General features: G+C 45.2%; 1 protein-coding gene across 5 annotated transcripts; it reads left to right on the forward strand.

The window, feature by feature from the left end:
- Positions 1-254: 254 nt before the first annotated feature.
- On the forward strand, positions 255-55,296 carry znf438 (zinc finger protein 438). 5 transcript variants are annotated; one of them, XM_085763248.1, is made up of 5 exons: positions 256-398; positions 13,703-13,773; positions 33,357-33,469; positions 52,051-53,895; positions 54,605-55,296. In XM_085763248.1, exons 4-5 carry the CDS (start codon positions 52,079-52,081, stop codon positions 55,239-55,241), a joined length of 2,454 nt encoding a protein of 817 aa, XP_085619374.1. In that variant the 5' UTR covers positions 256-398; positions 13,703-13,773; positions 33,357-33,469; positions 52,051-52,078; the 3' UTR covers positions 55,242-55,296. The 5 variants fall into 5 exon arrangements, with proteins under 5 accessions (XP_085619375.1, XP_085619374.1, XP_085619373.1 ...); XM_085763247.1 differs by lacking the exon at positions 13,703-13,773; XM_085763249.1 differs by lacking the exons at positions 13,703-13,773; positions 33,357-33,469 and having other exon boundaries at positions 255-398; positions 54,605-55,241.
- The last annotated feature ends 16,793 nt before the right edge of the window (positions 55,297-72,089 follow it).

The raw sequence follows: 72,089 nt of genomic DNA on the forward strand, positions 1-72,089 counted from the left end.
GCAGAGCGGCTGCTCTGATTGGCTGGTTTGACCGAGCAGAGTGACGTAGGCCCCCGGAATTTATGGGACCGTACCATTCCTGCCTAAACGGGGTGGTACGGTGAAACAGCGACGGCGAGATGACAGTTCTTATTCATTTTAAACAACATATTGCTAATCTAAAATTATATTATCGTTATATATGACTCATATAATCACTTTTGTACACATATTTCGATGAATGTAGGTGTTTAATAACTCGGTCGCATTTGTGTCCCCCCCGACTGATCGAGTGGACGGTTTGACTCAAAATGGCTGGAGAGAAACAGTTATGAGGATCGACGGTTTTGCCAGATATTTACGAAAAATGAGCGTCTGTGTAGCGTGAAGGTTTTCCCGCCACACAACTGGGGATCCAGGTGAGACGCGTTTACAGTTAATCCGACGTTTCCGGCCTGCCCGCCGCTTTTACACCGAGGAAATGACGCCAAACTGGGGCTCATTTTGCAGTGTTGTCACGGTAGCCGTTCACTCACAGCAGGGAGATCTCTGGCTCTGTGTGTGTCTGTATTTACAGTCTCAATAACAGCTTCAAACTCCAACAACACGCTTCACACGGGGCAGATTTCAGGGTGATTGTGCACATGCAACACTCTGCACATAGGTAAACGTGTGTAAGCTGTCAAACAGTGTGTGTGTGGCTAATGCAGAGCAGGCCTGTGGCTAAAACCCTGCAGCTGTGCATCGCACCAATACCGTAGGCTACGTCATGAGTCTAGGATTTCCCAGCTGTCACGTCTGTGACGAGAGACGTGCAGGTACAAACTCACCTGACTGGTTCTGCACGGTGCACCACGTGATGTCGTCAGCTGCTCTCCTGTGTGTGCATCTGTGCAGCTGTTACCTGTGTAGGCTATGTATGTGAACCTCAGAGGAGGAGGAGGAGTCAGCAGCACCTGTGTTGACGTTAAACCTGGTTTACAGTGCAGGAGCTGCACAATTAGCGTTTAAATGTATAAACAACACAAGTGACAGATACATGCACTTTGGTTAATTCAGTTTACAAACAGTTTTGTTGTGCAGTTTGGCCTGAGGTTTGAATGTGAGATGCTTTTTGCCACCACAAATGAGGTCACAAACTGATCGTCAGGCGGAAACATAGAGTCTTGTTTTATTTATACACTCATATGATAACATATTTGGATTTTTCAAGTTATAAATCCACAGGCTTAACCATATCAGGTTATATTATCAGGATATAGATGAAATTGAAATGTCAGATCATCATGGTGTTTATAATTTATATTCTCATGTGCTACTTGCAGGTCGGCATCATGACCTGCACCTGTTTTTAGGTATTTTAGGCCTGTGGCCACTCAGACATATAGTTTGCATGTTCTTCCTGTCCATGTGTTGTTTCACTAGGTCACCTGGGAACTTTAAAGGTGTCAATAGATGTGAATGAGATCATAGAGGGTGATAATAAGTCTTTATATGCCGGCTCTGTGATATTAGATATGATAATGGATGGTTAAACATTTCCAAACCATAAAGTTAGGCTACATCTTATTGCCATTATATAATAAATATAACATTGTTTTCATAGTGAGATATATTTGATTCAAGTATACATGTGTGATGTGTTTAGCTATGAGAATCAGTATCAGTTCAGATTGATGCTGGAGGCTGAAGTCTGTTACACAACATGACTCTCTGGAGGTATAGCCTAGATGGTTGTTGCCTAATCAGATCCCAGGCTTGTTAATCAATTATCCATCTTTCCATCTAGTTATGATATATAATTGATAGATAGAAGTGTGCAGTGTGTAGATACAAGCGCTGTGTGAATAGTGTAAAACGCTTTGGGTGGCTTTCCTTTAAACACAACTTCCGTATTTGTTTTTGTATTTCCTGCACTGCATAGGTTCCTGGTTCAGGTCGGCTCGGATGCTGTGGTTCTGTGGTACTGATGTGGTCTCTGTGAACCGGCTCTAGGTTTGTGTGTGTGTGTGTGTGGTATGACTGCCAGTCTGAGACGTTTCATTGGCCCTGAGGTGTTTCATCAGAGCGAGGCTTTGGATCGAACACCTCTGGAGATGTTAAAAGTGTAGAATATGATCGGCGGCGGTGAAATGAAGATGGATTTGAGGGGTGAAAGAAACAAATGAAAAAGAAAATTCCCCTCCAGTCGGGGCCATCTGAGCGGAGCTACTAGGAGTCTGTGTCTCTCTCTGGCTGTGCTGCATGTTCCAGTCAGTGTTCCTGCGTTTCCTTTCCAGATACAACAATTTATTATTTTCACTATCTGCAGCGGCCCAGTTTTTGTCACGTTAAAAAAAAAAAAAAAGAAGCTGTAAAAGGTCAACGAGCCCCGAACGCCTCGGGCCTTTAACGTGGGGAAAGTTGACTGAAACTAATATTTTCTTTTCAGTCACGGCTTCAGTTTTCCAGTTAACCCTTTCATTCAAGAGTGGGCGGTTCTCAGCACAGACGGGCCTCGCTGCCTTGCTCATGGGGGGCGGTGGTGATTAAGCCTGGTGTATTTCTGCTTTTCTAATGTGTGTGTGTGTGTGTTCACAGTATCAGTTCAGTCAAACAAACAAATGTCTGACTCATGTTATCAGGACCCGTTTCACTGTAAATCCTGTCTTTCTTTCTTCTTTTTTTTTACTCTTTTACTTTTTTTCCACGGAAAAATGCCGACTCAAGATGGTTTTTTGTGCTGATGATGTAGAAGTGGGTCACGCCACACAAATCAGAAAACACTGTGTAGCATGTGTTGCTGCTTCGACACTCATAACAGAAACTCCTACGGCGGACGGAGCCAATAGCTGTCGATGATCACAGGAAAACGCTGCCACTCGACTTCTGATTAATAGAAAAAACAAACTGTTGTCATCGCCGGCGCTCTCAGATGTTGGGATGGTTTCACTCAGCTCTGTTGGGGAATACCAATTAGTTTCCATTTATGGTTAATGTGAAGAAGCTGCTGATGTTTCCCTGGCTCAGGCCACAGATACAGTACAGACTGAGGAGGCGAAGACCGTCACGTCCTTTTTATATTCACTTATGGGTTTAGCTACGGGGTTTGTGTCTTGATCTGTGGTCGCCTTGTTGGCTGAACTTGCGGAGATGTGGCGTTTGAGGAACCAGGCTGTAAACGTGTTTATTTCTGCTGTAAGGTTAAAGGACATTTTCAACATGGGAGTGTAAAGGCCCCGACCCGAGATGCAATAAGTCTCCGTAACATTGGGTAGGGCTAGTCTCGTGCCAGTGATCCGAAACATTAAAACAGGAAATGACGGAACGGAGAAACTATAGAAGCAACCATAGAGATAGTGTGCTTCGTTTCACGTATCCATGACTTAGAGAATTATATTAAAAAGCGATGCAAAGACGACATGTAGTTTGTCTCTTTGCCATCTCTGTTTATATGAGTGGTCAATCAGAATGGTCACAGCTAGCACACAGCCAATCAGAATGGTCGACCGTCTCCCTGACTGTCTCAGACGGCCGACGGTCGACGGCCTTAAAGGAATAGTTCACCAAAAAATGAAATTCAGTCATTAGTGACACCCTCATGCTGATGAATACTCTGGAGTAGTTTTTTATTCCTCAAAGTGCATCTAGAGACCCGGGAGGCCGGTTCGTATAGTCCACGGAAACTTTATATGAGATTGATACCACCCGACACAAAAACGTCCATAAAACTAAAAAAACATTTAATATTCCTCCACACTGCTCGTCCACTGCAACCCAAGTGTCCTGAAGGGAGATAGTCCAGAGTTGACCTGAAACGAATTTGCCTAGTGCACTGCATCGTGCACTAGGCAAATTCAATACAGGACTGTTTAGGCTGTAAAAATGTCCTAAATTACATAGTTTCTAGTAAACTCTGGACTATCTCCCTTCAGGACACTTGGGTTGCAGTGGACGAGCAGTGTGGAGGAATATTAAATGGTTTTTGTGTAGTTTTATGGATGGTTTTGTGTCAGGCCCTATTACTCTCATATAAAGTGTTCGTTGGACTACGAACCGGCCTCCCGGGTCTCCAGATGCACTTTGAGGAATAAAAAACTACTCCACTTTAATTTTTTGGTGAACTATTCCTTTAAGGAGAGTCTAGTGGCCATTAGAGGAACTGCAGCTTCATTTTAAACTTTAGGCCAAATAAATGCTAAACATTTATCCTCCAGTAGGATTTATTTATTCAGGAACATGGACGCAGGACACTTTAATCATCAGATCGTTTCCACCCTGAAGGAAATAAATCACTGGAACAAATGTAGCTCATCATCAAGAAGCTTAAAACTAAGTGGATTAAACACGATCTCTTCCCTGTTATTTGTTGTGAATGGAGAAGATAACGCACCAATAACAAACTAATCATTTATCAGTAAAAACAGTTTGATAGTTTCTTGATAAAGTTTGACCATTAAATGAACCAGGCTGATCTGAGCTCGTTGCAGATAAATAAATAACAGGGAATTTCATTAAAGAAGTGCTGAATTACTTTGAGCTCTTTTATAAACAGTGTCATCATAGTTTATGGAGTTATATAATTAGAGAAGTTGGGTTTTTTTATGTTGTAAAGTTTCCTGTTTATGTATCTCTGATGATATATTTTAAATTTTATTGACCTCATAAAGTCTGGTGGGGTTTCCTGGCTTCAGATCTGGGCTTCATCTTTTTCTCTTTGCGAGTTTTGTGACTTTGTGTTGGCGGCCATTGTAGTTTTTTTGGATGTTATAGCTCAAACTGTTGGTCATTAGTCAGTTAATTGATTTGCTGGCTGTAAAGTAAATCCATTTTGATAGTTAATTTATCACTAAAAGCAAAACTGGACAGTTCCAGATTCTCAAATGTGAGAATGTGCTGCTTGTTTTGAAGCTTTTACAGTGTTGATGACACAAAACAAGAAGAGAGGGGTTGTTTTCTACTGTATATTTATAATCTTGGCAAAATAAAACACATAAATCTCTGTTTGATGACACAGATAAATTCATTTTATTTAGCAATCACTTTGATTTGATCCATAAACGCTCTCAGCTTTGGAAAAAACTAAAAAAAAACTTCACTCTGCTTTAAGAGGCTGCTTCTGTTTTTCCGTCTTGTTGTGAGTGCAGGTCATTTTCAGTTTAGCAGAATAACATAAACGCAGCCCACGGCCCATTTAGGCTTATTTACAAGCACATGTGACACAGTGAAGTATAAAACTAATCTTATATGAATGAGTGAATGAGTTTTATTCACTTTTCAGTGTCTCTGCTCTGCAGCCGCCTGCCTGACGCTCGGCTGAAAAATCTGTTCAACCTACACAAGTTTTTTTTGTGCCGAGTCAGATCAGCTCTCTGTGCCCTATAGATGAGTCAGATTGAGGAACACCCTCTTCTCCCACACACACACACAAACACACACAGTGCAGGCCTCTTTTATCTGGCTGCTCGCTGTGGGAAATGCCTCACACTTTAAGGTTCATCGCATACAACGATTATGAAAGACGAATTACGCCGCGTGATATCGTTTATCACCAGAATATGAGTTAGGGGGCTGGCACCACGTAAAAAAAAAAAAAAAAACCCAACCAAAAAGAAAATGTTAAAACAAAAAAAAAAAAACCCTGGCATCCACCGTAAACACACACACGCAGACACACACACACGCCATGCGAACGACTGGAGCGTTTACTTTGGCTGGCGAGCGGCTGCACTGTGGTTTCATGTGCGGCGAGATGAGGAGGGTGGAAGCAGGCAGAGGAAACTTAGATGCTTGTCTAACATTTCCGCTAAATCATAACCAAGATCATGTTACCAAAACACACACACACACACACACACACACACACATATACACACTCACACATATACACACACACACACACACACACACACACTCAGGGCTTCTGCACTGAGGCGACACTCATTTCCAGGCTTTGAAGTCCTCGTCTAAAGTCTGGAGAAAGCTGAGAGCGTTCCCAAATCTTGTTGACATTTTACACGAGGGGGTTTGATAACAGCAGCCAAACACTCACACGCTCAAGTCGTTCCGATTGGACGCCGCGTGTTTTTCCTGAGTTTTTCCTAAATCTCGCTGTAAGGCTTGGCCTACTTTATTAAGGCGCCACAAAAAAAAACAAAAAAAAGCCAAATTTAAATCCAGATCCATTAATATTCACACACAGAGGGAGAGAGGGAGAGAGGATCCTCTGGGAGGAAACATCTATTCCTCCTAATTGATTAAAACCATTGAATTCATCTCGTCTCATTTAAAAGATTTCTTCTTTTTAATTCTTATACACAGTTATTATTATACCTGCTGATACATATCCCGTCTGTTAAGTGCTGCCCAAAGATGTCAAGAGGAGGAGAGCTGAGGAACAAGGAAAGTGCATCTCTGGTCTGAATAATGAATGGAGACCATCATACTGTGGGTGGAAAAATGAAGAAGGAGGGGAGGATGTGGTTCAGTAATAGTCTGGGGTGAATATTTCTTTCTCGGGCTAAATTGTTGGTCTTGCTCTGACTCTTGTTTCCAAGAAAAAGTTAATGAAAATTACATGTGAAGCCCTAATGACGGACTTTTACAGGATTTGTAGGGCTTCAGGCGGCGGCGGCGGAGGGGAGGAGGAGGAGGAGGAGGAGGAGACGTATCATTACTGTACAGGGGGAAGGAGCATCGTTCACGGACGTTTTCCACTTGGAGTCGTCATGTGGTAACATCACGAGCAGCAGCGGCGGCCTCGGTGGCGTCCGACCCGTGTGGTCATTCCATCCACAGTAATGATCCAGTTTATGACGCAGCATAAAGACGCCGCTCTTATACAGCTTTTTAGGGATTAACTAACTGCCCCTCCTCTGTTGCCCCTGGAGCGAGGCCTTTAACCCCCAAACTGCCCCAGATGATACGGCTGAGACTCTTCCTGTGTTTGTTGAAATGCAAAATAACAGAAAAACAAGAAAAAAAAGAAGTTGTTGTTGTTGCCGTCACACTCGGGGCTTTCTCACCGTTTTCTATTTCTGTGTCGGTACTTTTCTAATAATTCCATACGTGGCCGTGATTGTGGTGAATGTGTCAGAGTAATAAAGGTTTCACAGTGTCTGTGATGTTGTCAAGTAGACCGACGCCTATTAATAAGATTAGTAATGATTATTATCTGAGTTATTAGTCACTTGTCGGGGAAAGATTGAGAAGAATCGATGAGTTGAAGCTTAATAAACTGAATATATTTGAGTTTTTACGATGTTTTTTGGGCTCTGAGAACATTTTTCACTGTTTTATCCCATTGTTTTTAGATTAATTGTGCAAATAATTAGCATATTGGTCAATAGAGTAGCTGTTTTTGCTTTGATTTATGTATTTAAATATAATAAGCTGATGTGGTAGCATGTAGCAGTGATGTAGAAATGATGTAGCCTAGTAGTGATCTAACAGGGTGATGTAGCGGTGATGTAATAGTGAATAATTGATAAGGTAAAGCTAAATAAACCGAATATATTTGAGTTTTATGATGTTTGTTGGGCTCTGAGAACTTGTGATGAACATTTTCCACAGTTTTATCACTTTATTGATGATTAATTTAGCAAATAATTAGCATATTAATTGGTCAGTAGGGTAACTGTTTTGGTGGTTTGTTAAATATAACATATAATAGTCGTATTTAGAGCAGCTACACACACATAAAGCTGATGTGGTAGCATGTAGCAGTGATGTAGAAATGATGTAGCCTAGTAGTGATCTAACAGGGTGATGTAATAGTGAATAATTGATGAGTTAAAGTTTGATAAACTGAATATATTTGAGTTTTATGATGTTTGTTGGGCTCTGAGAACTTGTGATGAACATTTTTCACAGTTTTATCACTTTATTGATGATTAATTTAGCAAATAATTAGCATATTGTTGGTCAATAGGGTAACTGTTTTGGTGGTTTGTTAAATATAACATATAATAGTCGTAGTTAGAGCAGCTAGACACATAAAGCTGATGTAGCGGTGATGTAATAGTGTGATCATGTAGCGGTGGAGTCGTGCTGCAGTGATCTGTCATCGGTGCGGAGCAGTGATACGTTTGTTTACGTTTCTTTACGCCTCTTTACATCTCTAACTCGGTGAATTAGCAGCAGACGTGAGGGAAACTCTCTCCGTCACTTCGGGGGCCTTCGCCGCCGAGCCTGAGCTCACTCCGTCGTCTTCAGAGGGTTAGGCCCGGTGAATCTGAAACCGAAGCCCACGCCTTGTCATTCCTCCGAGGTCTCTCCCTCCCTCCCTCCCTCCCACCCCGCCGTATATGCGTTTGTGCGTGCGTTCATTCGTTCGTTGGGTGCGGCACGCGCATGAAAGGCAGCAGAGAGGCGTTCACTTTCATCCCCTGTCATTTGGCTGTTTCTCAAATATACCGTCTAACCCCCCCGCTGCTCATTTCTCTGCTTCTCCCACCCACTGTCTCCTCCTCAGCCTCTCATCTCCCCCTCCAAACACATTTGTGTGTCTTGTGTCTTGTCCCCCCTCTCTTTTTCTCTCTCTCTCTCCATCCCACAGCTATGATTTAGGCGTCAGGGCTGCTCCCATCCCCTCCCAGCTCCTGGATCGAGTTACCCTGCCATTACTCAGTCCTTCCCCCCAGTGAGGCTGCTCCGAGCCGCCCGCCTCTCCGCCTCTCCGCCTCTCCGCCTCTCTGCCTCTCTGCCTTTCTGTTCTCCTGCTCGTTGCTGCTTCGCCTCCTCCTCTGCGGACCTTGCGGACGAGTGCAGCTCGACCACAGACGCCCCTGGTCAGTGGAGTCGCTCCAGCTGTGGCACCGACTCCCTGGAAAATGAGGCAAAGCAAAGCCGAGGCGAGGCGAGGCGAGGAGAGGCGAGCGCCGGGCGTAGCTGCAGCTTCAGAGCTGCGTTTTCAATTTCACGTAGGGTGAAGGAAGGAAACTCCATCTTCCCTCTCACAGGAGAAATCCTCCTCGGTTGTGGCTAGATGGCAGGAGGAGGCGACGTAGAAATCTTACCAAATCTCGTCGAGAACTCCCGACTGGTTAAAGCAGAAGTAAGCGATCCGGTGGTTTTGGCTAACTTCTTGTCAGCAGATGGAGTTAGCAGTCCCCGCCCTCGTCCCTACGTCACCACATTCACGCGCATCCCTTGGCTGCACACACAGAGAGGACCGCCCCTTTATGCCGTTCTCTCTCCTCATTGGATAAAGGTTGTAGGATACAAGGAAAGTTTTCTCCTCGGCTTACAGCAGAGCAGAGTGACTGACAGACCCGTGTTTCAGACCAAACACTCTATATAAGTGATTGCTGTCGGAAGATAGAACTATTTAAGACTTATATTAACACAAATATTCCGCTTAATTCTGCTTTAAGTTTAGTAAAACTGACATGTCCAGGTGTAAAATAGGGGAAAAAAAGCAAAAAGTATAAGTGAAGCCGTTGGTTGGGTTTAGGCACAGATAAGTAAAGTTTGCATGTTTATAGGACGTCACTTCCTGCAGCTCATGTACGCCATCTCGCAACAACCTCCTCCTCTTCCTCCTCCTCGTCTTCTTCATCTTCTTGTGGTTGTTTCTACCTTGGCTAGCTGGCTGGCGAGTCGAGCCACACAACAAGCCCAGCAGCCCGGTGATTTGTGGACCTCATCGTTTTATGGTTATGTAATGTCGGTTCGCCTGACGAGTAAAACGTCTTGTTAAAACCCCCCCTCACACACACACTGCCCCACTCCCCCATAAAAGTGACTGATGCAGGCGTTGGCGGCGGCGGCGGGCGGCGTATAAAGGCCTCGCCATCCCCCCTCCTCCTCCTCCTGTAGCACATGTCATGAGATGTGTCCAAAGAATGACGCTGCAGAAACGTCTCGGGCCTTTATCTCTTGATTAATGAACGTCGCTGAGTGAAAACTTGAGGAGCTGCGGCTGCTTTAGTTTTTAATTTACGGGCGGAGGTGTAGTACCTGCGCCCTTTCATACGGTGTAAAGTTTTATAGAAGCTCCAGCATCCTCCTCCTCCTCCTCCTCCTCCTTCCTCCTATTAAGCCTGTTGTGCTCTCACAGCGGAGCCATAACTCCCTCTCTGCCGTCGCCGGGCGCTTTCAGCTCCTCTTTAATTTATTTAGGCCCTGACATATGGGCCGTCCTGCATGCACGCCGCGACGCAAGGTAGCGTATCGCGGCTGCAGGAAAAGGGCCCGCTCAGGCTAGGCTAATCCTTTCTAATTGAAAGGGAGGCAGCGTCGTGGGCCACTGGCTTGTGAGTCGCTCATCTCAGCCTGCTTGTTTTACAGTAATGAGACATCTGGGGGCCCCCGAGAAGCCCAGGCCTGTTTGTAGAAGGAGAAGCGGCTCCAGAGCCCGAGGGCCTGCAGCGGCTGTGACAGACGACGAGCGAGAGAGCGAGTGGATGAGCCGACTGTCTGTTCGTGGGCGTTTTATTCTGCCCTGATTTGCTGCGTTAACGTTGCATTAGATTTATATCACAATGATAAAATGTGGATTTTTTAAGGACGAGGCAAAACCAGGACATTTCTTTTTTATTTTACTCCTACGTTCACGTGGCGATATAAAGTTATGACTGTAGGCTATTTCTGTTGTTATGATTATTATTATTATCATCACTATAGACTGGAGCTGTGTTTCTGTTTACATAATAATAAGGTAAAGAAACTTCGTGTTCTGCTGCAGCTGCTTCTGTTTCCACATTTTATGATTATTATTTATGTTTAGCAAGAAGAAAATGTGCTTTTCAGAGATGGAAATAAAGTATAAAGTTGTTTTGCACAATAAATGTTCTTACAATACGTCTGTACGTTGTGATACAGGAGTAATAATGAGGTCAAACTGTGTGAGGCTGGAGGCTTTATCTCTATTATACGATTATTATCATATTTATTATCACTATAGACTGGAGCTGTGTTTCTGTTTCAATAATTACAAAGATTGGTTTGATTCCTGTTCGGTCTTAATTGGTGAGTCTGTGCAGAGTTGTGCGCTGTGTGTTATGGCTCGAACTAATGTATTTATAGTTTATTTTGGCTCCGCAGCACCTGAGCGCCATGTGAATGAATGGATATCCTGCAGTGTGTGTGTGTCTGTGTATGTGTGTGTGTGTGAGTAGGAGATCATCACCCAGTCAGTTTCAGCTCCAGGTCGTGTGAATTCTTCTTCTTCTTCTCACCGTTGGGTTTTTTTTTTTCTTTTCACGCTGCTTAAATTAACCTTTTGTTTTATTGGGAACTGTTTCCACCAAGGTGTGTGTGTGTGTGTGTGTGTGTGTGTGGGGAAACTCTTCACCTTTGTTTCTGCAGGGAGATGAGATGAGCTGCAGCTGAAACCCCACAGGTCACATGGTCTAAATACTGTGTGTGTGTGTTTTTATTTTAGAAGCTATAACAGAAGTGAGTGAGAGGAACAAAAACACAGTTAAACTCGTCCTCGCTCCTGATTAGATTAAGTCGGATGAAAAATGGCTTCTTGAAACGACTAACAAGCGTTAATGCAGAACTTCCTCTGGACTTTTCTTGCAGCTGTGGTTGTGATTCCTGCTGGAGCTGGAGCCAGACCCGATTTTCACCCTGCTGATTATACTGTTGATTAATCATATTTTCTAGAAATGGTGAAAGAAGAAAAAAAAAAAAGGTGACGTCACGTAGTTCAACAAGCTCCAACCAGCAGATGTTTGTTTGGTTTTCTTTTTTTTTTGGCCATTTTTCCTTTATAAAATGACCTCATACCATTTATTTAACTGTCTGTTTGGTTATTACTTCTATTAAAGTGGATATTGACGTGAAGGGAAGCAGATTTGGATCAGATCCCAGTGTAGAGGAACTGTTGAGCTGCTGCTGTGGATGGGAACATCTGAAAAATAAGAATATTAGTGGAAATGTCTATTTATTTTTAATATTTGCACAACTTCAGTACCAGTACCAGTACCAGTACCAGTACCAGTACCAGAACCAGTACCTGCTCCTCTGTCCAATACACACATGAACCTTCACTTTTAATTCAAACAAACTAATGCGACTGCCACAATTGTTACATTTCATCAATGAGAGCAGCATTTACCTCCTTAAAAGAATGTAACCAGCCGGCGGTAAACCTCTAAAAACCTGCGGGTGAGTTAATTAGCGATCGTCTTTTCTCCCGGGATGACGACGGAGGTTGGCCGGCTGACGAGCTCTCCGGACGGCGTGGTGTCTCTGTGACGAGACGTTGATCTGCTCCACAGGTGGAGCTTCACTTCTCTGAAAAACATCGGAGCAAACGTCTAAACAGCCGTCATTTGGATAAACCGACCGCACATTGGGGATCTAAACAGCTACTTTCTCGCATGAAAAAATATTAAAACTTAACAAAGTGACGTAATAACAGCGCTACAGCGTCGGTGGCAGTTTTTCTGCAAGAAGTCTCTGCATTTACCTCTAGAACGAGGCAAAGGAGAGGAGGGTTAGAGACACAGAGGAGGAGAGACCGGACTTGTGGATTTCCCCTTTAAGAGGAGCCAACTGCAGCTTTTTCCCATTGCCACATAGCTGCTAATATTAGCATTTAGCTGTTTACTTCTCAGCTGTTGTGTGTTCAGCATCAAACTTCATTCCTTTACTCATCTACAGATGTTTACAAAAGTTAAACACAACACTAAAATTAACTATCCTCTCACTTCTTATCTTCTACTAAAGTTAGCATGCTAACCAGCTAGCTTCATGGCTTCTACCATTTACTGTAGCTAGCTAACTGTAGCCTGAGGATGTGAACATCTATATAGTAACCTGTAATCTCTTGTTATGGCAGATAAGACTACACAGATATACACATGGTAACATGGTAGATGATAAATAATGTTATCCACCGCTCCATGGATTGATTTCTCACCGGCTTTGTTGAAAACAAATGCACATGGAGGAGAGGAGGGTTAGAGACACAGAGGAGGAGAGACCAGAGTTGGGAATCTTCAATGTGTCTTCAGTGATGATGATGATGATGAAGCAGCTCTGAAACTAAACTTACTCCGTCTCTCAGGTGTGTGGACGTCTCCCCTCGGCTCGGTGTGTGTGTCTGGAGCTTTTCTCTGCTCTGCCTCGTTGTGTTTCCGTGCCCCGGGCTGCGAGCGGCCATGGCGGCCTCTTGTATTGCCATTTTCACACAGTAACGGTGACCTGGCAGTGCATTAAGGCAGGTCTGCTGCAGCTACACTCCAGATCCAATTGGACACGCTAAGCCCTCTACAGCTCACCAGAGACCTCTAAATTACTGCTTTTCACAACCAGAAAAACACCTCGCACGTTTGAGGGGAGATTTCTCTTTGTTTGCTGCTGCGTTTAGTTTTTTTTTTTTTTCTGTCTCGCAGATAGAAATCGTTTGTACGTCTGATATCTTTGCTCGTGCAAGCTGATCCTCTCCGCGCTGTTAAAATCTCTCACGCAGACACTCACAGCAGTATTACGTGATGTTTGATCCTGCTCAGGAAGGTGTGCGCTCTCACTCTGAGAGGTATCAGACTGACTAACCTTGGCAAAGACACTTGAGAGGCTTAAGGTTAATACTAAACTGCTGTAATCCATTATTTGGTTGGTTTGAGAGCAGAGATAGCAATGCTTCAGCATGTACCTGTCAGGGCTAAATGATGCTTATTTCCTGCCAGAGGGATGGGGAGAAGGGGGAGGAGGGTGAGGAGGAGGTGGGGTAATAGCAAGCAGCTGCTTCAGCTGGACCTCACCTTTCTTCATCTTCTGTTGTTTAAAGCTCGACGCCCACCGAGCTCCGTTCAAGACGCCAAACTGTTGCAGGTCTGTGATCGAGAAGAAAACACGTCAGTGAGTGACAGGGCTGCAGCGTAAGCAATAAAATACATGTATCATGAGGCTGAGACAGTAACGGTTTATATAAATGTTTCTGAAGGGGGAAAACACCTGTAGACTATTATCAATACAATTTAATGTGTTTTAAAGTATTAGCAAACACTGGTGCTCAGATTAGTAGTTCTAGAGACACAGTTTGGCCTCAGTGTAGTCTGTTATTTCATTTTAATAGTCAATTAACTCTTGTATTAGTACTATTTCACATAGTACAGACATATTTACAAACATTTATTGTGCAAAACTGCCTTAGAAAAAAATGCTAAACTTTTTCTGAAGTGACTTCCATCTCTGAAAAAGTTTTTTTTTAAATAAAAATACAATAAAATCAGCCTAAATAACATGGAAATATGAACTTTATCATAGCTTCTTTTTAGCTCCCGAAATGTAAGATTAGTTAAATAGTGCAGGGATCACAAGAATCTTAAACTATATTCTACATATAGTATATGAAGAAAAAATATTATATAGTGACTATATGTTCAGATATTGAGATTGAGTTTGTTAATATATAAAAAAAAATATATGAAATTGAAGATGTCACTAAACAAACTCGTCCCTTTACACCTTGATAATATGATTTGCATCCATGTTGTCTCTGTAGCATCATTTTACTTTTATTAAAACAACCAACTGCAGCTCCTGTGATGTGGATATTTGCACTTTGCGATTAATTTCGCAGCCTCCATTAAAATCCAAACCTCGGTGTGTATAAACCCACTCCGCTCCTCTCCTCTCTGTACAGTTTCTCTACACTAATGAGTGAAACCTGTGAGTTCACTCAGCTGATGACAAACCTCCTCCTTTCTCCTCCTTCCTCCACTTCCTCCTGTGATTAGCTAAATGCTCCATCGATTGGCCGAGTCCAGGAGCTCAGGAGCTCAGGAGCCGTATTTATCACGCGGCGAGAAGAGGAGGAGGAGGAGGAGGAGGAGCGTGCAGCAGGATGTAGCAGCGGCCGTCCGTCTTTCATTGGAAAACAATAAACATAAATCTGAGGAATGCATCCATGTGATATAAGTCTGCAGGGTGGAGATGAGGAGGAAGGAGGAGGAGGAGGAGGGCTGATCTGATCTCCTCGGGGCGGAGGAGAGCCGGAGCTCTGTGGGGTTTGCTGACATTTGAGGAAAAAACCCACCTTCAGCAAAGGCGGACGTGCAAATCAGTGTCACGAGTGCAGGATTGGTGCTTTTATTTAAGAAAAAAAACGAGAGCGAGGAGGATGTGAGGGTTTTCTGAGGAGCTCCTCCACCCTCCACCTCCTCCACCTCCCTCAGCATTGCACAGGGACTCTGCATAAGGGCAAGGCTTCTCCCCGTGAATCACAGCTAATTAACGAAGTAATTAAGATCAGAATCTGCGCTCGCTGAAGGACTCTAAATTGTCTATACATTCAAATGGGCCATAAAAGGAAATCCCCTCCATTCATGAAAGGGCTAAATTAAAGCGTTGAGACCCGTTCCTCTCTATTATCCCCCCGCCGCGTGTCACACAAGGGACATCTGTTGAAAAGAGCGAGCCGGTGCCACGCCGAGTTAAAGCCCTCGCCGCTCCGTCACAAGAACTGTTCATAATGCATTCGCTATACATATTTCAGCCCGGGTGAATTTATTTCAATAAATAATGTCACTCCAAGGACACGCTTCGATCTCTCCTCTGGCTGCGAGCCACTCCGTATTGTTATCTCATCCCTCTCTCTCGTGGAAAATGATAGATTAACAAACAGTTTATAAACAGGGCGCCGGGCTTGTCCGCGCTTTTATCATCACCGCACGCTGCAGAAATAACCTCTCCTCCATGATGGATGCTTCCTCTGCTTTTATTCTGCTGTTATGAGCTGAGAGCATCTCAACGGGACGGCCTGCGATGTGTCGGCTCTCTGCAGGGAGGAGGTTCCTACGGAGCAGGAGATTTATGGTCCAGGTGGAGTTTGCTGAACGTCAGCGTCGCTCCATCTCCAGACTCAGTTACTGGTTGATTGCCCTGTCCAATGTCCGGGAGCAGATCAACGGCTCGTCACAGAGACACCACCCGTCTGGAGAGCTCGTCAGCCGGCCAACCTCCGTCGTCATCCCGGGAGAAAAGACGATCGCTAATTAACTTACCCGCAGGTTTTTAGAGGTTTACCGCCGGCTGGTTACATTCTTTTTAGGAGATAAATGCTGGTCTCATTGATCGCATTAGTTTGTTTGAATTAAAAGTGAAGGTTCATGTGTGTATTGGACAGAGAGTCCGACTCCATTGGTCACTGTGAGATCTTTCAGATGTTTCAATCCTAACGAAGATGCTCTGAACTTTTCCTCTTCCGACTTCCAAGAGTTCGAGATGCATCGCGACCATTCAAAGCATTTGCATTCAAAGTGCTTCACACATAGCCTAGAAATCTAGCTGCACCCTAGCGGCAGCAAATATATTTGCTCCGTAGGTGGGTCTAGAAACGAGCCATAGGAACTTTTTTAGTCTCGAACACCGTTTGTGTTCACCAATCACAGCGCTCTATCTGTTTAGAGAGTCGTTGGGCGGGCTTAACGCCATGACGACATACGTACATTTTAATTGGCTTGTCAGGCTAACGTCATCCTGCTCTTTGCTCTGATTGGTCGTAGCGCTACCCTATTGGTGCAGAGGCAGTTTGAAAGACAGCCTTCATCCCGCCCCCTGGATTGAGCCGAGGTCTACCGGTCGTTGCCAGACTAGACATTTTAATGATATAGTCTGGCTACTTCACACAGCTAAACGCATTGAAACATTACAAAGGACACAAAAACAGTTGAAGGTCCAGTGTGTAAAATGGGGTCAAAACCGTGACATCCAGCGTCCAGATTCTAGTTTTCAGTGCTCGCTCCTGTCGGCAAAGTGACGGTGGGCAACTTGTTTACCACTGGGACGACTGGGAGTATTTCATGGAGCATGGAGCGATGAGGTGAAGATCTAAACCATTTTACGATGTGTCTGCTGCTTCCTCCTCCTCCTTCTTCCCGAAACTCTTGAAACCTGCTCTCTGATTGGCTGGATTTTCCGTTTGGCCTGCCGTACAAACATGGCAGCACAAGATGGCGACTCTCTAAAGCAAGACCCTTGTTATACGTAGATATGAAAGAAGAATTATATGGTTACGAAAACGAAACAGATTTTATTTGATGTTGACGTTGATGAGTTTGAGACGGCGGGTCATGGGAATAACACCTCCGAATCACTGTTTATGGTCAGAACTACAACAAATCTGATCGTCTTCCAACCTGCGACTCTCATTCTTGATTAATGAGATTATTCTCGGCACATGTTTTCCCTTTTGTCCGTCTTGCGTTGGTCCAAGACTTTCACCGTGTGCGTGAAGGCTCATGGGAAATGTAGTGTGAAAACACTTCGCTTTCCGAAACTCCTCGTAGTCACTTTCATGTATTTTGGCTTTAAAATGCATTTTAATTGATGTTTTATCGTTGACGTGGTTCTGCACGGGTGCAGATTGTTGTGTGACGTCAGACAACTGATTCTCTGAGAAGTCGGGGTAGATTTTTTTCTCTGACTTCAATGAGTGAGAGCTCCGACTGTGTTCGATTGCACTTTTTCAAGTAGGAAGTCGGAAAGTTCCGGGATGCGACTTGTCTTGAATGCAGCAAAAGGTCTCACCTGTTTAGTGCAACATGTTTGATTAGCACAGAGTTTTTCACGCTTTTATGTTTCTGCAGGATGGATCCATGTGATTTTGACTTTTTAATTTCAACATTTTTGGTTGAGAGAGAAATATCTCAACATGATATTTGGTATCTTTGGTGTCTACATGCGTACACCTGAATCAGGTTTTTGTTTTTCCTGATGTTCAGATGTTGCTGCTCTGATCAATTACTGTGGATTTTGTGGAAGACGATCACAACATGTACTTCCTGTGCATAAAAGCAACATTTTTCATTATTACGTTTTAGGGTCATTCGTAGGGTCACGTCTTTTGTCCAGAGCTCAGAGAAACATCAAACCTCTCAGCAGCAGGAAAATAACTCTAATGATGATAGTTGAAGAGGCTTTTAGTACGTTTCTGTTGCAGCTCTGAGTCTCAGCTTCAGTCCGACTTTCTTTTGCACTTTTGTTTCTGCAGGTCGTTGTTATCTAATGATCCATTCAGTAACTTGTGCAGAGCGGAGATATCTTTGTTCTGCAGGAGAACTCGTACCTGGGAACTCATTTCCCTGCTCTCTCTCTCTCTTAATGTGGCATTTTAAGGAAATCGGCCTCCTGGAGGAAGCCGGCCGCGGCCTGAGTGGTTTATAAGTCCACGTAAACACAACACTGATGTCGACCTTTGTGCTCGTACAGAATAAAGCACACACACACACACACACGGACCCTGTGATATAGATATACATTTACAGTCCGAGCATCAGCGGCCGCAGCAGCAGCAGCAGCTGACTCTTGTTCTCCGGGTACAAAGTAAACCCCTGTTTCCTGAGCCGTCTTGTGCAATTTGTGCTAAACTCAGTGTAGCGGCTGAACACACTTCCACTTAAAGTTTCACCTCGGTCCTCGTAGTGTTGCTGCTGAATGAACGGCACACACACACACACACACACACACACGGGAGAGGTCAAGTCAGAGACGGGGAAATTGAAGCAGAGTCCATGTTGAGTTAGAGGCCACTACCACTGCTTTTCTTGTCTCCATTTGAGCCCTGGGTCTTCACACGCCCCCCCACCACCACCGCGGCACCTCGCTCTGAACGCCGCTGTCAGCAGGGATCAGGTTCACAAAGCCAGAAAGGTGTTACTTAGAGGAGAAGTGAAACTGCTTCTTTTACAGATTCTTAAAAAGTCTCGATGTGAAACGTCTAAATTTAGCTTTTTATAAAAGGGAAAAGTTCATGCCCACAGTCTCTCCCTCCCCTCTCTTTCTCTTTCTTTTTCTTTCTTTCAGGTTCGAAGCAGAAATTCATCACATCAACCCAAATCACTTCCTCCTCTCTTTCCTCTCAGGCAGGAAGGGGTTACTCTCCATGTTTCCTGTCCAATTCCCAGAGCTCCGGCCGTGTTCTGATTGCTTTCTTGATGTTAAACATTCCCAGGCTCCTATAACCTCCTCGCTCCCCTCCGCCGTCCAAGAGCCGTCCCAGGTGAACGAGTGGGCGAACCTCCTGTTTTTAAGGATAAAAATCTCTGCAATTTTTTTTTTCTTGTTTCTCACAGGGGGTGGGAGATACAGAGAGGGAGGGGAGGGAGGGGCGGGCAGCAGCAGCCGGAGCGATGGGAAAGCATTCTTCCTTTGCATGCCGTTACGTCGGTGTGTGAGGCTGTGGGAAAGTGTGTTTTCCTCAACAAAAAAAAAAAAAAAACGTGGGCAGAGGTTTGTTTTTGGGCACGGCGCGTTTTAAAGACATTTAAAGTGTGACCGGAGTGAATAAGTACGAGGAAGACGCTCCTCCAGCTCGTATGTGCTGCTGATATCCGCGGGGGTTTCAACACAAACACGTGTTTCCCCGTCAAACACACAAAAAAAACGTCATCTTTTTTATTATTTTTCCTTCCCACTCACTCACTCACTCACTCACTTCCTTTCCCCTCGTGAGACACCTGATCGACGCCTGAGTTATGTTATCTGCTCTGAGTCAGCGCGGCCTTCAGTCGCATCACTCATAAAACAAAACGGGATCCAGATTGTGCGAAACATGCCTTGCCTTGCCGTGCGTTGTGGAGGCGGCGGCTGCAGCGGCGGCGGCGGGCGTGTGGATATGACCCAGGAGCAGAGCCGGGCCAAGCCGGACTATATTTAGCCCAGCGATGCTCAGGCTAATTGCCCTCCCAGGCCTAATCATTTCCAGGCTCTGCAGCTCACAAACGACTAGAGGGGAGGCCAAACACCCACTAACCTCATGTTAAAGAGATGTCAGCATCAATGGGGCTGTCAGAGAGCTGCACAGACAAGACAAATTAGCACAATGTGCTTCCTCCTCATGCGCTATTAGATGTTCTCTAAGCGGATTGGATGGGAGAGTCCGGTATCGCTGTCTGCTGCTGCTGCTTTTACTGCATTAATTGAATATGTTTCCTTTGCTACTATGTCGGTAATGTGAGGAGTCTTGGCAGCTTCCTCCACGGGCGACATTGCGAGGTTGTCTTCAGTTTGCAGATCCCTCCTCTGAATGCCAAATCCCTCCACTACCGCCGCCTCCTACAGCCAGATTAGCTGCTGCTCGTCGTACGTGGGCCCGATCTGGCCCCGAAACGCTCGATGCCCCAGTCGCTGCTGCTGCTGCTGCTGCTGCTGCTGCTGCTTCTGCTGCACTCACCTGAACTGTGACGTACAGTAAAAGTTTTAGTTTGTCACAGTTTGTTTTCACCACCACCTCCTCTTCTCTCCTTCTCTCCTTCCTCTCCTTCTTCTTCCTGTGTGAGTTTCCTCTTCGGGTCCAGTTGCACCGTTTCCTCTGTGGTTCCTGTCCCGGGGATTTGAACCCGGTGAAGCAGCGGGCGCTCGATGGGGCCGGGGTCAAGGGGGGGTGGCGGTTCTGTTGTGGGATGAACACCTCTTCCTTCCTGGTCCAGTCCCCCAGTGGGAATGCTGGGACACCAGTTGTTTTCCACTGCATGTTCACCTGGACGGAGATCAGGTGACTGACAGCGACGGGAGTTTTACACTGAACAGAAATATAAACGCACCTCTTTTGTTTTTACTCGTGTTTTTCATGAGCTGAACTCACAGATCTAAAACTTTTTCTATGTACACAGAAGGTGTGGCATATCAAGATGCTGCAATAAGAGGCTGCTCTAAAATGTGGACGACGAGCTGCAGATGAGCTTCCCTGAGACGGTTTCTGACAGTTTGTGCAGAAACTCTTTGGTTATGCAAACCGATTGTTGTTGGCGATGGGAGGCCATGATTAGGAATTCATGTGTTTGGTTACGTGGTCCAAATGTGTTTGGACTGTCACTGCGTTTACGTGCACAGGTTGTTCTGTCCTTGTCCCAGTTTACATGCAACAGGGAAAATATGCGTCGTTTCAGCGGGTTAATATGCACGACTCTCCTGTTGACTTTTCTGTCACGGAGTAAAAAACTGAAAATAAATAACTTAAGAGTTCTCGACTACAGTTCCCAACCAGGCGCACTGGTCCAAGCCGGGTTCGGGCTGAAGATATATATACAATTGACTCGTCGGGTCATGTCAGTTTTTATAAAACACATCTTCTCGCTGGTTGCATTGTGTGAAATGCACTGAATTGCCGCTGATGCATCAGCACAGGCTTCGTTATTCTTTTTCTTCTTTTCGCCGAGTTCTGGCCAGTTTCGATGCTAAACTTTGTGCCATTTATGCTCTTGTGAAGAATTTGTGCACTTGCATTGTCCAGTTTCAGTCAGATTAAGGCGTATACATGCAGAAGAAAAAATGGTTTCCAATGACATCATCCGGGTGTTGTAGTCCAATTTGGAGAAGTCCGGTCTTAGTTGGACTAATGTCTTTATATGAGCTTCAGTCGTCCAGTTACAGTCGGATTAAAGCCATAATTTGTTTTGTCATGTAAACGTACTGAATGATGTTAAAAGGTTGAAACTGACCCCATGTCTGTGATCGAAGCGACTCACACTTGATCTGATCTTAGAGCTGTGTTGTTGTGCAAAACTTTATTATAATAACATGAATGAATCGTTTTGCAGTGGTTTTGTTGTCGTCTCCATCCGTCCTCCGTTCTGTCTGTAACTCACCTGGTCCGGTCCACAGGGAGCTGTGTGATGATGGGATGAGTCTGTGAGTAATATGATATTTTATTAGCTGCTCTCCATCACATTCAGGCTGTTGTGCGGCTGAACGGATCTTAATTAGTCTGGAGGTAGACGACTTATCTCGCAGGTTGAAATCCGAGCTCAGCTCCTCAAAAAGCTTCGGCTCTGCCGCTGGCGGGTTCGTTCAGTCAGAGGGTGAACTCGCAGAAATAAGTGAACTGTGCTTGTCAGCTTTTTAAACCCTGAAATTGATTCTTCCTCTTCTTCATCTTCTTCTGTGCTCTTTATTCTAATGACAAGCTAATCCCCCTCTCCGGTTTCCCCTCCGTTATGAGCGCAGCCTCTTATTTCCCCACTCCGCCGTGCGCCGCCTCTGGAAATTAGCACTCATGATGAGTCCGCGCTCTCTGCAAATCAATTTGCCACGGCGAGTCCCTCTAAAAAGGTTACCTGTGGCAACTGGGCCCCGGTCACGTAACTTTGAATTCGCCTCTCCTGCCAATTTTTATTCAGCTAATTAAATAAATGGCTCCGTCTGGAGAGTCAGCTGAATGAAATGTCAAAATATTGATGTTGAATAGTTATGTGATTTCAGGGTATTTGTCATTGGAAGTGGAGGGAGGAGGAGGTGGTGCAGGAAGGAGGGAGGACGTGGGGGGGCTGAGGGGGCGTGGCGGCCGCCGGGGCCGGTTTAATGATATTAGTAGAGATCTGCTGCTTTACTTCTGAGCTGCTGTGAGTCGTTCAGGCTCAGCACAGAGGAGCTGCTGCCTCTCTGCAGGCATCAGGACCTCGATGCTGCTGCTGATCCTCCTCACCTGTCTGACGCTGCAGCCCCCACCTTAATGCAAAGAGATGAAGTCCACCTTAAAGCCCCAGTATGTAACTTATTTGGCTTTTTATTAGCAAAAATCAAACATGTCTATGCAAAGAGATGAAGTTTAGACATAAAAGACAATGACGATAAAAAGTACAAAAAGTAAAAAGTACAAGAGGCAGGACTAGGACAACAAAACACCTTGACATCTTACACAAAACATATATGAACGACATACATAACCCACCAGTTAACTGACCATAGATGGTTAAAAGAGTGGGTAAGGGGACCAAAAGGTTACTGAGAAGTTATAAAGTGCTATAGTGCTAGTTAAAGTGCTATGTGCTAAGGTGCTGTTTGCTAAAGTGACGAGTGCATAAGTGCAAGATTGAATTGAATTGCACAAATACGTATTTCACTGAAGTGGAATCACAGCTGCATACAAATGAAAGCTTTCTGGTTCCTTAGAATGAGTTGTTACAAGTCGTTACAAATACATAAGTGGGCGACGCACCGAACCGAGGCGGCCATGTTGCATCGTGACCGTAGGTAACCACGGAAACTGAGCGGAGCTGTGGGCTCGGCCTGTTAAAACTGTCACCACTGTGTAGTGTGAGGAAGGACGGAGGCACTGGTGTTGCATTCAGGTGCAGTCAGGCAGACGGCCGTCGGCAAACCAACCGGATGTCATTTTACTCCACCAGAGAAAGACGGTAAAAAACAATACCACATCACCATGACAACATATTGTCACGCCTGTATTGTTTACATAGACGCTTGTTTATCCTGTTACATGCAGCGTCTGTTGTCTGTCTGACGTCTGCCCGATTTCACGTGAATGCAACATCAAGAATACGTTCCGATATGCAACCGCACCGCTAGATGGGGGGAATTCCTACGTATTATACCTTTAAAAGAAGACTGGCCCCGCCGGAAAAAGAAAAGAAAAACAGCCGTGAAAGCATGGAGCCGTTTCCTCTGAGCCTTGATGCAATAAATGTTTCAGAATGAGAATAGAGCTGTCAGGACTCAGGACGGTCCGGAGGAGAGTGCTGCTGAAACCCAACGGCTTTTAGTGTCAGAATCAGAGGAGGGAGGGGGGGTGGGGGGGGGGGAGGAAGAGGAGGAGGAAGAGGAGGAGGAGGAGGAGGAGGAGGAGAGGGAGGAGTGTGCCTGGCTTTTTTTTTTTGCAAGTTGTCGACCAGTTGGCGATCTGACATTCACACCCACTTGACATAGTGATGGTGGTGTTGGTCAGCTGTGTGGGGGAGAGACAGTGAACTGCCCCCCTGGTGTTTACAGTGTGAAAGTGTGTGTGTGTGTGTGTGTGTGTGTGTGTGTGTGTGTGTGTGTGTGTGTGTGTTTCTCACTGTGTTTCATGATCGTAGTCGAACAACAACAACAACAATAACTTGTCTTATACAAACTAGTTCTGTGACTCACAGACTTTCGTTCTGCTGCACAGTTTCACAGTCATGGCAGGTTTCTGTGTAAATGTTTCACAGGTGCAACTAAAAAAAAATACTGAATAAAGTGAAACCTTTGAGATATTCGAGATCCAGTGAAATATTTTAAGCCTAAAATCAATAAAAAATTGGATTTTCGATACAGAAATTTTCACGTTCTTGACTGTCAGTTCATTTATACACTCACTCAGTACTCAGTCAGGGCTCCTTCAGCATGAACTACTGCAGCAGTTTTATTCTAGTTTAGGGAAATAACCAGAAAAGCATCAACACTGACATTTTAAAACCTTTTTAATCTCACAGTTCACACTTTATCTAATATGTGCATCTGCCGTTCAAACACTGGTGCTAAACTAATATAATGAATCTCCTTTTGTAAACACTTCGCCGTCTTCTACTCATTCAGTCCTTTTCAAACCTCTAAAACTGGGACTACTGGAAACTTTGCTGCCCCTGTTTTATTTTGAAAATCTTGCAGGGCTCCAGACTGCCCCTAAATGAGGCCATTTTGCCCCCTGGTGCAAGTAAATTTTTCATCTACTTACACATGTGCAACCTGTAAATTTTGCTATTTTTCTTTCAACACTGGTGAAACGTGGAGGGGGTGACTCAAAGAATCTGGTAACTGCAAGTGGGAAAAGTTTGAGGATGATGAATGAAAAGGTGAATAATGAGAGAAATGTAAATATTTGCTTTGCAAGTCAATTTGCACCCCTAAATTTTCTACTTGCGCTCCTAAAATGTTAAATTAGCGGCCACTGTGCTCCTAAAAAGAGTCAGTCTGTGGCTCTGTGTTGTGGACAGGTGTTAACAGAGGTGTTGATGCAGGCACATATTTAGTTTAATTTGTTTGATTTCAGTGCTGAATATGACGACTGCACGACTCAACCAGCTGATAAGAACAAAATAATCTGAGATCTTGTCTCTGCTTTATTAGAAAACGCCTGATAAACTCTGTGTTTCACCTGTAACAGTGTCATGTTTTCAGCTGAGAGCTCCAACCACCGAGACTTTTTTTTTTTATTTAGAGCTGCACTCGTCAGGACCGTGACAGTCTGTCAGACATGAAACACACCGACTCTGTCTGTAACAGAATTACTGAATTATAATGTCACATTAAAAAGTGTGTAGCAGTCAGGAAACATTACACAACTGTGGCGAATGTCTGGGACTCTCAGGATACAGAGGTTTCTTTTGCTGAAGTACAAGGGCGGCACTGACGTCTCCAACATGCTCTGCACATGAATTGAATTAGATGATGTATTTCAGCTATTTCGCCTTTAATTGGTTGTCACAGCTCGGTGTGTGTAGAGGAGAGCGGGGATGTTTATCCCTTAAACACTTCCTGAGAACAAACAACTTTAACAAACCAGAGGGAAGACACGCTTTTTCTTTTTTTTGTGGGTCACAGCAGGAGCTCAGCACAGTCTCTGACAAAAAGGAAATGAATGTATATATTATATTTTTAAATGGATAAATCTGATTTGCAGTCGTTGGCTTTGATGGCGACGTTTGACCTCACAGGGGCGTCGAGTGTTTCTGCTTTTGTGACTGTGAACCGCTGCTGATAATGACTTCATATTATGTTGTGTAGTGAATCCATGGAAACGCACACATGCCACCTCAATCTGTGTGTCTGTGTGCTGTCAGTGTGTGTGTGTGTGTGTGTGGTGCTGTTGGCGGGCCGGGCCGGTCGGCGGTGTGTCTGGCAGACCACCGGCTCTCTGGGCCGCTCTGATAGCGCTCGTTCCCTTTGAGGCCTTCGACGTGCGGCTGGATAACGACACCCGGCCTCGTCCAGAGTCTCATCTCGGGCCAAAACGCCAAAAAAAAAAAGAAACGATCCAGCAGCAGCAGTGGTGGCGGTGGCGCCGGTGCTGCCAGGACCCGGGCAGAATAAAGACGCAGTGGTTGATTGGTCGAGCACATCATCATCAGACATGTAGCGCGCGGGGGGCTGATAGCGCCGGCGCTCCCCGCTCCGCTCCCTGGCACACGGCGATGCCTGGATGAGCCCTGGGAGAAAACCAGCCCACCCTTCTTCTCCTTCTTCTCCTTCTTCTTCCTCTCTCCCTCGTCGCCCCTTGATCTGCCTCCACTGGCTCCTCTCTCTCTCTTTTTCTTTCTTCCCCCCCTCCTCAGCTTCTCTCTGTTCTTTCTGTGCCTCTCCCTCCGAAACCCGTCTTTCTTCTCCTCTCCCCTCCCAGTTTTTTCCTCGTCAGATCCACAGGGCCAGATTTTTATCGCTTTTCTGCGAGTCCTGCGAGGGGAACCTTGAGGGTCTCAGTGGGATCAATTTAAAAGGGAAGCGCTTGTCTCTCCTCCTCTCCTTGGCCCTCTCGGCTGATTGGGTCCGCTCGCCAGGAACTCGCAGGCTTTTGATCTCAACCCTCCCCTCTCCTCTCCTCTCCTCTCCTCTCTCACCGCCACCCTCCTCCTCCAACCCCCCTACTCAAAGTTTTTGTCAAAGCTTGGCTCTAAAAAAAAAAAAAAAATTCTGTTCCACTTTCTGAGAACTGTGGGCCCCAGCAGCCCCTTCCTCGCTGCACCTGTGAGAGACCGACTAAAAAGTTTTTGCAAACCCACTGGGTGGCTGCGAACAATCTATGGCGCCATTGACTCTTCTCTCTTTGAAGATGCGGGAGAGCGATCCGTACGTGTCTTCAGGTGGAGGTGCAGCGAACGGGACTCGCTCGAACAACCCGGTGAGAAGATGCTCGGAGCTGCGATGCATAATTCACATCATGTGTGTGTGCGTGTGTGTGTTTCGGGGGGGGGAGGAGGAATGGCCTCCTTGCTGTTACAAAGGTACGAGGTGCTGCCCGCCGGCGTTCTCATGCTGAGATGTGTTCAAGTCGCTCCCGCCTTTGTAGGACATAAAGGAAGCGTCACCCTGGAGCAAAGAAAGGACCGTGTCGGACTACAAGAAGCAACCAGGGAGGCCTGACTGCCTCTTTGTTGGAGCAGCAGAAGAATAAATACAGTTCAGTTGCAGTGTGAGATTTGTTCTTGTAGTTTGAGACGGTCAGGAGTTCATGATCGCTTTGTTTTTTCGTAAAGTTTAGGCACCATTACAGATTTAAAAAGAGAAAGTCTGTTGGAAGATTCATGGCTTATAAACGGTGAATAAAGATGGACGTAGCCTCCATGGTGTCGGCCGCTTCGCTGTCGCCATCTGACTCTGCCCACCTCCCAGCTATTCCAAACATGGGTAAAGAGGCGTGGCCTGTTTGGAACCAGTTTGTAGTTGCCCTGCCCCAAGACAACCGAGGGAAAAGCTCCTAAAACCACATGGATTTCAAACTAGGGAGCCTGAAAATTACAGATTTTTTTGCCAATTCTCACATTTTGGGGGCTGGAAGGCAAGACAAACATGTTAAAGAGCCTTCAAAAAGTGACATTTCCATAAAATGTCGATCGATAACAGTCAGCTAATGCCAATATCAAAACCATAACCGATCAGCTAACTAATATCAAAACCAATCAAACAACTAACATCAAAACTAAAATCTGATCCAATCCACTAATAGCGAATCAGAACTATAACCAATCTGCTAAATGCAAATATCAGAACTGCTAATATTAACCAAAAACGGATTAGAAACCAAGTTCCTCCATGACTCCGCCCCCTTTAGGAGACCAGCAGACCATGACTCCTCCCCCTTTAGGAGACCAGCAGCAGCAGCAGCAGGTCTTGACTGTATTCACTCCAATGGGAGTGAATGTGAGCTCAGATTACACAGATTACAGATTTTTTTTGTCAATTTTCACATTTTGTGGACAAAGAGCCTTCAAAAAGTGATATTTCCATAAAATATCCCCTTTAAGTCACAGATATTTTAGCGTTTTTGCACCACGCCGATTGACTCGCTCTAGTGGCCGTTAGAGAAACTACACTGGTTGTTGCTTGGTAACGACTCTATCTGATGTTTCTTCTTCTATCATTTACTCCTCCATCGTGTCGTCTCATATAAGAGTTATTCCAGTGAGCAGTGTCTTGTACAGTTTTTTAAAATCTGGTTCAAGTGGGTATCTTTTACCCTGAATAGAAATGACACAAATTTATGAAAACACAATTATCTTCAGCTCAGTGAGTGAAATCTCCTCTGGAGGTTTTGGACTTTGTTTTGTAATAGAAGTGGGGGTTTTTTTCTCTCTAAAGGACCGGCCGGTGGAGAGACTCTGTCGGTGTTTGGACAGGAGCCACGGCCTCCTCCCCCCTCCGTCCTCCTCTGTCTCCTGCCAGGTCACTGGAGGTCAAACAGGAGTTTTTCTTGTCTTACCTCACTGACCTCTTCTGCTCTTGGGAAAACTCCAGTCACGACTCAGGATTAAAATTCCTGGTAAATTTAGCCGAACCAGGCCACAGGTTTCTGCTGCTTTAGTGTTTTTTTTTTTTTTAAAGCTGTGAAAGAAAAACACCGACTTGTTTCTCTCCCGCTTTGAGGAATCAACACCTTCCCCTCTCGCCCTGAAAGTTCGAGGCGTCTCTGTCGTGTCGCCTTTAAAGCACCGAAAGTGAAGCACCCCTCCATTTGCAGGGCTCTCGGGTCCCTCGGTGATGACATCACCGGTGCAGTCGCGCACTAATTGAGGTTTAATGCTAGAGTAGAGCGAGCAGGGCTGTAATTTTCCCGCCCTGGCCTGGAATAGAGACGACAGCTTTTTCATGTGGTCTGGGCTAATTTAGGTTTCAGTGCTGCAGCTGTGGGACACCTCACACTTTTGTCCTTCGTCTCATTCTGCTGCGAGACTTAACAAATATCAAACGCCAGCTTGTTTTAGATTCAGAAAAACTGACAGAGTGAAGGCAGCACACGTCAATAAAAACCCGCTGATGGGATTTGGCGCTTTTGAAAACACTGACCTGGAAAAGAGAAAGAGAGAGAAAAGTTTTGGTTCTGGTGGTGGTGGTGATATTTATTCCAGCGCCTGTTGCAAAACCACAAAAAGTTCTGAAATAATCCTTGAAGAAATAAATCGATTCTTCCCACCACCTCTGCCTGAGGACGCCACTGATTCACAATGTAAAAAACATGATATGTCAGCGCTGCACCATGCGGCTTATATAGGCCTCCGTAGGTGGAGGAGGAGGAGGAGTAAGATTGTGAGGATGAAGCAGCTGTTAAGACGCAAAAAAAAAAAAAAAACGGCATTGAGCGTGTCATTACGATTGTATTTCCACAGAGCCGGGGCGTAATGACATTCATCCTCAGATCCAGGCAAACACACGCACACGCCGACACAAACAAGAGCTCTACCTGCTCTTTATCCCATCTGCCATATCAGGGCCCAGTGTAAACATCGGGCTCCGTTTGAAGTGGAAAGCTTTAATCACAAGTGTAATCATTGACATCACTTGGTGGTTACCGACCTGAGAGAAGATGGGGGGTTGGGGGAGACGATGGGGGGTGAGGGAGGCGCTGAACAGGCCGAGGATAGCATCACCAACAGCGGGAGACCAGACAGGCGATGACAGGCCGTCAAAGAGGCTGCGGCAGGTTCAGGGTCTGTGGAGAAGATACGTACAGATGAGTGTCGCTGCTGAGAGCAACAGCTAACTGCTAATATCAATAACAGTCAGCTAATGCCAATATCAAAACCATAACCAATCAGCTAAGTAATATCAAAACTAATCAAATAACTAAAATCAAAACTAATCAGCTTGCTGCTAAACTCTGATCCAATCAGCTAATAGCGAATCAGAACTATAACCCATCTGCTAAATGCAAATATCAGAACTGACCATGACTCCGCCCCTTTTAGGAGACTAGTAGACCATGACTCCGCCCCCTTTAGGAGACCAGCAGACCGTGACTCCGCCCCCTTTAGGAGACCAGCAGCAGCAGGTCTTGAGTCTATTGACTCCAGTGGGAGAAGTGAACGTGAGCTCAGATTACAGTCAATTCTTTCGCTCCATAGTCACTGAAGTAAATATTGGACTCATTTTTCACAAGACACATTTCTTCTGAACATTTTGACACTAAAACGGACAAATTTCAGACACATCAGGAGAAAATTAGCTTTGTTCCAGACCTGTCTCTTTCTCAACAACACACTCTCACCAGATCTGGCACATATCTTCATGGTAACTTCAACTAATTTTCACAAATGCCCGCGCTAACTAACTCTCGTAATGTTAAATATGACTATTAGCTGTGTGAATATTTAGATGGCTTGTGATGAGCCATCTTGATAGAATCTTTGCTGCTAATATCAAAACCATATCCAATCAGCTCAAAAACCATAACTGTTGAAATTTAACCCAGTTAGCTAACTGCTAATATCAGAAATAATTCCTCAACTGCTGATATTAACCAAGTAGTGAATTGCTAATATCAAATATCAGCTAACTGTTAATATCAAAACCAAAACCAACCAAATCAGCTAAATGCTAATATCAAAACCAGTCAACTTCCTCCAAACAGATGTTTACTGGTCTTTAAAAGTTTCCATGTGTAGAATCCGCAGCTTGTAAATATAAACATGTTCAAAGTTACACTGCAGTCCAATCAAAAAGATCTAATTAATCCTGTACAGATGTGCAGTGACACACAGTTCGCTAACATGCTAAATCATAACATGGGAGTAAATGCTGAAGTGCTGTTATTGTGTAATATGATGTAATGTTTTAATGAATCTGTATTATTTAGGCTCCAGTGCTGTTTAACGTGTGTAAAATAAGCAGCAACTGTCACTGTACATGTGTGTCATTGCCTCTGTAACGTACAGTGGCCTTGAGGTGCGATTTAGAAATGAAGGAGAGTTTTGTGACACACACACACACACACACACTGATCCCATTGTACCGGTCGGGTCTAGTCGGCCTCTGCCTGGGCCAAAGCCTGTTAACTCCAATTCAGAGCGTGGAGGTTGGTAATGAGCGCTGTCAGAGTTGACATAACAACCTGCCGCTTCGGGGCTCGAACGCCCGGACTCACAGAGACCAGGCAGGGTCCGATCCAGCGACCGTCGACTCGTGTTCTCTGGCCGTTCGCCCCTTTTTTTGCTCGTAGGTCGTTCGGTTTTCACCCTGAGAATCTGACGTGTGGTCTGAAAGAAAAAGGGAACCCATGCAGCTTCACTTTTACATTTAGATTTCCTCCAGGTGAACTGTGTTAAGTGAGACATGCATAATGAAAGACCGTTTTACATTTAATTCACTTGACATCGGAAAAGACCTTATTTAGATTTAAATTGGATTTTAATGTAGTTTTAACTCTGCAGCTTCAGGAATCTTATTTGCTATGAGACGTCACTTTCTTTGGGAACTCTCTGAACTTGTCTGTCTCCGTCCTGCCCTCTGTATTTCTCCTGTGAAGCACATTAAGTTGTTTCTTGCATGAAGTCGTCTTCTTCCTCTTCTTCTTATCTTATAGATTCAAGAGCCAGAAGCCGTAACCATCAAATTTAAACGAGAGCCAAGAAATATTTCATGCATCATGTAAAAAAATAAAATAAAAAATCCAGCATATATTTCCGTTTCACTTTCTGAATTAAATGATGAATAATATCTCAATTTTCCGAGCTGTACCTGCACACCTGAGTCACATACTATGGACATGGGTGAGGCCATGTAAACAGGAAGTAGTGAAAAAATACTACGAACAGAAACAGCTGTGGCATTAAGATGCAAATTTAACTGCGCAACAGCTGCAGCAAAAACAACAAGGTGTGACACATTTACATCTATGAGATGATCGTTTCCAAAAAGGTCAGTTCTCGTCCGTCACGATGGCAATGAACACGACGTCCCCTTTTCAAATTTTCAAAATAAAACAGAGTGAGAAGTTTTTTCCAGCAGCCAGGAAGATCCAAACTTCCTCTGCTCCACAATAACTGAGGTCACTTTTTGTTTTCCTACCAACGTCCCTGGACTTCACACTTTTGCTGTTTTTTTTTTGTGTCCCCGACATGCAGCTGTGAATTGTGGGACTTTGCACACACACACACACACACACACACACACACACACACACACACACATATGAGCGTGAGGCTTTTGGAAAAACGATGTCCAATCAATTCAATTTGCCACAGGTGCCACACTCCAATCAAACCCCCCAGACACATCTCAAGGATAATTAGAGCAAACAGGAAGCACCTGACCACAGCAGAGGGTCTGATCACGTCACAGTTTGATTATTAATAATACATTTTAGCAATTTAGATAAACCCATAATAATAAAACATCAGTTATTATAACCATGTGAAGTGTAAAGTGTGCAGGAAGTGGAGGCGTCGTGTTGTGTTTGCTGCTGCTGTGCCCGTTTGTCCTGCGGGTTAATCTACCCAACACTGGTTTTTGTTCACCATAAGCATTTTTCTATCTGTCGTGTCCCCTCCCGGCTCATCAGGGCAGGTCGGTCGGCTCGTGTGTGTGTTCGGCAGGGCTGCGTTTGTCTGATTCGAGTTCAGGCAGCAACAAAAAAAAAAAAAACCTGAGCTCCTGAGCTCCAGCCTCGCGTGTCCCGCTTCCCCCCGTTTCTCAATAATTTATCCAGACAACTAGAATGATTATTCTATGAATATGCACTAAAAATTCCTTTCTTGTGCTTCCTCCTCTCCAAGTTTGTGTGTATGTGTGTGTGTGTGTGTCTCAGTGTGTGTGTCTCAGTGTGTGTGCATGTGAGCAAATGTGTATGCAGCTCTTTTCCACCTGAAACAAAGGAGGTGTCAGGGCGAATTAGCCCCCCTACGACTGAACGCCCAGAGAGCTTAGAGATGCACCACAGGTTCTGCTGAGTCGCACATGAGCCGCAGTGTCTGCCTCTTCTTCCCCTGCTTCACCCCCCTCTCCACCTCCAACCCCCCAAACCCCCCTCCTCCTCCACTCCTGAGCTGCTCTAACAAGGTTGTTGGAAGAGGATAAGGCATGTTAAATGAATAATTTACACAGGAGAGCGCTCCTTATTTATTTAATACGGCTGGATGTGACTGAGTGGGCAGCCTGCGTCCCCAACTGCCGAGACACTGTTGGCTAAACGGGCGCTCGCTCGGCTTAATGGAGGCCAAAGCGACAGGCGTTTAAAGAGAGCAAAGGGGGCACATGTGAGAGAGAGAGAGAGGTTTGTAGATAGGGCTCTGTGTGTGTGTGTGTGTGTGTGTGTGTGTGTGTGTGTGTGTGTGTGTGTGTGTGTGTGTGTGTGTGTGTGTGTGTGTGTGTGTGTGTGTGTGTGTGTGTGTGTGTGTGTGTGTGTGTGTGTGTGTGTGTGTGTGAAACAGGCCGTGCAGAGCTGTACTAGTGTGCAAATAATGTTGCTACTCAGTGCACAGTTGCACCGTGTTCCTCTTTATATGTTGATGCAGACGGATCACATGTCACACTCAGCTGCTTCACCGCTTCCAGGAATCTGATCTGGTTGATGATAAAAAGATTAAAAAAAAAAAAAAAAGACATATTTATAAATGAAGTTATGAATAGATCCAAAGCCCAGTAAATTGTGTGGGTAATACAGTACACTGTTTTACTCCCGTGATTATTAATCCGCTTCACATGTCTTATTATTTATGAGTTTATTTTGAAGGGTTTGTTGTCTGATGTCTCCACAGGGGGCGTGTGGAGAGGGGGGGACAGGACCACGACCCGGGCACCACCCAGGAAGAGGAGGAGGAGGAGGAGGAGGAGCGAGGGAGCAGCTGAGGAGGAAGCAGACGTCCAGTTGGTAAAGACACTTTCTGTTTTCAGATCAACTTTGTGTCACAGCAGCAGCGACTGATAATGTTTCTCTGATCAATAAGGGACGCTCTGGTGGACAAGTTGTGACCTGCACATTCACCACGCTATGAGATAATAACAGAGCGTTACAAGACAGAGTTGTTTTAGAGGGAAATACAGAGACTGCTTGATGAAGAACTGCCCCTGAAGGCAACGCGCATCATCGGTTGTGCATGAATTTCCCTCTAAAACAACTCTGTCTGGTAAAGTTCTGTTATTATCTCATAGCGTGGTGAATGTGCAGGTCACAACTTGTCCACCAGAGCGTTGTGGAGTTGTTGGATTGTGTATTTGATGAGTTTGATGAGGGAAACCAAGAAATCCCATGAGCCTCCGTAGCGTAGCTCTGAGCAGCTCGCTGCTCTGCCCCGCCGTTCTAAAATTTGTTTGCACCGACAAATAGAGGTAGCGAACCTACTGCTATAATGCCAAAATGTTGAACTATCCCTTTAAGTCCCACACACTTTGTAAGAGTTGTGTTTCAGTGGCCAGAGGTGGTTGTGTTGTTAATGAACACGGAGGTGAAGTGATTAAACGTTTCTCTAACGAAGCTTCGTGTTCCTGAAATTAAAATCCTCCGGATCAAAGAATCAAATCCTTCAAATCCTCTTCCCTCACATCTGGATTTCTCTGACCTCCTCTTCCTCCTCCTCCTCTTCTTCCTCGTAGTCGTCATCGTCATTGTCTTCGTCCCGTGGACAGAGTCGGTCCCACTCAGCAGGGGCAACGCACCACACACACTTATCCTCCATGTGGTGTGTGTGTGTGTGTGTGTTTCCCAGGAGAATGAAATCCCACAGCTCACACTGACCTCATTATAAAAATAGCTCATCTATCCAGCCATCACATTTCCCTCCGTTTCCCCCTCTCCTCCTCCTCCTCCTCCTCCTCTTCCTCCATCTCTCTCCGATACACTGACGCTCTCCGTCGGTGTTTGTGTTCGTCTTATCGTGAGATTAAAAGCTTATGCGTTTCCTCGTACAACAGCGGCGGCAGCGGCAGCAGCGGCGGCAGCGGCGGCGAAGGTTTCCCTGCCCTGCACCTGTCGTCGCCGTAATCTGGGCTCATAACATGTTTTTTAATCAACACAACATCTCTGAGTGACAGTGGAGGTGATGATCAAGTTAGTTGTTTTGTTTTTTTTCCCTCCCCTTCTTCCTCTTCGTCTTCTTCACCCTCTTTCTCTGTCTCTTTCTCTGTCTCTTTCTCTCCCCGCGGAGCCAAATCCCCCCATTAGAGTGAACAGCGCTCGCGTCTGTTTAATTTAACAGCAGCATCAGTGATCATTACGGCCCAACGCCGGCTTTGATCCTGCCAGACAGCAGCGTTTTCCTATGGTTTTAATAACCCAACAAAGACACCTGAGCAGATGCCGAGTTGAGTGAACGGACTGCAGACAAAGACGGAGACAAAGCGACACGAAGCAACTATAAAGGGAGAAGAAAAAGACTTTACATAGAGAAGTAAAAGGCGATGATGCCCCTGTGGTGCATTCACTGTGTCCGTCACCTCTGGGAACACTGAGCGGCTCCACAGATAAAACAGTAAAAATGATTATAAAGAACAATGAGAAGAACCGTGTCAGGAGTTTAAGGTGATGACTCGTCGTTATATAAAAGGGATGTAAACAAAAGGAGACACGGGTTCTGCTCTCTGAGGGGAGACATGTAAAGAAGCTGTGATGCGCTTAAACACTTAAAGAGCAGAGATGAATGGCAGCGCAATGAAAGTGAAGTCCGAGGTCACGTCACAGGTTCACGTCTGTGAATGCCGATCATTTAAAAAGATGCTTTATTCTAATAGATCGCTTTCAAAGACCGGTTAATAGAGTTTTTTATTTACATAGACAGAACCGGTTGCTCTAAGGTCGGAGCATGTGACCTTTTAATTATGATCAATGACCCTGAAGTTTCTGCTTTCACATAAAAAAAACAAAACACTGGGAAATGTAGTTAGTGAAGTTAGTTTTAGACCGACTCTGCAACCGGTTGAGGAGACGTGTCCATCACTTCTGGTCACTTCTTCTGTTGTCTGTTTTTAATAACCACTGATGCTGCATCCTCAGTTAAAGGAGACATATAATGTCCCTTTTCCACAAATTAAAATAGTTCCCAGGTGTCTTTAAGTCATGTTTGTGATATGTTTCGGTCAAAATACCCCAAGGATCAAACATCACAGCTCTTTTCATCCTCTCATAACAGCCCTGTTCAGAACGGCTGGTTTCAGTGCCTGTCCCTTTAAATGCAAATGAGCAGGTAGGGGTGGTATTATGCAAATTTGAAAACTAATGACATCATTGTCAGACATCTGAGAGAACAGCTCGTAAAACCACATGGATTTCAACCTCGGGAGCCTGAAAATGACAGATTCTTTTTGTCAATTCTCACATTTTAGGGGCCAGAAGGCAAGTTAAACATCTAAATATAAGTTAAACAGCCTTCAAAAAGTGATAATTACATAATATGTCTCCTTTAACTTAACAGCAGAGATAAACATGTTTACAGCCTGGTGCAGAAACAGATGTGGTCTCTACAGATAAATTCCTGTACGGGGGATTTATTTTGATATAACTCTCTCGTTTCAATTTTATAAAGGTTCAAGCTTCAATTTCTGCATTATTAAGGTTGTGGCTTATTGGCTGCACACTACGTCAAAATGAAACACAAAGCAAGACAGAGTGGAGTGGAGGTTGGGGAGAGTTTGGTTTGTTTGATTAGACTGCACATAGTTTTCACTTCAGTCGACCTTTTAACACATTTTCCACACATGCAACTCAGTGTTTCCCCTACCATTGTACCCGCCAGGCCAATGAGAGCCCCCGCCAGGCCAAAAAAAAATTAATATGGCAAAAAATTAGTGACATTCATTCAGAGATCAATAATCATTTCTATTTAGGAGGCTCTGTGCAGCGCTGTTCTGCAACGTGAGTTACCTGCTTCGCTGCCTAGTAATGATACAAGAGTGTGAGCATATTATGGGATATTAAGGTTTGTAGCAAGTAAACTACGGTGCCTTTGAAAAAAGAAAATATATTGCGGGTGACAGACGCGCGTCATGCGAGAGAGACAGGGGAGGAGTGGAGAGAGAGTGAGAGGAGGGACTGACGCGGAGCAAAGGGACTGTCAGGTGGAATCGAACTGGGTCGCTGCAGCGGGTGCTCTACCAGGTGAGACAGGCTGTACGTCGCTCGCGGCTCGCCGTATTTAATTGGCGATTTCACCGAGCGTTTCAGTGATGGTGAGCGGTGTGACGCTTCTTCATTAACGCCGCCGCTGTTTCAGACTCGGGGCAGACGCACGCACTAACTGTCATCTGTTACCGTTACCATACCGACGAGCTAACGTGTCCTTTTCAGGTTATAACCCTGTTGTCAATAAACACACCTGGAGACGGTGCTTCAACTGAACTACACAGCTGTTAGATGATTGGCTGTTTGCCTGTCACTGTTGTTTCAATGTCAAGTAGGAAAAAACTTTAAAAACCTTAACGTCGGACCCTGATGTGGGCCTCCTTTTATATTTAATAGAGGGGGGTGCGTGCTGTCCCACGCGCCTCATCTGTTCAGGATTTTTCCTTGGGTACCACCGGGCCTAAAAAATATTCTAGGGGAAACACTGCAACTACCACACAATGAACAGGTCATGTTGCTGCTGCTGTTGCTATAAATGCTCAAACATGTATGTATGAATTTGAAAAGCTGCCATTTCCAATCACTTATGTAACTTGGTGGTTTGTAGCACAGTCTTTTTGTTTATGACAGGCTCCAATCAGAAACAGAGGAGGCCTGAGCTGATATGATCCGTCTCAGTTTCTACCCAACAGGCAATTTGAGACAAAATTAGAACTTTCTGTGAACTTTGAATGGTTCTGCAGAAGTAAATATAGAGCTGGAAACAAGAGGAATGGGTCCTGTCAAGGCCAGACGACGTCGGCAAAGAGGAAGCGTGTGTCAGAACCAAAGTGTGGACATGGACACAGTGAATGAAAATTCCCAGCACTGCTCAGATTCCAGTCACTGGAGGAAGTTTGGGACGCCGTGCGCACCGCAGAGTGTGAGAAACGACCGGACTGGCAGATCTTTGGCTTTGACGAAGCTGTGGAGTCGCTGAAGTAAAGGAAGTCGTCACGTCTCGTTTTGCTGCCGAGTGACCGACGGGAACGCAGCAGGAAATGACGACAACGAGAAGAAGATAAGAGACACGAAAACAAAGATAACGGTGGATGTACGCCCGGACGTACGACGCAGTTGTCTAGTCCGCAGTGTCTCTATGGCAACGAGGAAGCAGATAAAAACATGTTGAACTGAGGATGTGGGATCAGACAGGAAACAAACTTATTGTCCCGCTCTGCTGGGACACGCGGGGTTTCATACCTGAGGACAGGTCCTGTCAACGGTCTCACTTTCTGGACGACTGCAGGACATTCGGAGCTGGATTCACTGAGGATTTGGATGTTTAAGCTTTTTTTAATTCATGAAATAAAAAGAAAGAAGTCACGTACATCCTGACAGAGTGATGTTCCCAGACATGAAGTCGACTTCTGGTCTGAAGTTTCAAGATCTTGTTTCTATTCTTGTTGCATAGAAAGAACAAACTCACGTGCAGCTTCATCTGACCGAAGATTACAGACGTTTTAAAACCTCTAGACACTTGTTCATTGTCCAAATTTCACCGTCAGTTTGTGCCGTTGTCTGCAAGAATCACATACAAACACTGACTCTGCGTTTTTAATTCGTCCTGCCCTCGTGTCTCTGCCGCGTTTGAGCCACTAAAACACAGAGTTTTGGAAAATCAGCCGAGTCTGGTCTTAATAAATACAAAGCATTACTGACCTTGTTGTCTCCGCTGCAGCTGTTGTGAAGTTAAATTCAGCATTTTAATCCCATTCCACAACTGTCTTTGATGTTCCTTATGTTTAGTATTTTGTGCAACTACAGAGATTTTTGTTTTTTTACATATTAAAAACAACATTTTACGTGTAGATGAGGCGTAAACTGAACAAACAGATATCATTCAGGAGCTGGTTCGGGCTATAAACTGGATTTATAGCTGAAAAAACACAAACCTAAAGATCTAAAGGGCCTCATTAAGCTTATTGTAGCATCTGTAACCTCTGATCTACAGGAGAAGATTGGGATTAATAAACTTCTGCTCTAAAACAGATGATCTGATCAGCACATGGAGGTTCAGGAGAAACCAAAGTAGACGTTTGACCTTCTGTTTATCTTCATTCACACGGATTCGGTCGTCATTTTGTTTGGCGACGCAATAAAAACCTCAGAGGAGCAACGGTTCCTTTAGTCTGCACCTTGTTCCTCTTCTCTACGTTTCCTGCGTGTTTCTTTTTTACTTTGATTTGCAGGTTTTCTCAGAAACAGGGGATAAACTTCTGCCTTCAGATGTGGTTTGGACAAGATGTGGTGGAAACCGGTTAAACCCCACAGATGTTTGACATGTGATGCGGGACACGTGACGCGCTGCCTGAAGACGGAGGAGCCACGAAGCAGCAGCAGCAGCAGCAGCAGCAGGTTGAACTCTGCGACGCTTCACCTTCGTTTAATCAGATCATCTCTGATCGACGAGCTTCAGACCTGCAGAGATAAACAACGGGATCTGTCCGTTTCCATCCTCAGTCCGCCTCAGTCTGTCAGTCATTAATTTGCCGCTCCATCCCTCTGACAGATGTGCAGCGCTGTGATGCACCGCTACACATAAACTCACAAGTTGAAAAACCTGTTCGCCACGCTAACACGCCCACAGACGACGAGTCGAGGACTGCAAAGGATTTTTATTCATGTCAGCCCTGTCGAGGAAAAACTGATGCCACCGCCACCGTCACGACTGGGACACTAAGAAAGCACCTGCGTTCCCGGTCCCACCTTAATGATCACTCGACGCGCTGCGAGAAGTTTAATGGGGGCCCTAGAAGAAGGAGAGAAGGAAGGAAGCTGCCAGTTTGCTAATTTTAGGCTGTGTGCATCTCAGATGAAACGCTGGGAAAAGGCAGCGAGGAGGCGTGGAGAGGCGGGAAACTTCTCTGTCTCTCACTTTCTCGACTTTCTGCATCATGTCTTTCTAACTATCATTACCCCCTGCATCCGCTATGAGAGAGTCTCACAGCTCTTTGATTCTCTGAATCATTTCTCCCTCTCTTCCTGTTCCCAGCCCTCCCTCGCTCCCTCGCTCTCCCTCTCTCTTCCTGGCTTTCTCTCTGTGTCTTTCTCCCTTTTTCCGACTCTCTCCCTTTCATTCTCACCTCCCTCCCCTCCTGTCGGTACCTGAGTAAATAAACAGTGTTGTGTGGGATGCTAATTAGAGCAGGTTCAGGGACGTGACGAGCCCAGAGACAGATAAACAGCAAGGTGGGGAGGAGAGGAGATGATATGTAGAGGGGGGGAGGTGGAGGGAGGTGGAGGTAACCCACCCCAAGGGCAACACAACACAGACACAAACACATCAGCTTAGCGGTGAAGGACAGACAAGAGTGGTTTTGGCTTTCAAGCCGACCGAGGGCGGCTTTGAAGCGAAGGTTGGTGGTGAGGAAGAGGACGTTGAAAGGGCCTACTACTGTAGTGGTGGTGGAAGCTTCAGCCATGATGACGACGATGAGGAGGAGGAGGAGGAGGGAGGGGGAGGAAGAGGAGGAGAGGGAGCATCGTGCAAACTTCCTTAATGACGGCTGCTCCTGGAGACCCGGCGTCAGATCAAAAGAATATGTAGATGAGCCCCAACAGTTCTCCCGGTGAGGTGAGCCCGGGCTTCTAAAAGCAGGTCAATGCAAGGCAGCGTGTTCTTAGTTAACATAAGCTGCTGGCCCTGCTGGGGGAGGAGGAGGGGGGAGGAAGAGGAGGGAGGGGGGAGGAGGAGGGGTGACACGCTTCAGGTGTAGGTGAGAAGGTAAATGTTACACAGGAGAGAAGAAGGCAAACAAGTGCAGCTCATAACCGACTTCTTCCGCTGCTTTTCTTCATCTCCTCCAGCTGCATTATCCCGTACATCACAGGATATATATAAGGATATATCCTGGATATATATAATGCTTTAGGATGAAATGGTCTTTAAAAGGGAACTCTCCAGGTCTGGTGTCTCCTCCTCTGTGTCTCTAACCCTCCTCTCCTCCATGTGCATTAGTTTTCAACGAAGAAGCCGGTGAGAAATCAATCCATGGAGCGGTGGATAACGTTATTTATCATCTACCATGTTACCATGTGTATATTTGTACGTGACAATTATGTCATAATGTCAAGAAATAGCCTAAAAATAACAGTCAATTTCATAGTAATGTCATGTTTTCCATACAGCCAAAAGATTACACATGCTTTTCATGCTTTGAATTTTTTGGGAAAGGCCACCAGGTCCTTGCAATTGGCTGTTATTTCTGGGGGGTTTCTAAGCAATCAATTGTTATGTCTTGGCTATATTTCTCGACATTATATGAAATGGGCTCTTTGCACAGCTCCACTACTTCCTTAAGTTAATGCTGCTCCTTTATTTCCTGTCTTACAAAGTTGGACAACCTGATTAATCCAGGTGTGTCTGAGTAGTCACAATGGTCAGACACACCTGGATTCATCAGTTTGTCCAATAATGTAAGACAGGAAACAAAGGAGCAGCATTAGTTCAGGAAGAAGTGGAGCTGTGCAAAGAGCCCATCGACCGTTATTTCTAGGCTATTTCTAGACATTATCATGTAATTAGCGGTCTGTAAATTAAAGGGTTACCTGTATCTGTGTAGTCTTATCTGTCATAAACAAGAGATTACGGGTTACGGTTGCGCGTTACGTTTGTGTGGCGGTGTCGCCATGGAGACGAGAGCTGGGACACCGGGTCGGAGGCTCTGATCTTACAAGGTTGGTTTTCAGCCCAGAGACGCTCCATTCTCCCTGGAACTAGTTACAAGTCATTGATTTAACCAGAACTAGGACTCTGGAGCTGGTTCATTTAGGTAAAAATGTCAAATAGTTCCTCTTTAAAATATAAAAATATTTAAAAACCACCTCGTCACAACGTTAGGAGTTTCTTAAAAGTGGAGCAGGTGAGAAACAGGAGGAAGAATCAGAAACACAGATCTGAGACTTGAGTATCTCAGGACATCCCAGAACCCGACTCTCAGATCTCCTTCATGATCTGCATGTGTCCACACTAACACACCTGAACACACAAACTCGTGTGCGTGAGTCGGTGTAAACAGGAAGCAGCTCGTCTAATCTGCAGATGATTAGCTGCAAAAAAAAGGTCTGAATGAGGAACAGAGAAGAGCTGCACAACTGCACGACAGCTGCAGCTCAGACGATAAGTGACACTTGTCTTTCATTATCATGTTGTTTTTCAACACCGACGGTCACGGCAGCTCAGACTCAACGTTTATAAAACATCACTTTTTCCTCTCACCAGGCGCCAACACACCTCTGGTCTGCAGTGTTTTCTGAAAAGCTCAGTTTTTGGAGCCCGAAAAAGGCAAGACAAGAGGTCACGGTGTAACACGAGAGATGAGTTTTAACTGAGGATGCAGCATCAGTGGTTATTAAAGGGGACATATTATGGAAATATCACTTTTTTAAGGCTCTTTAACATATATTTGGGTGTTTGTCTTGTCTTTCTGCCTCTAAAATGTGAAAATTGTCAAAAAATCTCTAATTTTCAGGCTCTCAAGTTTGAAATCCACGTGGTTTTACGAGCTGTTCTCTCAGATGTCTGACAATGGTGTCATTAGTTTTCAAATTTGCATAATACCACCGCTACCTGGTACCAGTAAAAGGGGCGGGGCAAGCTGTGGTTCATTTGCATTTAAAGGGACAGGCACTGAAACCAGCCGTTATGAACAGGGCTGTTATGAGAGGATGAAAAGAGCTGTGATGTTTGATCCTTGGGGGATTTTGATTTTAAGACACCTGGGAACTATTTTAATTTGTGGAAAGGGGGCAGAATACGTCTCCTTTAAAGGACGTTTTAACATTGGAGTCTATGGAGACTGAGACTGACTCACTCCTAGTGGCCAGGAGGGGAACTGCAGCTTCTGGCTTCATCACACTCTGTCACCTCCCTCTGCTGATTTCTGACAGCTCTCCTCTTTTCTTCTTTCCCTCCTCTTCCTCCTCTCCTCTCCTCTTCTCTCCTTCCACTCTTCCACCACTCTTCACTCTTTAGTGCTGTTTGACCTATTCAGCAGGGTCCAAATGTCACGGCGGAGGGAAAGGTCAGGTAAAGGTTTAGTGTCGAGCAAAGTCTGGACGGCGACGCAGCGCTGGCCGCCTGAGGGTGGGGTGGTGGTGGTGGTGGGGTGTGTGTGTGTGTGTGTGTGTGTTTGGGGGGGCACATTAACACTTGAAGCTCTTGAACACACACCTCTGCGCTCGGACACGTCGCTGTCGCCTCGGCTTCACGTCGACGCCACTCAGCTCTGAGCCGACAGCCATCGTGCCTTTGTGTCGTTTAGTGTGCACGCTCCCCTCCCTCACCCCCTCTCCATCTCTGCGACCACGGATGATTGAAGGTGTTACAACTTCCTGGGGATGACACATGGCCTTGTTGGACATGGGGGTCAAAGGCCATTGGTTGTCAGGGGTTTACAGCATCCTGCCTTCAAAGAGCAGCGCAACCTTGTTTTTTAAAAAACCGAGCATCGTTGTCCGCCACATTCTCTGCTCTGAGCTCCTTAAAACGCTCTGTGGAATATTAATACGTGGGGGGGAAAAAAAGAAAACGAGTTTAAATACAAATGAAAACGATCAGAGTCGTTCATTTTATTCATTTCTGAGACGCTGAGTCGATGAAAGCAAAACATCCAGAGTCTCAGTTCGGTTCAGCGTCGGCTATAAGAGGAGCGGCGCGTTAGCAGAGGGGTTTCTCTATCGATTCATCTACATCCACATGCAGGGCAGAGCAGCGGGATCCTAATTGGAATGGATTTCTCCCTTGCATTGATTTGCTCAGGTGACAGTGGATGACATACGGTTGTGTGTGTGTGTGTGTGTGTGTGTGTGTGTGTGTGTGCCTTGAATACCATATGGCGCTGTAATGTTCTCTCTTGCATCACCTTTCTCTGTTTTGTTGCTCGGTGAAAAGGTAGAAAAGGAGCAGCTGGACGCTACCAAGACGCCGGTCATCCTGTTTCCTCGCACATGTGTGTGTGTGTGTGTGTGTGTGTGTGTGTATTCCTTGGCCTGCTCATCCCGCAGAGCTCTGGGACAAAACAAGGACCTCTGCAAACACTGATTTCATTTTCCCCATGATCGCCTTCGCCCCAGACCCCAGCTCCTTGGCGAACACATACACACACACGCATACATACTGTACACACACACACATGCACACACACATGCATATATACACCTTAGGCTGGAGAACAAAGATGAGCAGTTAGCATGCATGCAGGAAGAAGCGATCAAGCACAGATAATTCTTACGTTCAGTGAGGAGGAAAGAAAACGGTATGATCTCATTTCCTCTTGGACTGAAGCGTCCGTGAAAAGCTCCTTTTGTTTTAATTGAGATGAATTATATATATATATATTTATATATTTTAACTACCTCTCACATTCATGCTGTGTGTGTGTGAGAGAGAAGAGAGAAAGAGACGTAGAGATAGAGGGAAGAGGAGGAGGAGGTAGGTGAAACATGGCCGCTGGACATGGCTTCTCACAGCCGGCTGGCCCCGACCCCCTGTGATTTGCCCTCTTATCTAGCCCAGATCCTGGCCTTTCATCTGGGCTAAAACCTGGGGGAGCTTGGCCTCTGCTGGGTTTTTAGCCCTCCCTCCTCCACACACACACACACACATATACACACACACTTCATTCCAGACCCCCCTCCATCTCCAGGCTCTATCTTTGAGTCCCAGATGAGAATTGCTCTCACCTACAACGGAGATAACAAACCCCACACTCCTCCGCTCCGCTTCCCTCAAAACACTTCACATTTGATTTTCTTTAAGTTTCACCACAAGAGACAAGAGAGAGAAAGAAAAACAAAACAAAACCCGTCTCCTTTTTCCCATTGTCTCCTGTTGACGGGGGCCGATGTTCGGGTCCAGACCGCAGTCCTGATAGAACTGGGAGTAAAACAGAAAAACGCTGGACTGTGCAGTTCACACAGTAGTCTGTCTGAAACCGAGACAAAGCATCGGGGATGAATTACTGGCAGACAGCGGTGCAGGTTGTTTTGGCTCGTTGTCAGTCGTCCGCCGCCGGTCTTGGCTGGACCCGGGTCGGACCTGGTTATAGCACCGTATCATGCAGAAGCAGTTCAGACTGGAGTGCTTTACATATAGGTAGGTAGGACAACATATTAAAAGTAAACAGCGATAGATACACAGAAGTTCATACACACAAAGACATTTAAGGAAATGCACAGCTAATAGAAAAGTCTTAAAAGGATAGTTCATCCAAAATTCACTCATTTTCTACTCACCCTCATGTGGACTAAGGGCTGGGAGAAGTTTCAGAGTCCTCTGTGACTTTTTGGAGTTACAGCGGGGCTCCGTGCAGCACTGCATGTCCATATGACGGTAGCGAACGGAGCTCACTTTTCTTCGTCCAAAAAGACACACCAAAAAACATCCAAATACCTCCATGCTGCTCGTCTGTAATGTCCCTCTTGTACTGAAGCCCTGACATGAGAAATTGTTCTGAAAAAATTAAATAAGTCGGAAGCTCCCAGTGTCTCAGTTCACTGCTCTTCCTGTGTCTGTGCAAATTTCTCATGTCGGGGCTTCAATACAAGAGGGACATTACAGACGAGCAGCATGGAGGTATTTGGATGTTTTTTGGTGTGTCTTTTTGGACAAAGAAAAGTGAGCTCCGTTCGCTACCGTCATATGGACATGCAGTGCTGCACGGAGCCCCGCTGTAACTCAGAGAAGGCACGGAGGACTCTGAAACTTCTCCCAACCCTTAGTCGACATGAGGGTGAGTAGATAATGAGTGAAATTTTAATTTTGGGTGAACTATCCCTTCAAGGAAATGCACAGCTAAATAGAAAAGTCTTAAGTTTGGCTTTGAAGGAGCACAAAGGCCATGTCACCTGATTTGGTAAAGGCTCTGGGCCCATGGAGGAGTTGATCTCTACTCTGTGACCTGAGCAGTCGACCAGTGAGCTGGTAACAGGTCTGATAGGTACTGTGGACTATGGAGCCAGACCATTACGTGCTTTCTAGACCAAAAGGAGTATTTTAAAAATCGAATTCTGAAGACAACAGGTAGCCGTTGAAGGTTGCAGAGGATTGGAGTTATGTGGTCTGATCCGTGCAGCTGAATTTTGGATACGTTGTAATCTGAGGATTGTTTTGATTGGAAGACCCATAAACAGAGAGTTACAGTAATCAAGCCGGCTCATGACAAAAGCGTGCAGCAGAAGTGAGTTTCAGTTTGAGTTTGTGGGTCCGGTCCGGTCCAGTCCGGTCCGGTCCCAGTTGGAGGTCTGCTCCTGCCCCGCTGCTCAACCCTGACCTGCTCGCTGCATAAACAGCCGATCGTCACCTCTCACCCCGCTGCCTTCACCTGATAATCTGTCTCTGTGGATCAACCCCCACCTCCTCTCTCCTCTCCTCTCCTCTCTCCCCCCTCAGCCTCCCACATTCAGACCAGAAACCAGGTTTTCTGCGTCACCCCGGCCCTGATCTCTGACCCTGGTCAGATTAGAGTGGTTGGCATTTCAAATCCAGCAGCAGATTGAGTAGCATCTGTGACCCCCCCTCCTCCCCTCCCCCCTCCCCTCCCTGTGCATTTCTGCCCTCTGAGCAAACATCTAAAGTTAGACACAGGTTTGTACCTCGGTTAATGCGAGTGTCCTCTGATCCAGAGTGTGGAGGTGAACGCACACAGAGGCTGCAGAAAGTTTTCAGACCCTTTTACTCTTGTATAGTAGGTTTTAATTGATTAAATGTAGTTTGTGCACATTAGTCGCCTGTTTGCTTTGTTATCGCCTCTCTGCAACTTGGTAAAAAAAAAAACTCTGCTCTGACTTTGTGTCGGAGTTTGTATCTTAATGAACATTTAAAACAGTGACTGAAGCTTTGAATGATCTTTACAACCTTCATATGGTCTGGTCTCACAACATCTGAGGTGTGCTCTACTGGATTAAGGTCTGGGTTCTCTTCAGAGGTGGATTTTCTTTGTTGGTAGTCTGTAGTGGATTCACTTTGATGTTTAGGGTCACTCCATGACGTTGTCCTCTGAGGTCCTGCAAGGCCTCGTCCACACGGAAACACAGCTTCACACAAAAACAATATTTTTCTTGTTCATTATGAAAAAGTTTCAAGAAATATCTGTGTACACACGGATCCATGAAAACTAGTCTGGGGCCGTTGACTCGCTGTTTTGTTAAGGAAACTCTTTAATTTAAGGAATATAATTTACAAGAAAGTCCCAGAGCCATTAAGTTAACATTTTGCTTCTATTGTATTACAAGTCAATGGATTAAATGTTGACTGGGAGTCGTATCAGAGCAAATACGACGATCAATGATGATTTAACGGGCACAATTCACCCGACAGTTGTAGTCGGTCGTTGTTATTGTTACATTACGTCCATAGACTGTAACGTATAGAGGTGTGACACAGGTTACAGGTCAGATCGGTGGAAGTTATGACATCGTAGTCTCACAAAAGATCTGTTTTGGGCGTCTACTTTGGGGCAGCATTTTCAGATTTTCCCACCCAGAGATCCGTTTCCAAAACATACTGTACCATTTTCACCCCTGCCTCTCCGAAAAACGCGTTTCCGTCTTGATGAAACTTGATGAAACCCGTCTTTGCTCCTCGTCTCCTCCGGCTGCTCTTGTCTTGAAGGTTTGGACAAACACCGAGTGCATATTTCCACCCACGTAGTTGTTTGCATTCACACTCGTGTTGGACGTCACGGTCCCTGGAAACCTCTAGAGTTGGTTTAGTCACAGATCACAATCAGTTTTCAGAGCTTCTTCTTATTTACGTCTGTACTTTGATCTGGTCGAGTATTTATCTTTAACATCAACTGTGTCTGGATCATCAGCACCAGAGAGGGAGTTGTGAGTTTGTCACTTCAGCATCTGTGGCTCTGGATTTCAACATCACCAAAAGACGATGGAGAATAGGGATGTCACGATTAATGGTGGTATTAAACGCCACAATTAATTGATCGTAAAGATTCCTAAATACGTCACTTTCACAAAAATTTGATGTTGGAACCTTATTGGCAGATGTGTGCAAAAATATACGTAACACTGAATGGTTAGGGATTTAAATGTTAGTGTGTCATTTTTAATTTTTTTAAAAAACAAAACAAAAAACAATTAAAATAAATGCAAACATTTGGTATAGAAAAAAAATTTATGACCTGAATATTTCAAACACTTCCCCTGGGGGTTAAGAATTGGTCATATATTAATAGATACTTGAAATATTTTGTGTAAACATGAGTAATTATATTTTGACTAGGCTAAATTTGATTTTACACATTCATAGTGTTGTGAAATTAAAGCAGAAGTAAGCGATCCGGTCGTTTTGGCTAATGCTGCGTTCCAGGCAGGCTTTTGAAACCGTAAATTACAGCTTCAAGTCACGACTTACGACTTTGTAGCGTTCCAGGCAACCCACTCGTGTTTTCCCGACCTGTTTTACCTGTGAAAGTCACTATAACGGCCACTCGTAACTTCCGACCTGTGAAGTCGTACCAGTTCGATCTGGTACGAGTTCACGGGTCGGAAAAACACGAGTTACGGGTTGCCTTGAACGCACCATAACAGTCCTCGTCCCTACGTCACCACATTCACGCACATCCCTTGGCTGCACACACAGCCCTGCATGTCATTCTCTCTCCTCATTGGATAAAACTTGTAGGATACGAGAAAAGTTTTCTCCTCGGCTTACAGCAGAGCAGAGTGACTGACAGACCCGTGTTTCAGACCAAACACTCTATGTAAGTGATTGCTGTCGGAAGATAGAACTATTTAAGACTTATATTAACACAAAAATATCGCTTACTTCTGCTTTAATTAATGCATAATAATTATGATAATCGGAGTACCGTGATTATTTCTCTGACAATAATCGTACCAAGAAAGTGTATAATTGTGACATCCCTAATGGAGACTGATGTTGGCAGGTCACATTGACCCTCACTGGTACATCAAGTGAACACACCCCTCCTCCTCCTCCTCCTCCTCCTCTTCATCGTCCCCCATGTGGCTGAGCTGCAGCAGGACGGAGTTACAACATCGTCCTCCTCATGCAGACTGCAGGGACTCTCACACAGAGAGAGGGTGATAATAGGCAGAGCGGATGAAGGGAGGACAGAGGAGAGCTTCCTTTAAATATTAATATCACAGTACAGTGAGTAACTGGATGTGTCTCGAGGCCGTGTCATCGTGTCATCATCACACACACTCACCTGTTGAACCGCTGTACTTCCTGTAGTCGTTGAGCTCAGAGCGTGTGTGTGTGTGTGTAAGTGTGTTGAACCAGGATCAGATTCGGTGGAAACACAACAAACGAAGAGCGTCGCTGCTGTGAAAATGTTTGAATCTTCCACCTGCGTTGAACTGTAAAGTTTGGAGATTTGGCATCTTCTTATTTGGATATTTTACAGTCACAGGAACAGTTGAGGCCAAACTTTTGCATGTGTTGCCATGAAATTTCCCACAATCCCCTGCTTTTCCTCCAGTTAGATATAGTTTATATTCACTGGCATCATCATACAACACTGGAGAGTCAGAATTAGAAAAGCTTTAATAGCCAAGAGGAATCTGAATTGGTGTATTTGCCATAAACTAGAGATATAACAATTAAACAATAAAAAAAAAAGAGAAACGTACATGATACATAGAGCTGTAACTGTTCTTATATAATATTTGCATTGATGTTTATTTGTGCTCCCTCCTCCCTCGGGTGTCATGTTGGTCTGTGCAAACACATGTGTGTACAGATGTTTTTATACTGGAGCAGCACCTGGTCACATCAGATGACCTTGCTAAACACATTAGCATATTAATGAGGAGCGTTTGATTCGTGCTTCTCGCTCGCTCTCACACCTTTTTACAGGACGACGATGAACTCAGCGTTGGTTTTATTGTCTTATCTGAGAAGTATTAGAGTTCAAACAGGAACACCCCCCCCCTCTCCTCCTCCTCCTCCTCCTTCTCCTCCTCCTCCTCCTCCTTCTCATGTCCGAGGAGCGCTGTTCCCAGTTTTCCAGGTGGAACGAGACAAATGGATGCCGTAAAGCTGAAACTTGTTTCTGTGTGGTGCGACTCGGTGTCAGGTGACGTCGGGCTGAATCATGTGTGACAAAAGGATTACAGGCTTGCTGGCTGCTTCTCCAGCTGTTCATACAAGCCCCTCCCCCTTTTTTTTTCTTGCCTCTTTAATGTCAAACTTTCACATGGTGCGATTCATCGCCAAGCGTTGCCTGTGCACACTTCTCCCACTCTCTGCGGCCACATTAAATGCCCAGAGGAGCAACACATCCCACAGTTTTATTCCACTCTGTTTTCAGCCAAAGTCACAGTCAAACTGGAATCAACTATCCACACAGAGGAGGAATATCTCCAGTTTTATGGAGTCGTAATGCGGTAGGGGTACTGTATAAATAATCTCTCTGCACAGAAACACTTCCAGCTGTTAAACAATATGCCCTTTGCAGTTTTTCTTTTCTTCTCCTTCTTTTTGAACATACAAAGCTCCTTGCTCAGACTTGCTTTGAAAGTGAATACAGGGGTTTGGGAAATAATGTTTCTGAATTTTTTTTTTGCCTTTTGTGACACCTCCAGATTGTTGCACTTCACGCTGATTAGAATTAGAGTGGAGCTGGAACTGCCTTTTTTAAAAGTCGGGTCATAATGTGAAATTCAAAGCCCAGAATCTGTTTACAATTAGCCCCTTTGAAGCATTCCTCTGTAATCTCTCCCTCCGTTTGATATAAAGATACAGTATTGATATAACTAAAGGGAATTCTGCCTTTGTTTTTAAAGCCATACCTGTGGCTTTTGATTGATGGGTGGAAACTGTTCGGTAGATTGAGATAATAAAGACTTGTTTAAAACCTCACTCTGAGGTTGTAGGTTCCTCGTGGAGTTCAGCAGTATTTTGTATCAACACACAGGCCGGTGTGTGTGTGTGTGTGTGTGTGTGTGTGTGTATGTGGAAAAAAGAAGCCCTTATCCCCACCAGGGCAACCGTGAAACATTATTTGTGAACAAGGGATGATGAGGTAAATCCAGGGGCATCCTCCTCATCGCCTCCGGCCAGGTTGCAGCGCTGGACGGTGGAGGGGGGGTTGATGAGAGGAGAGGTGAAGATCCCGCCGTTGGGCAAGCTTTCACGCTCCACTGACTGATCCTTCCAGGAAGTGAGGGAAGGTACAAGGACTGCCCCCCCTCCCCCTCCCACGGAGCCCCAGCATGTACCATGACTGCATGCTGAGCCCAAATCAAAGGGGGCAGTCTGTCCTGAGCCTGGGGGAGCGGCCGCCTGCTGAGTGTGACCAGAGACATGGGTAATAGGACAGCTTGTCACACTCGTGCAGATGCCTGCGTTTCTGACAGCGCGGCTGCTCCTCTGCTGCTTCGGCTGCACAGTAATGACGCCATCAACAACCAACAAAAAAAAAACGTTCACACTGAGGTCACATTTGTTGTAACGACCTTGGCAGCTCTCAGGCGAAACCAGGAAGTCCTGTAGCCATCTTAGTTATTGCTATTAAGCATGTTAGATCAAAAAGATCTAAAGGCTGCAATCATACGCAGCGTTGCAGAGCCGGCACTTAACGGTTGATGTGGAAACTTCTACAGGGTAAAAGGGCAATTTAAAGGGATAGTTCAACATTTTGGCAAATTGGCCCATTGCCATATAATCCCTGTAGTCATAGCAGTAGGTTTGTTACCTTTATTTGTCAGTGTAAGCGGAGCAGAGCCGCGAGCTGCTCAGAGCTACGCTACGGAGGCTCATGGGATTTCTTGGTTTCCCTCATCAAACTCATCAAATACACAATCCAACAACTCCACAACGCTCTGGTGGACAAGTTGTGACCTGCACATTCACCACACTATGAGATAATAACACAACGTTACCAGACAGAGTTGTTTCAGAGGTAAATACAGAGACTGCTTGACGAAAAACTGCCCCCGACAGAAACGCGGTTTTGCATAAATTTATTTGATGAGTTTGATGAGGGAAACCAAGAAATCCCATGAGCCTCCGTAGCGTAGCTCTGAGCAGCTCACGGCTCTGCTCCGCCATTCTAAAAAATAGCTTGCACCGACAATTAAAGGTAACAAACCTACTGCTATGACTATAGGGATTATGGCAATGGGCCAATTTGCCAAAATGTTGAACTATCCCTTTAAAGCAGAAAATAAATGGGAGTTATTTCCAAATGGAGGAAGATGTTTGTGCCTCTCCGGTGCAGAGGGGGGGCGGGGCTCAGGTTTCAGCATCACGTCATCCTGACATATAACGCACAGAAATGTAGGTGTTGCTGCTGCACAGCATCGTAATCCAAGTTTAAGTCTGGAAAGGCAATAACTAATATAAATGTTTTATTGTGTTTGTGTTTCAGTTGGTAGCGAGCGCGTCCGGCCCTTCAGATGAAGAGCCTTCAGTTTCGGAACATCGCCCCCAAGGCCCCGGCCGTGGTGCCCTCCCCCTCCCCGGCGGTCCTGTCCTGCCAGCCTCCCTGCGCCCTCCCCGAGGCCAGCACCGCCTCCAGCCCCAAGTCCATCATCGTGCCCGCCCAAAACTATGCACTGATGCAAATAGCAGGTCAGGACGGCACCTTCTCGCTGGTGGCGCTGCCCCCGTCCGTCTCCTCTCAGACGCCGACGCAGCAACAGCAGCAGCAACAGCAACAAACGCCGTCGATCCAGAAGAACCTCAAACTGCCCATTCCCAGGTACCAGCCGGTGAGGAGCAAGGGGACCACAGAGAAGGTCAAGTCGCCGCCACCGGCTGCCAGGATGAAAGCCGGTATGATGGTGAAGACAGCGGTGTCAGCGGAGAGCGCCGCTGTGAAGAAAAAACCAGAGTCCAAGCACACGAAGGAAACCTTAGTGCCGAAAGAAGAACCATCCGAGCAGGTGATCCTGATCGACCCGGGATCCTCGGACATATCCGTCACCGCTCTGCTCCCCGACAACGCTGTCCTGTACCCCAGCTCTCAGCCGGACGGCTCTGAACGACCGGCCGCTCCGACCGCCGGCCTCATTCAGAGCCTCCAGTTCCCCCCCGCTGCTGCTGTCAAAAGCTCCCCGGTGAAACCCCCCGAGGAGAGTAAGACCACGGTGAGGCTGTGCCAATCGAAGCCGCCGACGGCCGCCGCGCCCCAGAGCAGCATCACCGTCCTGTCACCGGCCATCTTCAGCAAAGCGGTGCAGATCATCCCGTCGCCGCCGAAGGGTAAACTGCCCATTCTGCCCTACTCCAAAATGAAGAGCTCGCTCATCCCGGCCGCCAAGCTCAGCAGCAGCAGCTTGTCTCCGGAGAAGAAGGATTTCTCCAGCCAGACGGGACTCACCGGCGGCCCGATGGATCCGACATCCAAGCCCCTAGAGCCGGCCGAAGCCGCCGGTCTCAACCCGGCGTCCAACTCCAACTCCAACGCTCTGCAGTCGCCGGCCAAGACCGCGCTCGTCGTGCCCGTGCTGGGGAACGTCCAGAAACCACCGGGCAAGAAGCGAGGGAGGAAGAGGAAGACGCTGGAAGACATCTTGGCATTCGAAGCCAGAAAGAAAAGGTCCTTGTCTTTCTTCCGCAGGAGGGTTCCTCCCGAGAAACCGTCGCCACCGCCGGTCGCCGCCGTTCCGGGCTCCAAGGAAAAGGAGGTTGATATTTCAAAGAAGTACCGCAGCATCCGGCCCAAGCCCATGTTGGTTATGGAAACGGTCCCACAGCTGGTCAGTTTGCCCGCCATTACCTCAGAAGGCCAGGAGCAGCAGGAGCTCGTACTCGGCCCCCAGCTCTCCACCACCACCACAACAACCCCAACCAAGGTCGCCACCACCGATTGCCCCCCTCAACCGGCGCCGGTGACGCTCCACCTGCGAGGCGCCGCCGCACACCCCCGGGTCTACGTCGGCAGCCGGCCGCTCCACCGCTGCCCCACCTGCAGCCGCTGCTTCCAGTTCAAGCACCATCTCCAGAGCCACATGAACAGCCACACCAACAGCCGGCCCTACGCCTGCCCCGTGTGCCGCAAGGCCTACGCCCACTCCGGCAGCCTCAGCACGCACATGAAGCTCCACCACTCGACCGAGGTGCGACCGCGCCGCTCGCTGTGCTGCGAGTTCTGCGAGAAGGCGTTCGGCTACGTGGGCGTGTACTTCAGCCACCTGCGAGAGGTCCACAAGGTGGTGCTGACGGTGGAGCCGTCCATCAGCCACCACGAGGACGACGTTTCTGTTGAGGGGTAAGTTGAGTTTTTCCAGTATAGTATTTACCTTTTGTGTAAAGGGATAGTTCAACATCCAGTTATAGCAGTAGGTTAATTTGCTTTAATTATCGGTGCATGTTGTTTTGAGATCGGCGGGGCAGAGACGTGAGCTGCTCAGTGAACGCAACGGAGGTGAACGGTACAGGTCCCCCGTCCCTCATCAAGCTCATCAAATACACAATCCAACAACTCCAAAACGCTCTGGTGGACAAGTTGTGACCTGCACATTCACCACACTATGAAATAATCATGTAACATTACGAGACAGAGTTGTTTTAGAGGGAAATGCAGCCGGAACTACATTCCAGACACGGCTGCTGACCGAGGGATTTCAAAAGCGCAAAGTAGTTCAGAGTATTTGCTTCGTGTGTCGTAATGTTACATGATTATACATGATTATTTTATAGCGTGGTGAATGTGCAGGTCACAACTTGTCCACCAGAGCGTTTTTGGAGTTGTTGGATTGTGTATTTGATGAGTTTGATGACCTGTACCGTTCACCTCCATTGTGTTCACTGAGCAGCTCACGTCTCTGCCCCGCCGATCTCAAAACAACATGCACCGATAACTAAAGGAAATTAACCTACTGCTATAGGGACTATGGTGAGAGGAGAATTTGCCAAAAATGTTGAACTATCCCTTTAATAAGTGATGGTTAATGAGTGTCCTCCATCCTCCTCTCCAGGGCCCAGTCCCCCGACACGCTGGACGAGCCGGACCACGAAGACCCCGTGGAGCTGCAGATCAAATGCGGTCGATGTCAGGCGATCACTCCCACCTTCGCCGACATGAAGATGCACCTGCTCTACGTGCACAGGGAGGAGGTGCCGGTCCGACTCTTCGAAGGCCAGCCTGCGATGCGGGGGGCCCGCGAGGCCGAGAACGAACTGGTGAAGCACGCCGCGCACTACTGGCGGCAGCTCAACGAGAAGCGCAACCTGGTGAAGTGCGGCAGCTGCGACGAGGAGTTCCTCTCCTTCTCCAAGCTGAAGAGGCACATCATGTCCCAGCACCGAGGAAAAGAGAGCAACGACGAAAGCAGCGGTGGCGCCGTCTCGTCGCCCGACAGTGGCGGGGGGCTCGGGGGGCTCGGCGTCCTGGCGGCGGCAGCGGGCGCGGGCGCGGGCGCGGGCGCGGCGTTTAACTGCGTGCTGTGCAGCGAGGTGCTGGACACGAAGGAGCGGGTGATGGAGCACTGGAGGAGCCGCCACCACTGTGAGAAGCCGGGGCTGCTGTGGGACGCGCTGAGCTCCTACTGCGGCCACGAGGAGGAGGGCGAGGCCGACGGCGATCTGGACACTCCGGCTCTGAGCCCGCACTAACTAACCAGCTACGCCCTCGGCGGGGGGGGGGGGCAGAGGGGACGAGGCATGGAGCGTCACTTCACTCACTGCAAAAATGCAAAATCTTTCCAAGAATATTTGTCTTATTTCTTGTCAAAATGTCTCATTTCTAGTCAAAACTAATCTCATTCCACTTAAAATAAGACTCATCACCTAAAAATTAACTTGTTTTTAGATCATTTTCACTTGTTTCAAACAAATTTTCACTTGAAATAAGTAGAAAAATCTGCCAGTGAAAGCAAGTTTTTTTTATATAAATACTTTATTTACAGTTTTTAACTTTACAAAACTGTACAAAACCACTGTACAAATACCACAGTAAAGGAACAGTCAAACATAAAAGAAAACAGAGGAAAAGTAGAGGGAAAAAAAGGAAAAGGAAAAGAAAAGGGGCTGCCAGACAGTTGTAAATTTACATTTTACATAAGCAGACTTTACAGAAAAAAACAAGCAAGTAGAAAGCAAGTTTTTTGTGCTTCTTATAAGGAAGAAAAACTTGCTCCACTATCAGATTTTTCTACATATTTCAAGTGAAAATATGCTTGAAAGGAATAAAAAGTGTCTAAAAACAAGCTACTTTTTTATATGATGAGTCTTATTTTAAAATATAATGAGATTTGTTTTGACTAGAAATGACATTTTGACTAGAAATAAGACAAATATTCTTGGTAAGATATCTGAGTTTTTGCAGTGCTGTGGCTCCTCCTCAAACACACTCAGTTCTAACAATCAGCAGCACAGGGACGGAGAGTCTGTCTTATGTCTCTTAGCACAAGATCACGCATCTCACCAGGTGAAGCGTCTGACGAGGTCCAATGGAAAGAAAGAAAGAAAAAGAACAAGAAGAAAGTGGTGAGAGCTGATCGTTGTGTTAGTTTTCATAAGAGAGACTCTCTTTAGGTCAGAAAATCCACTTTTATAAACATTATTTTCGATGTTATTTTGATTGCACTGTTGTTTTTGTTTCGTTTTGTTTTTTAAACTTCATTTCATTTGGAGGTATGTATTTAATAACCTGTTGGAAATTAGATGATTATTTTTTTCTACTGCTTATTTAAATGTTACTAAAAGGCTATTTTATAGCCACGCTGACACAGTAAAAAACTGTTGAATGGTCATAACACCCACACAAACACTTACCTCTTGTGTGGTATCGAGACACACATATCATCATATCCGTCTTTAAGATTTCTGCCTCCACTTTAATGGAAAAAAAATTAGATTTTAACAACAATAACATGTTTGTTTTTTTGGCATTTTATGATTAGTAGAGCGAGTGAGCGTCTGGGCGTCTTAAAGCCAGGCCGTTTAGGTGGAAGACAAATAGATGTTCTGTTTATCAAATGTCATTTCGAAATGTTGCGTCTTCCACAAACGCAATTGAATTGACCTCCATTGTCGTCAGAGTGCAGGGCAGAAATCTTAAGAGACGACGTCTTTAACATCGACTGAACCACTCGAGATGATCTGCGTGACTGAAAAGCACCATGGGAAAGTGTGATGAAATGTTTTATTGTTTTTTTTTTCCATATCTTTTTTTTTTTTTCTTTATTATTATTGGGTGGACTGATCTTTTGAATCACTGAGAAATGTAAATCTCAACAACAAGGGCACACTGTCTATTGTCACACTGGCTGACAATGAATCTACTGGCCTTGGATTATTACAGGTGAAAAGAAAAAAGTTTTATGTGAAACTCGTCGTGACATCGGTTCTGTCTTTCAGCTCTGACTTGAACTCTCACAGTCTGACTTTAAGGGCAGTATTAGGGGTCTTTCGTCAACTGGGATCCATGGAGAAAACTTTTTTTCTAACTAACCAGCACCCAAGTGACATCCTTGTGGCCTTCTGAAAAGACAAAAAAAAAAAAAAATTGTTCATGCGTAACGTGGCTTATCATCAGTACGGTCGTCTGTAGGCCAAGTTCTATCTCCTTGACTTGTTGATTAATGCCTCTATGTGTATTCTATGATATGCCAAGGGTCTATTCACACTAGTGATTGTAGAAGTGAGTTTTGCATTTAAGCTTTTAACCACTGACGGAAAAAAACTGTTTGTCGAGTTTAGTAAAACACACGCAAAAGGAAAACCATCGAATTGCCTACCTGTCGTTGCCAGCTCATGTACGCACCTGTGGAAAATCGTGTGCACCCAGACTCTACTATTAGAGCTAATATTATAAAACTGTTGTCAAGTCCAGAAAATATGCTATTTTATACTCTAGATTAATACAGATCTTTTAGTATATTTATGCTTGTGGTTGGTCCGTAAAGAGCCAGCAGTGAGACAAGTTGTTAAGTTCGCGTCTGCTGTGTTTTTCCGGGGCGGCGCTTTGGCGTCTTGTTATTTGGTTTTGGAGTTCATTACTACATGGCGAGTACCTCTGTTAACATTTGTCTGTGTTTTCTCTTTCATATACAATATATATATATAAAAAAAAAATATCACAGGGTCAAGTGAATGTACCTGAATGTTTTAAAAACCCTACCAAAAGTATATGCTATATAGACTTATTCTATAGATATAGAAGATATAGATATATTGAGAAAATAAAAAAAACATATATATAAATATATATATATATTTACATAGAGTAACTAGTGAATCAGCTGCTTTGTTCTGTCACAGTATAGGAGGGAAACGAGATGATATATCATTTGCCAAAACCTGGCAACAAAAGCCATGCAGAGCTGTCCTTATGTGTCTGACACAAAGCTGCAGGACGGTGAGCGAAGGGCAAAGCGCTGATGTGCACGTGCTCATCAGCGAAGTGTCCTTTGTCTCCACGCCCTCGACACGAACCAGGAAGTGACAGAATTAAGGGTCAGACTCTTCTCCTCCTTCTCCTTCTTCTCCTCAGTTTAGATGAGAAACACTCACACACGACTGTCAGCACAAGTTTCGAAAGTGAAAAAAAACTCCACATCAGCAGGTGATTTAATGTCGTTTGGCTCACGTAAACCTCGACGGTGTCCAACAGAAAAAAACAAAAAAATAACAAAAAAAAAAGACTGAAAGTGTTTGTGTTCTGTTTGTGTATCTGAAGAATCTGATGTTTCTGAGAATAAAGATATGTTTGTTGAGGACTTTGAGGCTGCTCTGTCACTTTTTTTGTGTGTCTAATGTAATTAAGTTAGTTTTTCTGAAGCTGTAGCAGTAGTTTGTATCTTTGTATCTTTGCATATGTTTCATTAAGTTGCAGTGTGTTGAGCCGTCCGGGCCACCGTACTTAACAACCACTCACGGTGTCTTCTGCCCAGAGGCGATTCGACACGCAGACCTTCGAGACGACAAGGTGATATAATCCTCCTGTCTGGCTTGAATGATAATATTTAATTTATATGTGCCTGCTCAAATATGAAATATGTCTTTCTGATAAAAACAACACATGGTGGGGGAATTTAATGATATTCCATGTTTTTCCAAGTTATCGGCCCAAAACTAACTTGTTTGGTTCAGGTTCTTGGATCCAGACCGGGGTCAGGCCTGCTGTGAGTATGTGGTATATTAACACTTTTATGGACAAAACGCATCATTATGAGACTGTAAATGTGTCCTGGAAAGTCTGCTATAGTCTATAATTTAGTTTAATTGATTTTATTTACTATTATGTTGCAAATTGTACATTGAAAGTCAGACAGAGCAGGATTAAGATGTGTTTTTTTCTGATTTGCAACATAAATGTCAAAATTACAGCCACAACTTATAACTACCGGTATGTATAATTACTATTAATTACTTCCTGAACTGTAAAATGTCAGAAAAAGGCATCTTCAAAGTGCAAACACGAGACTCTCAGGGCTTTATGAAGTGAAGCTACAGTAAATGCTAACATGCTGTCGTGCTAATATGCTAAATATCACTGAACACGAACCACAGCCGAGGCAGGTATGAGGAGGAGTGGGAGTGGGGGAGTGGGATTAATTGACGTTTCACTGTGGAAAGGTGTGTGTGTCTGTGTGTGTGTGTGTTTGTATGTGTGTGTGCATGTGTGCAGGATGTAAGGGTCAAGCTAAGTGGGTTAGCCCCGAGGCTTTTAGGAGCCGTGCATATGCCCTCACCTCTGTGCTCCTCCCCTCCCAACAGACCCTCCATCTGTCCGCTGGAGCGTCATAAAATAATCAGACCCACACACACAGACAAGACACACAGACAACGTGTGTTTCTACTCTTTTTTTGTGGTTTTTAATGCACATTCTTATGTCTCTTTTATTAGACGGCAACTGCACTGGAACCACAGCACAGAGCGATAAAAAAGAACTGGCTTAAAAAACACAACACATGGGTTTGGAGACGGTTTCTGGAAGACGCCGAGGTTCAGAGAAAGGTGAGGTCGCCATGTTCTGAGAGAGGAGCATAAATACAATAGCTGCATGCCTTTTGATGGCTTCATATTTAATGAATGGAGATGACATTAATAATGCTCGATATTTTTTCCCCCCTCTTTCTCTCTCTCTCTCTGCTTCCTCATCTTTGGAGCAAAAAAGAAACTTAAAATCGTTCTCCTCAGACGACAAAAAGAGAGAATGCACTTTTTATTACCAGAAACCAAACACCGATCTGAGTTCTGCTGCTGTTGTTTTGGTTTTTGTTGTTTCTGTTTCTGTTGCAGGCCCAGCTGTGCTAATCATTGTCACACCAGAGAGGAATGCAGGTTGTCAGCTTTAATTGATTTGGAGGCACATGTAACCCCTCAGTCAGAAAGGTCAAACTGAACTGAACTGAACTGAACTGAGCACCGACTCCTCGACTTCTTCAAACTCAAAAGGTTTCAAATAAATGACACTGATTTAAAGGGATAGTTCACCCAAAATTGAAATTTCATTTCACTCATTATCTTCTACTCGCCCTCATGTGGACTAAGGGCTGGGAGAAGTTTCAGAGTTATTATCCGTGGCTTCTCTGAGTTACAGGGGGTCTCGGCGTAGCAGTGCATGTCCATATAACGGTTGCAAATGGATACCAACTGTCTTCGTAACAAAAAGACACACCAAAAAACATCCAAATACCTCCATGCTGCTCGTATGTAATGTCCGTCTTGTATTGAAGCCCCGAAATGCGAAATTGTCCCGAAAAAAATTAAATAAGTCTATATTTCAAGCTTGTTTGTAGTGGAAGCTCCTCTTCCCGGTTTGTCAATTTTGGACGAACCGGGAAGAGGAGCTTCGAGAACAAGCTTTCTACAAAACAAGCTTGAAATATAGACTTATTAAATTTTCTTCGGGACAATTTCGCATTTGCAACCGTTATATGGACATGCACTGCTACGCCGAGACCCCCTGTAACTCAGAGAAGCCCCGGATAATAACTCTGAAACTTCTCCCAGCCCTTAGTCGACATGAGGGTGAGTACTGTAGATAATGAGTGAAATTTCAATTTTGGGTGAACTATCCCTTTAACTTCAGGTGTTTTTTTTGTTTTTTTTACAAGATAAAGCTGCGACATCACCGGGGCCGCCCCTCCCTCCCTCCCTCCCCCTTCTCCTCTCCTCAATCTAGCGTCGCCATCGCGCTACATGGCAAAGCCGCAGATAAAAAGGAAAGCGCTATACGCTGATGCATATTTCCCTTTAATCAGAGCTAACGTGCACCACAGCCGTCACACACGCTGCACTCCCACCTCACTGTGGCTCTCAGGGGGGACAGGAGAGATCAAAGCCCCCCTTCCCCTCCCTCCCCTTCCCCTCCCTTCCCCACCCACTTGTACATGATCAGTGGGAAAGACGAAGAAGAGGAACTGTGGGCTGCTCGCTCCTTTCCTCCTCTCCTTCCTTCTTCCTGTCTTTTCTTCAGGTCTTTCTTCTGAACACGGCTCGGGAAGTCTTCACTAAGGTGACCATGTTCTGATTTCCAAAAAAAAGAGGACACTCGGCTCTAACTTAAATGATACTTGAAGTTTACAAAACCTCATATAAGTATGCCTCGTCTGTATGGATAGAAAATTCAGCTTTACAACAAAATATCTTTCTATAACCAGATACACACATTCAGATAAGCTTCCCAGGGTTTGTTAATGGTAGAAAAATAAAATAAAATAAGCCCTCTGGAATGAAATAATGATAGAAACACTATTGTATTGGTAAATCAACCTCTAAGAAAAGTCCAGCTGGCCTCAAATCTGTGTGACTGCAGTTAAAACTGCACAATCTACCAAATGAGCTATGAAGGGGGCCACATTTCAACAGTTCGCTCAGAGTTTGCTCACACAACAACACAACAAAATACAGCAATAAGCTGTGCAAAGCTCCATCAATTTAAGTTCAGGCTACAGGCTTAACGGTCCAGTGAAAAACAATGAAAACTCGACATATTCACAAATTCATAAACCCCGGACAGGACGTGAAAAGTGGACAATATTCCATTTTCACTCTTCCCCCCAAATCAGATTTGCATTTCTAACACTTTTTATGTTAAATATTCGAATTATATTCAAATTTCTTTGTTTTTATTTTTATACACCTATACCAGCTTATTATTACATCCTGCGTCCACAACCAAATCTGTTATGTAACATTTGCAACACACTTAAGTTTTACCAACTCAATAGCCTATAAAACTTCAAGAAAGGAAACTAAAATATTATTATTAAGTAGCAACTGATCGCCCTCAACGGATCAGCACGCAAGTGGTCCGTGGATCGATCGATAAAAAGCAAAACAAAAAAACTTTGCTCCTAATAAATGGACAATTTAAAAAACTGCTAACCCAAACTGCAGCTCTACGTCACGCACAACAACAAAATTGTTTGATTTATAAACATGTTTTCTACCCCGAACCGAACGTCAACGTTAACTTGCATCATTGCGAAAGATAAACGTTCGAACCTCAGATTCCACCTTCGAATGTTCTCATTTTTTTAAAAATAATTTGCATTCAGCCTTCGTTTGGTCACCCTAGCCTTCACACCAGGTTGGACGTGTTGCTCTGACCTGGTTTGCTGTAGCGTTAGCTCCCCTGCTGCAGACAGGGAGGGAGACTTGGAATAACAACACTGGCGTCGCTGGGAGAAAGCGCTGGGAGATTTATGGGACAGTAAAAATGTGACCTGCACTGACCAGAGATGGTCTCCAGAGTGAGTGAGCGAGGCGGCGAGGTGGAGGGTGTGTAACGGGAGTGCAACATGCAATCCCACCTTCTCCTTCTTCTCACTCACTCTCTGCCTGCCAGTCTGTCCGTCTCAACAGCCGTGAAGCTTCCGTCGGCACGTGCAATATGTCGGTGATACGTGTGCACATTCATCAAAGTGATTCTATGGTTTCATCAAAGATTTATAAACCCTCCTGGATGTCAGGACTTAGATGTACAAATCGCTAATCCCACATCTATGAACTCTCCCTCCATCCCTGCTCTGGATGTGGAGATGTGATCCGCCCTTCCTTTCCCTTCCCTTCCCTTCCCCTCTGCCTCTTGGTCTCAGGTTTCAAAGCGTCCCGTCTCTCCTCACCCTCCCAGATTAGTCATCTAATGAGCAGCAGGCCCGATCAGGTTAATAATTGATGACGGGCGGCTGGAGAGGAGAGAGAGGCATCGATCTGATCTGATCCGATCCGAGCGCCGGGGCTGTGGCTCTAAATGGAGCGGAGGAGGGGGACACCGACCGACCGCGCCTCGGGAGGAAGAGCAGGTGCAGCTACATCACTGATTCAGGGTCAGTTTCATGACGAGGAAAGACCAATGTCATTCCTGCATCAGGATCTACACGGATAAAACATAGTCTCAGGTGATAATTGATGAGTCGTTTGTGGCGAAAACCTTTTTAAATAGTCATTAAAGGGATGGTTAAACATTTTGGCAAATTGGCCCATTGCCATAATCCCTATAGTCATAGCAGTAGGTTCGTTACCTTTAATTGTCGGTGCAAGCTATTTTTAGAACGGCGGAGCAGAGCCGTGAGCTGCTCAGAGCTACGCTACGGAGGATCATGGGATTTCTTGGTTTCCCTCATCAAACTCATCAAATACACAATCCAACAACTCCAAAACGCTCTGGTGGACAAGTTGTGACCTGCACATTCACCACGCTATGAAATAATAACACAACGTTACCAGACAGAGTTGTTTTAGAGGTAAATGCAGAGACTGCTTGATGAAAAACTGTCCCTGAAGGCAACGCACATCAGCGGTTTTGCATGAATTTACCTCTAAAACAACTCTGTCTGGTAACGTTGTGTTATTATCTCATAGCGTGGTGAATGTGCAGGTCACAACTTGTCCACCAGAGCGTTGTGGAGTTGTTGGATTGTGTATTTGATGAGTTTGATGAGGGAAACCAAGAAATCCCATAATGAGCCTCCGTAGCGTAGCCCTCAGCAGCTCGCAGCTCTGCTCCGCCGTTCTAAAAATTGCTTGCACCGACAATTAAAGGTAACGAACCTACTGCTATGACTATAGGGATTATGGAAATGGGCCAATTTGCCAAAATGTTTAACTATCCCTTTAAACTTCCTTCGTTTGAAGGGAGCTCAGTTAAACCATCATAAGGCCTCTTCACTTTTATCACCACTTCCATTCAGAAAACCACCTGTGAGGCCACTGGCACTGATTATAAAGGAGACGGAGAAATAATCAGGATCAGAATCAGAAACTTTATTGATCCCAGGGAGGAGATTAGTTTGAGTTGCAGCTGCTCCCTCAGCAGCCATAAAACATAAAAGTATAATATATGATTAGATAATCCTCTTTCTTACAAGGAAATGAGCAAAACTAAATAAATGATAGGAAAAAATGGAAAATAAGTTGATATTTAATATCTATTTGTTCTGGAAGTGCTGCTGTCTCACTGTCGGACCTGGTTTCCTTTCCTCTCATGCTTTTAATTTGTAGGGGAGACGACAACGTTATTTTTTTCTGCAGGATGAGTGAGTTGAACCGAGCGCTGCGGCGAGTGCTTACACATGTGAGGATGGATGGAGCATCAAAGAGCTCTCCACCCTCCCTGCATCGATGAAAAGGCCATTTTGTGTGTGTGAAATGTCAGAAATGGGCGACAAATGCATTTTAATCTCAGCAGCCTCCCGCCGAGGAAGGAAGAGCAGCAACAGATCTGATCAACCCCACGGTGCGTCGTCCTCCTCCTCCTCCTCGTGTCTCTTCAATGGGGAATCCGCTGAGGGGATGCTGCTCAGTGCTTTTTTTGGTCCAGATGGTCAAGAGCTCCCAGGGTGCAGTGGGGTATAAGGCTGCCGTTCGCCCAGGGGGACTCCTGCCATCTGTTCCAGTTCCTCTACCTCTCCCCTCCTATAACTCCCAAGTCTCAGTAGGTAGGTAGGTGCGCTCTGCCGGCTTTGGATCCGGCGGGATAAAGGTCTAATTCTGTCTGATCCCGAGTTTCTCCTTCCCTGACTGATGAGTAAATAAAACGAGTCCGGTCTGAAACATCTGCACTGAACCGTCGGGAGCCGATAGAAATCACAGCGAACGTCTTGATTTGATTCTGTCATGATGGGCCCTGTCCTCATTACTCCATGCTGCTATTTCTGATACCTGTGTGTGTAGTAGTAGTGTATGAGTGTGTCTATGTGTGTGTGTGTGTGTGTGGGTGTCCGGCTGAATTCAAACGAGACAGAGAGCATCTTTCTGGAGTCATGTTCGCTCCGGGGGAATGTGACGAGATAACTGGATGCTAATGCCGCTCTTTGCCTTTGGGGAATTACGTCTGCCTGAGCAGTAACCTACATTCAGCGAGCAGCATTACACATAAGGTTAATGAATCAGGCCTGCTGGAGGACAAATGGACCCCTCATACACACACACATACACACACACACACAGATATAACGATCATCAATACAATCATTCCAGACACATACACACACACACAAACACAAACAAGGAGCTTTCTGTTTGCTGGAGTGCAAAAGCTAACAAGGTTAGCAAGTAAGCAGGCATCTGAATGGGTAATTTATTTATTTAGTCTGGCTCCAAGGAGCCGTGGGCGCGGGCTAATAAGAGGAAGACGAACACGAAGACGAAGAAGAGGAGCTGTGTGTGTGAACAGGAGCTGATCCATCACAGCTTTTATCTTCCAACCTTCAATTAGGACACAAACACAGACACACAGACTCAGGTAGAGAGGTCTGAGCTCTGTTAGCTTCATTAGCTTCATGTGGATGGAACGTCCTGAGCTGTTAAGTCAAGATGGAGTAGGTGAAGTCGGGTCGGTCTACATCCTGGACTGACTATAAAATGGATTATACAGTGTTTTTTATGGGTGGGGGAAAGACATAGTATCGCGATACTTTGCATGGCAAGAATGTATCGATTACGACGGAGTATTAGGGCCACATTGAGAAAAATATTTTTTCACAGACTTTGAGAATAAAGTCATAGTTTTACGAGAAAAAAGTGGCAATTTTATGAGAAAAATGCAGCGATTTCCTCCAAGTCCGCCTGGTTCTTTCTACAGAATAGATGCATTTTCTTGCATATTCTTTTCAAAGTCCTGATACTGATGACAATGTGCTGCTGATGTGCCAGCAATCATTCTCTTATTCTGACCAGCAGACAGAGAGCACAGTAGCTTTCAAAGTTATGAATTGTATATGTTTATTCTTTGTATAATTTCTTGCATAGCTATGTATATATTTAGTGTTCAATGTCCTGCTTTTTCTTCTTTTAAGGCTGCTGTCAAACTAATTTCCCCTCTGGGATAAATAAAGTATACAGTAATCTAATCTAATCTAAAAAAGTATCTCCTTGTTTGTGAAACCTATACTGAAGTACAACTCCATGAAATGCTCCACGGCCTAATTTTAGCAACTTTTCTCCTCTAAAACAACAAAAGGTTAAAATATTATGACTTTATTCTCATAGAATTATGACTTTATTTTGAAGTCTGTGAAAACATGTTTTTCTCAATGTGGCCCTAATACTCCTAGCCAAGAATCGATTTAAACAGACTAAGAAGTTTATCTTATTAGAAAAACAGTTGTTAACATAAAGTTTTCATTTGGACACATCATTTGTAGTTGAAAAAGGCGAATAAATTGATTTATTTTATTTTAATGTTTATTTAACAGGGACGATACATTGCCACAAAAAATGGGAAAATGTGATGCATATAAGACGTCTAGCTTCAGCTAATTTGCAGTCTTTCACAATATCACAATGTATCGCAGCATATCACACTATTCTGTAATACCGCAATAATATCACATCGCACAACAACCTTAGTGTTTTTAGTGTGTGTGTGTGTGTGTGTAGGTCATGGGTTACTTTCGGAGGACTAAGGCGAAGGTGTTTGGGGACATGAGGAGTTTTGGGATCAGTGTTTTTAACATGAAGGTTAAAGTTGTGTTTATGTTCTGGAGACATCTCCAAGAAATAGACACGTCCAAGTCTGTGTGTAAAACAGAGATATCTATTCTCCACACCTCCACCTCCACCTCCACCTCGTCCCCTCCCCCCTCAGCGGTGCGACTCTGGCTGGAATCCGCTCACCGTCTCCGCCCCCCCTGGGGAAGACTGCCATCCGACTCAGGTCGTCACAATCAATTATACTCACCCCCACCCCCTGTTTTTTTCAGCAGCGTTTACATGAGTCACATTTTTCAGAGCATCCACTTTCTCCCCCTCTCTCCCCTCCACCACTGTCAGGACCCAGGAATAATTCCCCTCCCTTTCCCGACGCTTTTGGGGGAGAACACGGCGGCGGCGAGGTGATAAATCTGCGGCGATGTACTGTAGAAAAAAATTAAATGAAGGAGAAGAGAAGAGAAGAGAGGCCGGGAGGCTCGGCTGCTGCTGCTGCTGCCTACCTCAGCAGCACGGCAGAGAAAATAAAAAAAATAAATAAAAAAACAGAACAGGCCGTCCCAGAAGGATGGAGACGGAGGGATTGAGAAAGAAGGAGTGGCAGCTAGAGTGCAACAGGACGGTAAAAGAGAGTTATTCACCTTGGAGCCTGCAGGCAGCTGAGTTTGCTCACAGGACAGGACAGGACGCCGTTACAGCTGGAAACCGTCAGAGCCAGAGCTGTAAAAAAAAAAAGAGAAAAAGAAAGAAAAAAAGTCTCTAAACAGAAATGTAAAGCAGGATGACCTTTGGCCTGCGACGCTCAGATGTTGAAATGAACGCTCAGGTATCACAGAGAAGAGAAGAGAAGAGAAGAGAAGAGAAGAGAAGAGAAGAGAAGAGAAGAGAAGAGAAGAGAAGAGAAGAGAAAATAATAGATCTGATACGTGGGAGGGTTTGTGTCCATCAGGATAATCGATACCACGTTATTGGCCGCAGCCGAGGAGAGGAGAGGAGGAGAGAGGAGAGGAGAGGAGAGGAGAGGAGAGAGGAGAGGAGAGGAGAGGAGAAGAGAAGAGAGGAGAGGAGAGGAGGAGAGGAGAGGAGAGGCTGCGGTGCTCACAACATTTCTCATATTTAATGCCTGGCTGCTTTTAACAGCTCACACACCCCATGTGTAAAGGGAAGGAGGGAGGGGGGGCTCGATACTAACTGCACCGGGGCATTTAAAAAATAAAAAATAAATAAATGAATAAATAAAAACCCAGGAGCGAACCAGGGTGTTTACCTGCCCCGATGAGTAACAGGAAGTACCAACAATGCTGGGTGTAATTGGCATTGATGCACTTTCAACAGAAAAAAATAAAATAAAAATTCCCTCCTCCTCCTCCTACAAACACCTGCAGCCCATGAAGCTGGGCGGCCCACCCACCCACACACCCACACACCCACACACCCACTCCCCCTCCGCTGCCCCCCTGGGAAATCACACATTAGCATTTAGCCGTTTCATGTGCTGCACTAATCAGAGCCAAACGTTTCAATAATACAACACAAGAGCAGTTACGCAACCCAAAGAAAGAAAGGAAGAAGGAAGGAAAGATGTGAGCAGCAGAGAGAGGGAGAGAGGGAGAGCTCAGTGAAAAGGTATTTCTAGAGGTTGCGAAGCATTTGGCGCCTGCCACTAATTAGCCGGCGGAGCTCGGGTGGGGCTCGACAGTGACCCAGTGACCCGGGCTGACCGCCGCTGTCGGGTTTCCATGTAACGACAGCGAGTGTTGAAATCTGCGAGATTTCCCAACTTTGTTCAGCTGCTGCAAAGACGTTTTGCAAGTTGTTCAACACCCTCGGAGAAAAAAAACAAAAAAGAAAAACGAGGCTAGCTGCTCAGTGAGGCCGCGCTAGCATCGGCTGTTTGCTGACACCACGCCCACAACAATGGTCTCCATGGAAACAGCGGAATTTCACTGCTGTAAATCTCTTTCACTGCTGTAAATCTCTTTCACTGCTGCAAATACCTTAAGTTTTTATCTTTAAACTTAAAAGATGGTTGAGAAATGAAACCTTGATCCTAGAAAACTTGTGAAACCTTAACAGATTAAAGGGATAGTTTCAACATTTTGGCTAATTCTCCTATTGCCATATCTATAGTCATAGCAGTATAGGTTCATTACCTTTAATTATCGGTGCATGTTGTTTTGAGATCTGCGGGGCAGAGATGCAGATGCAGCCGTGTCATTTTGCCATGTCATTTGCCTCTAAAACAACTCTGTCTCCTAGCGTAACATGATTATTTCATAGTGTGGTGAATGTGCAGGTCACAACTTGTCCACCAGAGCGTTTTGGAGTTGTTGGATTGTGTATTTGATGAGTTTGATGAGGGACAGGGGACCTGTACCGTTCACCTCCATTGTGTTCACTGAGCAGGTCACGTCTCTGCCCCGCTGATCTCAAAACAACATGCACTGATAATCAAAGGTAACGAACCTACTGCTATGACTATATGAGTTATGGTGAGAGGAGAATCTGACTAAATGTTTAACTATCCCTTTAAGTATTATTTACCATATTCAAAATATCAGCATACATACTGATTAGCACTACACATGAGGTTTAGACGAGGCCGACGCTGTTTTGAAATGAAACTTCTGAAATGATGAATGTGGTAGAACATTAATAATCCATCCAGTTGATGACGTGTTTCACTCCAAATGACAAACGTTAAGCTGAAGGCGGCGCTGTAGAGGGAAAAAGTCAGGACTCACCCAAGTCAGAAAGGTTCATCCTCTGGGTATCATGAAGGCCTGTAAAACATCTAAATGGCTAAACTAGTTGTAGAGGCATTTTAGTCTGGACTGATAAGCTGACATTTCCATCCACAGAGCCTCCCCCCCTCCCTCCCCCCTCCCTCCCCCTCACACTGTGGTTAAAAAACAGTCAAAGCGGCGCTGAAGTTATGGACACGTGTTTCTGCTCAAATCAGACCTGAAATACTCTCTGTGGCTGTTCTTGCTCACACTAACTGGCAGGTTAGTTCAGCTTGCACCCACTCTGGAACCACCTACCCAACAATTCATCAACTTCATGCAGTTCCCCCCCCTTTCAGACGCCAACCTCTCCTGCAGTCTGTGTGCTCCCTTCCTGGGGCTTGGCAGCCCCCGATCAGCCTCGCTGGCCTGCAGCGAGCAGGAAATGACCTATTGTTCTGAGATAATGTGAAATATAATGTTCCCCTGCACTCTTGGAAGGCATTCTGCCCTGACAGCCTCATCGCTGTGGGCAACGGTAGGCGCCAAGTATATGAGCACCTGCCAAACAGAGACGTCCATCAGCGGTGCGGTGATGCTGGTTTACAGCAGAGAGAGGAGAGGGGAATCCCCCGAAGACTTGTGGGAAAACAAGCACCTCTCACACAGCCGTTTCACGAAAACTCACCTCCGCCCACTCAATACAACCTGAGTGATTTTCTATCATCTTTCCAAGCGCATGTGAAAAAAACAACAGAGTGCATATGAGGCGATGCACAGAGAGAGAGAGAGAGAGTCAGGGTGAAACCGAAACGCTGCTGAAGAGATGAAGAGAGAGGAGCGAGAGGAGCGAGAGAGCGTCTTCATTGCTCCCGCTGGAAAGACCCGGAGTCAAACGCTGACATCAGTGAATCGTCCCCTCGCTGGGCAGATTCATTCCTTTAAAATCAGTTCATCAATCCACATGATAAAAGCTGCTGCGGAGGAGCCAGTTTGTGGATTCACACCCTCACACACACACACAAAACACACACACATGTAAGAAATTAGCGCTTGGTTTCCAAAAAAACGACGATGAGAGCCGTGGTTTTTTTTTTTTTTCGGAGAGGGGCTTCGCAGCCCGGCCCAACGTGACGAGGCCCTGCATTTACTCAGACGTTGAGGCCCTCATTGATCATTACAATACACGGCGGAGCTGCTCTCTCCCTGCTGTGGAAACAGTGAGGGAGTTTGTTTATTTGAATGCATCACTAGCCAGAAACTCATAAATATCCCTGGCAACGTTACAGCTGAACAAAGCAGCAGCAGCAGCAGCAGCAGCTCCACAGAACAAGAGCAGCAGAGCCGCTCGGCCGGGCAGAGAGGGACCTTCCACGCTCTGTAATGGAAATGGAGCAATATTTAAAAACCTGGATTCCTCAACCAATAGGTTCACGAACACAACACGAGTAACCGCGATCTGTCACTCTCCCTTATTCCGTCAGCGAGGCTCGAGCATTAGCAGGTTATTACTGCCATCTTTCCTAAACTTACAATATTAGCTCCTCTGAAGGATAATTGCAGGGTTTGTATTTCAAGTCCTTTTTGGAATAACAACTGCATCCAAGAAACTTTATTCGAAATATTTTTGAAACTCCACATCTGGCAGGACTTAAAAGTTAAAAGGCCCCCTTTTTCTTTCTTTTTTTTTGCTGTTACTTGAGGTAGCGTTTTCACCTTTTTCCACAAAGTCTATTCAGCTGTTGTCTGAGATAACGTGTTCTCAGAAACCATGAAGAAATGGTCCTACAACTTAAACATTTTCAAATAGGATTCTCCGTGAGGTGAGAAATGTAGAGGGCGGCATATTCAGGTAATAAAAGGGTGTAAATCTGTCAGATTAGTGACAGAAATGAGAGTGTGTGGGATTAAGGTAAAGCACGGATGTGGCTCCTTTTGCTTTATTACTCATCTTACATTCAAGGGATCTTTTTTGGAGGAGGTACGCAGCTAAATGGATTAAAGTCACAATTCACTCCTCATACAAAACAGACATTTAGGCATATATCCTCTTCACTGTATCTTTGTGACTGTATGCTTTGATGTTCAACCAGCCGCCCACTGTGACTTTCTTACAGCTCCTGAATTGTCTGTTCAGCAGAGCTTAGGCTCAGACATTTGGAGGTGCCTAACACTGCCATCTATTGTTCTTCCTTTAAAGGCTCTTAGGTTGTGCTTCACCGTTGGAAATGCATTGTTTTCAGAGATTAAAATGAGGCTGTCCACGAGGCTTCACAGCACAGGGTGCAACTTTTTGTTTAAGTACTTTTATATAACACTGTGTCTCACCTGGGCCTTGTACTTCTTCATACTGTGGATTAGAGGCTTCTATAAATTGTTATTTTTACATTTTTAATCATTTAATCTGCCCAAAAACAAAAACAAGTTAACTTTTATGGTAATAGATGAGTTAAGGGTTCCATATGTGTCATTTTCAACCATTTTCTAATTAATAATCCTTTAAAAATGGTTAACAAGTTGTTACTAATGGCTTTATTAATGATCAATTCATACTTTATAGATCAGTATAAACTAATACAACTTCTGGATTGCAAGGCAGTGAAAAATCTTTGTTGGTGAGTTCATCCTCCTTCTACCATAACACATCTTTTCAGCTTGCTCTTCACAACTGAAGAGAATCGAGGCCAAAATCCATTCAGAGCACAAACAACTTATTATTTAACAATTTTAACATTTTTAAGTGACTTATTAATTTGCAAAACTTCAGATTTAAGTGAGAAATGCATGAAAATCTAATGGATTAATGAATTTGTAACACTGACCCAACAAAAGTCTGAGGCTAACAAGCTA

Source organism: Trachurus japonicus, chromosome 20, assembly GCF_045865225.1.
Source record: "Trachurus japonicus isolate A0001 chromosome 20, Traja_1.0".
NCBI lineage: Eukaryota > Metazoa > Chordata > Actinopteri > Carangiformes > Carangidae > Trachurus > Trachurus japonicus.

What these genes read in the sequence shown, in the direction of transcription:
- znf438 (XM_085763249.1), top strand. Translation starts at nt 52,079, where the DNA reads ATGAAGAGCCTTCAGTTTCGGAACATCGCCCCCAAGGCCCCGGCCGTG. An exon ending in GACGACGTTTCTGTTGAGGG is followed by an intron (nt 53,896 to 54,604) that starts GTAAGTTGAGTT and finishes CCTCCTCTCCAG; the next exon opens with GGCCCAGTCCCCCGACACGC.